Source organism: Sminthopsis crassicaudata, chromosome 3 (genome assembly GCF_048593235.1).
Source record: "Sminthopsis crassicaudata isolate SCR6 chromosome 3, ASM4859323v1, whole genome shotgun sequence".
Classification (NCBI taxonomy): domain Eukaryota; kingdom Metazoa; phylum Chordata; class Mammalia; order Dasyuromorphia; family Dasyuridae; genus Sminthopsis; species Sminthopsis crassicaudata.
In genome coordinates, this window is record NC_133619.1 from 110,699,620 (window position 1) to 110,771,708 (window position 72,089).

Here is a 72,089-nt window from a genome sequence, read left to right on the forward strand (position 1 = left end):
TTGGTACTTGGTCATTGGGCTGCTGAGGGAGCCTGAGTCTGTCAGGAAGGATGGACTTTCCTTGTGTTCTTGAAGGAACCTTTGTGACACAAAGAATTTGCAGCCATTGTACATTGTGCTAATGGTTAATAAGTGTGTGTGTGTGTGTGTGTGATCACAATATGTGATTACACATATGAGACAGTGAAGATATTTTATAACTCTAAATCTCTCAAATTCAATGAGAGACTTTATAAAAATTATCATGCTCTCTGGATACAAGAATGGCCTCTTTAACAATTATCCTGTTAGACAATCTCTTTAAATACATAGCACAAGTGTCCTTTTTTGGAAAGAAGACTTTCCTATTTCTCTCAGCTATTAATGCCCTCCGTCCCCATGGATATAGTACATTTGGGTTGTAATATTTTTATACATGCATGCATACATATACACATATGAACATATATATATATATATATATGTAATATGTACACTAAAGGATATTTATAGATTAATATATAATATTATAATAGCATTCAATAGAATAATATATAACAAATATTGCATATGATATTAGTAAACAAAATATATGGACTTATTGTAGACATATGTATACACACATACCTATGATATGTGTACCCATGATTTGTGTTTACTCATGTCATTTCCTACATAACAATGTAAATGAGGATTCCTTGAAAACTGGGAATACTTTAATCTAATCTTCATATCCTCAATATCTGGACATTCAAATGCTTAATGAATTCTTGTGTGTGTAGTTTCCCTTCTGGGGTAACTTCCTCTGCTTACACTTAAATTCCAGAGTTGGATCCCTAGAAAGTTTATAACTACCTTGTGTTCTAAGAGTACCCTATTTCTAAAACTACAATTCATAAGCTCACATTACTGTGTTTAATATTAATTCTATCAAAGAAAACTGATAATTGGATTAAAAATGAAATGCTAAACAGTGATTTTTAACAATGAAAACAGAATTTTGCTCCAAATCAATGTTATTTGTAGGTACTTCACTGTCAAAATTAAAGAAATACTTCCTTTTTATAAATAAGCAAAACTTCTTCATTCACTTGCTTTCTACAAAGATTTAAAGTATCTACTATATATTAAATGTTGAAGTAAATATTGGGTAACCAATATTGGGAATATATTTTGCAAAGTCACTTTAGTTTTTTGTTTTTTTGTTTGTTTGTCTTTTGTTTGTTTGTTTATTTTTTTGTTGTTGTTTTTTAATCTCAGAGGGGAGATTATTTTTTAGCAGATAAATATTGCATCAACCTTTCCTGAATCATTGTCTTATGATGGCAGAGAGATGTGTTTAGCTCAATAAAGTTATGCACTAGGGTGTAGATTATAGATTATAGTAAAAGAAAGGGAGTCACAAAAATAATTTACTTCTATTTCATAGTACACTAAATCTTTTGATTGTGTAGATATCAAAAAAAAAAAAAAAAATCAAGTCCTCAAAGAGATTTGAGTACCTTCTCATCTTACTTGTCTCCCCCTCTATATGGGTCAACAGAACCAAATATGCAACAGCAGCTGGGTAGGACTAGATTTACAGAATGTTAATTTAATTCCTTTAATAACAATAACAAAATTTACTGAATAAAGGACACTCAAGTTCAATAAAAGCTGATTGGGAAAGAAGAAAGGGGTGCAAAGAGGGGTAAATAATAGCTTTATTCACCTTCTATCCTAAAAAAATTCTAAACATTTAAATGATATAAATATAAAAAGTAGTGTCTCAAGAGTTGAGTGGAATGGAATATTATAGCATTTCCAAATATCAAGACAAGAAAATAATGACTAGACTCAAAGTTGAAGAGAAAATGCACAATAGAGTATCATTTTAATTGTACAAATTACATACATTAAGATTATTTTGTACAAAAAAATGAAAAAAAATCACAGAAAAATCATGTTAGAAGAAAAAACATATTGTGAAAACATCTTTGCATTTGGAAAATGGCTTTGCATTGAATATAACTGACAAAAAAAATATGTACAAAAATATATAAATAATTCACCCAAATGTATATGATAGAAAGATATTTATCAACATGAAGCTAGTCAAAATAATTGGACAGAAATAAAATCTTTAAATAATCAACTGAAAGCATTTAAAAATTACAAATAATCAGATTTTAAATAATAACAATCCTGATGTATCAACTCATAATCATCAAGGAAGTAAGCTTTTGTTAATATGGGGAAATTATCAGAGCAGTTAAGGCAAGTAGGTTTATTAATTCACTATTAGTAGAGCTAGGAATTGCTCAATTGTTCTGTAAAATAGTTTTATCATTTATGCCCCAAATTACTAAATTATCCATATCTTTTAATGTATAATGATTCCAATATTGGGACTATGGCTGAAGGAAAGAAGATTTTTTGTTTGTTTGTTTGTTTTAGGAAAAGGTTTTAACAGCAACAAAAGACTCATGTATACAAAAATGTTCATAGCAGAATACATGTCTAAAGACAAAGCTCAGTGATTGGAAAGTAGAAAAAATAACATTTGCAATTATGTTTGCCAAAATAAATAATAAATATAAATAATTCAAAAACTGGAAGCAAGAGTTAAAAGCAATTCACTAATGAAAACAAGAAAAAAGCAAAAACATAAACAGGATTATAAAAGAGGATAAAGAAAACAAAACCCAAAAATAAATAAAGAAAATAAAACCCAAGTCACATAGATTATTTTTGTGATAAGTCAAGAAACCCCTCTGCTGGCATGACATCCATCATGTGTATGTCGCATCTATTTTCTTCTTTGATTTTCACCTTTCATACAGGATTTTGCTGACATGATCCAGGAGAAACAACAATGGAGGATAGTAAAGAGTTATGACCGTTGCACTGCAACCTCTTTTGGATTTGATTTTCTTTTTGGTCATTCATCATTCTTTCCTGTAAAAGAATTCTTTGTAATGGCATAATTAACACTATTGTAGTCTAAGAGTCTTCATTCTTTGCTATGTCTCATAGTCTAATATGTGAATCTTCAGGGCTAATTCACAAGTTAAAAGAAAAAAAAAGCTCTCCTAGAAGTCACCTTAATGGAATATCAATATAAGTAAACCAATGATTTGTCAATGGAAATTTAATATTTAACTCACAGAACGTAATAGAATCATTACTCTCTTCCCTTGCCAGGTAAATCCTGGTGTGTGTGTGTGTGTGTGTGTGTGTGTGTGTGTGTGTGTGTGTGTGTGTGTATTTACCCATTTAAAGATTTTATATTTTAAAAGGAAAATTAAGGGGAAAAACAAACTTAAGTATTTCAAGAGATTCACCTAAGAGGGAAAACCAGGGTGGAAAACTTCTAGAAAATGTAACTGAGGAAACATAGTTGAAAAAAACTTGTGAAGATTCATCTAAAGTTGTGCAGTCTATACAGGAACAAATGGTCTGTCTTTTATTTGAAAGACTAAATATAGATAAAGGAAAATATGTGTCCATCTCTTCCTCAGAGTGCAGGACAGAGGATAATTTGATAGAAATTATTCAAAACCAGATCTTGGTTCAATATATTAACAATAGCAAAAATAATGACTGCTGATATTTACATACATATGCCATTTGATATCAAATATATCATTTGAACCTTACAGCATTATGTGATAAATACGACAAACATTATTCTCCTCATTTTGCAGATGAGCAAATGAAGGTTCATAAAAGTTTAATGTTTGCCAAAGATTACACAGAATCATAAATAAAATTTTCACCTCATTTTCACTAATTCTCAGTTCAGAACTCTATTCACAATAAATGTTGGCTCACTAATTCATTATAATTACCAATGTTATAAAATTGGCTGAATAGTTAAACTATGATTCTCTATCAATAACTATATTCCAGATAGATTAAATGGATGAGGAAATTACAGAAGGAGAGGAATCATTGTATAAAGAAGGCATCAGGGCCTTCTTGGACCTGAGGGCCAAATTCTGCCCATTGACTTTTTCTGTATCCCCAAGAATAAGAATGGTGTTTACATTTTAAAATAAATTTTATAATTTAAAAAATGTAATAGTCATTCTAAATTTAAAACTGTACAAAAAAAAAACCCTATATTTGCTTCTCAGGGTGTAATTTGTAGCTCCCTGGAATGGTTAGGGAGCTGCCTTCAGAATCAGAAGTTTACAAGTTCAAATCCTGCTACATACATCTTGTGTAACAACTAAGCATCAATTAATTCCTCATCTGTAAAAAGAGAGGGTTGGCTGTTGGATCTCTGTGGACCTTTCCAGCTCTTTGATATTATGATTTTATCAACTTTGCAAGATATTAAATTAGAAAATTTCCATTATGACATTTGACACTTATTATATTATTATCTATCTTATTTGCCCTCAAGTAGAAATAGGAGTACCAGATCATCTATTTATATCCTGGAGAGCTTATTTGTGGATCAAGAAGTTAACAGTGAGAACTGAGCATAGAAAAACTGGTTGATTTAAGATAGGAAAAGAAGTATAAGACTGTATATTGTCACTTTGTTAATTTAACTTATATGTAGAGTATCAAGCTGGATGAATTAAAATCCAGAATGAATGTTGCTGGGGGAAATATCAACAATCTGATATGGAAACAATACCATTAGGAGGACACAAAATGAAGGAGATTTAAGAATCCTCTTCAGGTTGTTAAAAAAAGTGTAGTATAAACACTGAGTTGAAGCTTAACTTCCAAAAAACTAAGACCATGGCCACTGTTTCCTTGACTTCCTAGAAAATAGAGGGAGGAGAAATGGAAGCAGTGTCAAATTTTATATTCTTGGGTTTAAAGATCATTGCAGCTGGCAACAACAGCCATGAAATGAAAAGATACTTGCTACTAAGACAGAAAGTTATGTCAAACCTCAAAATTAAAGTAGATGACAAAATAGACTCATACCTTTGCCAAAAAAAAACAAAAACAAAAACAAAAAACTGATTTTAACATAAAGTATCATGATTTCCCTGCAATGATATAGTCAGGTGAACCATAATATTATTTGCAGAACTTCTAAGATCGTGTTGAATTATGAAAAAAAAAAGTCATTGTGTTCTATTGTCTTATGTTGTCAGAAGTGGAAATATTTAATAAAACTCAAGTGGGGAGTTGTTAGTGTTATGTCTAAAAAATAGCAACAAAATCCAGTGTGTGTGTATGTGTGTGTGTGTGTGTGTGTGTGTGTGCAGTTTGGATAGAGTAGAGTACCGAAACTGCAGTCAGTAAAACTCACTTTTCTGAGTACAAAACTGACCTCAGATATTTCCTAGGTATGTCATCCTGGGAAAGTCACTTAACCCTGTTTGTCTTAGTTCCTCATTTTTCAAATGGGCGGGAGAAGGAAATGACAAGCCACTCCCATATCTTTGCCAAGAAACCCAAATGACATTAGGCAGAGTTGTGCATCACTAAAACAACTGAACCAACTACATTTGTTTTATAAGACATTAACTTATGGAATCTAAATTATAATTATTGATTTATTTTGCCTTTTTATGTATTGCTATAATAAATGGAACACTCCACATTTTCATATTTTGGTCTAAATTGATTTATATTTTGAATTATAAACACTATGCAACATCAAGGTAATACCTTTCTCTTTACATAAAAGGATATGTGTATATTTTGTATGTGAAGGGAATCTATGTATTTCTTTTCTCTACATTTTGTTTCTCTAGAAAGATAGATAAAAGTAATGCTTTCCCCAGAAAATTAAATTTTGTGTTATATGGTTGTTGTTTAGACATGTGTCATTTAAATAGATTTCACCCAATAAATTTATCTAAGAGAGTTTTTTGACTGGGTTATGGAATGTTATCTGAGTGATAAGTGAGAGACATCTATACATGGTTTTGCTGTGAAGTTTCAATTTGTTTTTTTAGCAATATCTATAGAAATTCCATCTTATTTTATAGGTCATATTAAAATTTAATGCATTAAAGCATTTGCATGTAATATTCTTTGTTACACAGAATAATTAAAATAAACAAGCCAACTCAGCTACAGAGTATTTTGTTTTTTGAAGTTTGATACTAGTCTTAGTTTGGTCTATATTATGAGAATGTTTCAACTCTCTCCCACCTTCAGATTTAAAATATAACCCTGGATCCATTCTATAAACTACAGATGTGAAATGAATATTTAGGAAAATAATTTAATGCAAATAAACTTTAAAGCATTCTAAAATAAAGTCATTCAACTTTTGATAATGTAGGGTTTAGAATTTTCTTGTCATCCATTTTCTCTTTCCCTTTCCTTCCACTTTCTATTCCTTTTCTTTTCTTTTCCTTCTCTTTCCTTTCCTTTCCTCTTCTTTTACTTTAACTTGCCTTCCCTTGCTTTAAAAAATACTTTCTACGAAAAAGTAGAGATCCAAATTTCCTTCATAGTAGCACAGTATCTCATTTCCTACCTTTCTGACCCTGGGCAAGACACTTAATATCATTTTGTCTCATTTTTCTTAACTATAAAATATATGGGTCTAAATCTACTATCCCATTGCTATATTTATCCTTGCAGCTTAGGTTAGAAAAACAACACAAGTGTGAGGATTTACAAGAAACTTGTAGTTGGGGAGGTAGAGGAAACATTAGTTTTATTATTATTTGGCATTGGCATAGCAAGAAGGTAAAAAAGACAAAAAATACATTCACATGAATACCATATAGTAATAAAATTAGAATAACTGCTCAGAGTTGAAGGAATTCACAAAGTTGAAAGAAGGATAGATAATATAGGGTAGCAATAATGTTGGTGGAAAAACTCACTCAGATTGGGATCTGAGGAGGAAGGTTTTAGATCTTTAAAATGAAATGAATTGAGAATAGCTAATCATTGCTAAATGTGGAAAAAAATAATCTTAATCAGACTGAGCTGTGTATGTAGGGGAATATAGATATTTGGATAAAGGCAGTTGACCTGGTTAAAATTATAAATTTTTGAAACTTAGTTTTCCAGCTGTTCTATTGGGCTATTTGATTATTGGAATTGCTAGGCTAGATTTATTTTCATCCTGAGTTTCTTTATTGATGTTAGAAATTGTGAGGGTTTGAATTGGTAATCAGAACTCCCAAGGATGTATATAATTCACAGGCTCCCCTTCATAGGTACCAGAAGCTACGATGGTTTAAATGTTTGACACAGTCAAAATAAAAGACAGGGCAGTAGAAAAGTATAAGTTGTCTTATCATTTGCAGACATAAGGACCACTTAGCAGAAGTGATTTCATATTAGAGTTCTACATATAGCTACAATATATTTCAAGAATAAAATTTATCACAATCCAACCAGGGTTCTTAATGACCATTTACTAATGATTTACTAAATGATTATATCTTTATTATAGTACCTGTTATTGTATGGATTTCAGTATGGAGGAGTTAACATAAAAGAAACAAACAAACAAACAAAAATCCCAGCAATCTTACTGGTAATTATAAATGAGAAAACAGTAATAATAACATCTAGAAACTTATAGATCCACTCCTCTGGCAAAATTCAAAGAAATAAGTGTTTAATCTGGGAAAGGATGTGGGGGAGATGTTTTGAATACTCTCTAATGGTCAGTTCCTGACTAGTAGAATATCATTTTGATTAATTACTAGACCTTGAAAGTTGTGTCTACCCACATACCCCAGGAAATATTAACATTCCAACTTCAACTGGTCAGCTGAAGTTTAAGGTTGAATAATTTTCCATAACCATAGCACCCAGCCTCTGCTGGCTGCCAGGCAATATTTTTAGTCTTTCATCCAGATCTGAAATTTGTTTTGGAGGAGCTGTACCATAGCCAACGTGGCTTCCTTGCAAAATTTCAGAATCCTTATGAGCCAGTTCTGTCCTCAATATGCCAATGGTGTCAACTAAGAAAATACAAAAGGAAGAAAGGCCCTCCTCATGCAGTGGGATGTTCCTAAAATAGATTGTTTAGAAAGAAAGAGAGGACAGACTTATAACAAGACACCTTGAGATTAATGGTAGTGAATATACAGATGAGATTAATAAAAACAGGAAGTAGATGTGACTGTCTAGTTTGTAGTGTTTTGTAGGGAAATCATGTAAAATTAGTTCCTACCAAATTCAGGCATCAGCAAGCTCAGAATTGGTAGTCAAGAAGTGACTTGAGTAAGGTGGATATGAAAATTGTATAGTTCTGGGCTGGTAGCTCCGAAGCAGCACATATCTAGTTGAATGAAACAGTGTGCTGTTAAGATGTCTAATAACAAAGTGAGTATGGTGCATTGTAAAGTTCTGATCCTCTCTGAGTTGTGATCCTTCTTTGAGAGGAGGTTTCTTTTCTGTATAATCTTTTCCTCTATGAGCAGGTTTCTTGGGAGGCTTCTGGAGCCTCCAGCCAGCCTCTTCTTCTTCCTGAATCCTGGCTCTGAATCTCCTCCAGCTCTTGTCTTTCCCCAATCCAGACTGCTTCTCCAGGCCCAATGTTGCCTCTTTTATCCTCCCAGAGAATGGGTGTGGGATAATGCAAGGGCTTCTGGGAAGAAGTACTCCAACCAATGAGCTTGCTCCTCTTAAGAATCTGAGCCAGAGAGCTATCAAGTCAACCTGAGTTCTCACCTTGTAATTGTCCAGACAACCTGAATTCTCACCTTGTCATTGTCCAGACAACCTGAGTTCTCACCTAGTAATCCTAACAGTGCACAGTAACAACAACAACAATTATAATATGGGAGCACTACATAGGAGAATTCTCAGATAAACAGTAAAAAAAATTTAGACATCCTAAGAGAAGGTACAAGTTCAGGCAGCAAGAGAGTTGTAAGTCAGAAGTAGTTAGCACAGGATCTGTACATGTCTGGTACTCTATCCCCTGCACCATCTAGATGCCCCCTTAGTGAAAAAAATATTTTAACTTATAATTTTAGCAGTAACATCAAACCGTTTTGATATTGGAATTTCTAGTTTGTCTTTGTTCTTGTTGTGAATTCCCCAACAGAGGCCAAAGTCTTCCCAGATGTACATTCAGATCAATGAAAAAGGAAATGTTCAGCTTCCATCTTCATCACTTGGGGGATGGTGAAAGAATGCCCAATATAATGAAATCCTTCTGCCATGTTCCTCAAAAAGAAGAAAAGGTTAAGAACTAGACAGCGTATAATGTGGGAAGAGGAAGTCATAAGACTTGACATTCTGGTAGCAGAGTACAATTGGCACCACTTCAGTGTATTTGGGGCTCCAAGAGTCACACAAATTTTTAAGCATAGTTCTTTGCAAAATCCATTAGTATTCATAATTGTTTTAACATTCTTTGCCATGGAACCATCTAGAAGAATATAATATAAGTATTAGCACTTTTGAAGGTACTCTGGTACTAGGAAGCCTTCCAAATCCCTGGCAACAAGAGGCAATGACTTGGCTTTTCAAATATCCCCAGGACAAGCCATAAATAGAAAGTAAACTGAAGTTGGTTCTCAGGGAAGACTGGGACAAAATAAAACATATTAACAAGATCAATTATACCAAACTATTCCCATCTAGAAATTTACATATTCTAAGTCTCTTTTTTTATAAGGAAAAGACCTTGTTAAGATTTCTTTCATTTTCTGTGAAGTTCATCTCTTCTGCTTTTTAGACCAGCTCAATAGGGGAGTGGAATGGGATAGAGGAACTAATAACAGTTTCACATAATAAATCCTTGATTACTGCATACAAACCCTTTGTCTTAGTTTGAGTGGGGGAGTGTTAATATCTCCTATGAAAAGGGAACTGAACTTGTTTCCAGTGAACATTACTGGCTTGGATTTTATCTAGGTTGATTTATCCCAAGATGCAAAATGATGATTCATAATATCTAATGGGAAAAAAGTAGACCATCACCAAATATTATTACAACCTTTGCCTGGGGAAATGGGGTGATACCTATTACTAAAATGACCAATGCAAAAGCCATAAAGCATGACCCCTAAGTTTTGGGGGGACATCATGATTAATCGGGACCATTCTCTGAAAGATTGAAAGCTCAGGACCTACTCCATTCCTTACCTCAATGCACTGTTCTTCTGAAATCTGTAGCTTTTAGGGAATTCTTAGGATACCAGTGCTCTAGAGGATCACAGCAGATGGCAGCAACTTTTCATAACTCAGCTGACAACAGTATAAGCAGTCTCCAGTATCTATATGGTGAGATATAATCTATCTGAGTTTAGTGCACTTTGCTTTATTGTAGTTAGCAATGTTTCATCTAGAAAATCTTTAGGACTAAAAAGAAAAGCCAAACAATCTGAGAGAAGCCAGAAGCTACCTTTTCCATTGGAAGCAACATTAAATCAAACCTCTAAATTGATTCTATAATATGAACTCCACAAAAAAGATGCAGTGAAATGATTTTCTAGCTTAAGATAACTTAGAAGGACTTTTGGGAAGTCTCTCACATTTAGGAAAATAGGAACAAAGCCAAATGTAGATTGTGTCTGGGCAAGTCATTAAGAGATTATTAGCCATAGCAGAGATTTGTAGGGTTAAATGTTGAAAATTATCTATTCATGTATTTTGGTAATCTTTTTAGCTTATCCTCATTATGATGATCTAGAGTTTTAAAATAAGGAATAGATGCAGTATTTTGTCAAACCTTTTTCTGCATATAAGAAAATCATATGAATTCTGTTAATTTTGTTATTGATATAGTAAATTATTCTGATAGTTTTTCTAATATTCAACAATTCTTGCTTCTTGGTATAAATTCTACATGATTGTGTATTATTCTCATTCTCCCTGCTCCCCCCTCAGCACCCTCCCTAAAAGGCAAAAAATCCAATATATATTAAACATGGATGCAGAATTTTAAATAAGATATTAGAAAAGAGATTACTGTAATTTATCATCAGAATAATACACAATCATGTAGCTAAAAAGATTACCAGTGAGATCATGGGTAAAGCATACATGCCTCTTATCACCATTAATATTCAGTATTGCATTATAAATGTTAGCTTTGGTGATAAATGTAGAAAAAATTGAATTAATTCAGATAGACAATGAGGAAAATAAACTATCATTGAAGATTATATAATGGTGTGCTTAAAGAATCCTGGGTAATTGGGGCACCTAGGTGGCACAGTAGATAGAACACCAGCCTTGAATTCAGGAGGACCGGAGTTCAAATCTTGTCTCAGACACTTAACACTTTCTAGCTGTGTGACCCTGGGCAAGTAACTTAACCCCAGCCTCAAAAAAAAAAAAAAAAAAAAAAAAAAAAGAATCCTGGGTAATCGAAAAAATAAAATAAAACACTTGGACTTCTAGGGATAGTGAAGTCCACCAAGTTGGTGGAGTGAAGCCAGGAAACTACTTGAGCTGTCCCAGTTTTTCTCAACAGACACATGAAACCAAATCAAACCTTTGAACATAATATGACACAATGAAATCACTCTCCAGTTCAAGATAGATTGTAAAACCTTCATGAAAGGTTCATGTTACTGGGTCATACAGAATCTGGAAAGCTAGTGACAGTATCTTAATCACTGATCAGCAGCAGAAATCCTTATTCTGGCTCAGTAGAGAAGCAGACCAGTGAGACAGCCTCTATTCTTATGTCAGAAGGAAAAATCTGGGAAATCAGGTTGCTTCTTGGAAAGAACATATAAAACTATACCCTGCAAAGAAAGCTAAGGCAAAAAACTGCACAGGAAGCTTGGGACACCACTCCTTTTTACCCTAGGAACAGAGCTTGACCATAAAATTAATAAAAAAAGAAGAAATAGCAAAAGAAAAGTAAAGAAAATGAGAAAAAAACAGAAAAAAAAAAAAACAAAAAAAAACAAAATACTTTGACCATAGAAACCTACTATGGTGACAAGGAAGACCAAAATACCAACTCACACAAAGATAAAATTTCTACAGAGAAAATCTCAAAGAGTATTATGAATTGTTTTTAAACCCAAAAGGATTTATTGGAAATCCCCATTAAAAAAAAATCCAAAAAAAAAACCAAACAAACAAACAAACAAAAAAAAAAAAAAAAAAAAAAAAAACAACTTTAAAAGGCAAATAAGAGAGGTAGGAGGAAAAAATGAGAAAATAAATGAGAGGTATACAAGAGAGAGTAAACAACTTGGAAATGGAAGGCAATTCCTTAAGAAATACAATTGACAATATGCAAAAAAAAAAAAAAAAAAAAAAAAAACACTGAAGAACACATTACCTTCAACATTAGAAGTAACCAAATAGAAAAAGAAATACAAAAGCTAAAAACTATAATGGAGCAAATGGAAGCTAACTCTATGAGGCATCAAGAATCATCAAATGCAAAGATCTTTCAGGGAAGGAGATGGATTTTCAAGGCAATAAGAGACTTTAAACCATTTATCTAGAAAAAATTAGAACTAAACAGAAAATTTAGTCTTCAAACACAATACTCAAAAGAAGCATAGAAAATTAGACAGGAGAAAATATACCTCTAGATGGGAAAATGATGTCTGTAACTCTTGAAACTATATCTGTTACTGAGGCAGATGAGGGGGGGTATCACATAGACAGAGGGTGTGCTTGCAAATGTACTCTGATGTGATGACATTAAAAAAAAAAAGATATTAAAATCCATCCTGAAAAAAAAAGAAGCAAGAGGAGGTATAATGGGACAATTAGATCCAAGAAGAGACCAAAAAGACCTATTATAATCTAGAAAAAGAAGGGAGAGGGGGTGAGTATTGTGTGAAGCTTGATCTCATGAGTTTGGGATCTAAGAGGAAATAAGTAAATTATTCCATTGGGGATAAAAATGTAACTAATCCTATAAAGAAAAAAGAGGAGAAAAAGGAAAGAAAAGGGAAAGAAAGGAAAGAGATGAGGGCAGAAACACTAGAGGAAAAGGTTAGAGAAGAAGGGAAGGGGTACTGGAAGATAAGGTAATGAGTATGGTAGAAAAAAAAAACTGGATGATTTAAAAAAGGGTAAAAAGAGGAGATGAAATAGGGGAGAAAATAGGATGGAGGGAAATTCAGAAGTGGTACTCATAACTGAATGTGAATGGGGTGAACTCTCCCATAAAACAAGAAAATAGAGTGGATTAAAAAAAAATGCAGAATCCTACAATATGTTGTTTACAAGAAACACATGTGACACAGACACAACCAGTGTAAAGGTAAAAAGCTGAAACAATTTATTCTGCTTCAACTGAAGTTAAAAAAAAAAAAACAAAAAACAAAAAAAAAAAAAAAAAAAAAAAACAGGTAGCAATTCTGATCTCAGATAAAGAAAAAATAAAAAATAAATAAATTAAAAGACATAAAGAAGAAAACTGTATCTTGCTAAAGGGCACCTTACACAACAAAGTTGTAAAGATAATAAAAGTATATGCCTCAAGTGATAATGCATGCAAATTCTTAGGTAAGATATTAAGCCTATTATAGAAAGAAATAGATAAGAAAACTACACTAGTGTGGGCCTCACCATTGCCCTCTCAGAATCAGACATTTTTTTTTCTTTTAAACATATTTTAATTTATTGATTTTTTTTCATTTTCATATTACTTACATTGCACATTCTCCCTTCTCACCCACCCCCATGTTATTGCCCATTCCATATAGCTAAGAATTTTTTAAAGTTTTTTTTTTTTTTAATTTTCAAAACATATGCATGGATAATTATTCAGCATTGACCCTTACATAGTCTTGTGTTTCAGATTTTCTCCTTCTTCCCCTCACCCCCTCCCCTAGTGGCAAGCAATCCAATATATCTTATACATGTTAAAATATATATTAAATCCATTAGTATAAACATATTTATACAATTCTCTTGCTGCACAAGAAAAATCAGATCAAAAAGTAAAGAAAATGAATAAGAAAACAAAATGCAAGTTAACAACATCAAATAAAATGAGACTGTTATGTTGTGTTTTCCATTCAGTTCCCATGGTTCTCTCTCTGGGTATAGATGCTCTCTTCATCACAAAATCATAGGAGCTGGCATCAATCATCTCATGGTTGGAAGGAGTCATATTCATCAGAATTGAATGCCATATAATATTGATGATCTTCCTGGTTCTTCTCATTTCACTTCACAGCTCATGGAAGTCTCTATGTATTTGTGTCCCAGTTTTCCAACATCCCCTCCAACATCCATCATTATCTTTTCCTGTCATCTTAGCTAATCTGAGAGTTAGGTAGTGGTATCCCAGAGTTCTCTTAATTTCTATTTCTATGATCAATAGTAATTTAGAGCACCTTTTCATATGGTTAGAAATGTTTTTAATTTTTCATCTTAAAATTGTCTGTTCATATGCTTTGACATTTTATTAATTGGTGAATGGCATGATTTTTTATAAATTTAATTCAATTCTCTATATATTTTAGAAATGAGGCCTTTATCAGAAAACTTAAATGTAAAAATGGTTTTCTCATTTATGGCTTCCTTTATGATATTGTCTGCATTAGTTTTGTTTATACAAAAACTTTTTTTAACTTAATATAATCAAAATTATTTGGTGTTCAATTATGAGTTCCAGTTCTGCTTTGGACACAAATTCCTTCCTTCTCCACACATAGAGGTAAATTATCCCATGTTCTTCTAATTTGCTTATAATATCACTCTTTATATTTAAATCATGAACCCAGATTGACCTTAATAGTTTGTTCTATTCCTTTTTCTAAAATTGGACTATTTCAACAATTTATTTCCTCTTCTGTTAGCCTGGGCAATCTATATTTTTTTTTGTAGAAATCCCTTCATTTCACTTAGATCATATTATTGGCATGTAGTTGGGCAAAATAACTACTAATGATTGCTCTCATTTCTCTTCATTGAAAAGGAAAAGTTCTCCCTTTTCATTTTTGAGATTAACAATTTTATTTTCATCTTTATTTTTTCTAAAAAAATTAACTAAAGTTTTATCTATTTTGTTGTTTTTTTTTTCATAAAACCAATTCTTAATTTTATTTATTAATTCAGTAATTTTCTTATTTTCAATCTTATTAATCTCCCCTTTTATTTTTAGAATTTTTAGAATACCAAACTTGGTATTTAATTGAGGGCTTTTAATTTTTTTACTAGCATTTTTAGCTCTTATCCCAGTTCATTGATCTTTCTCAGTTTTATGCAAGTAAGCATCTAGAGATATAAAATTTCCCCTCATTATTGTTTTTACTGCATCCGACAAATTTTGGTATGTTGTCTCACTATTGTCATTCTGTTGGATGAAGTTGTTGATTGTGTCTATGATTTGTTGTTTCACTCATTCATTCTTCAGGATTAGATTATTTAATTTCCAATTAATTTTTGGTCTATTTACTCCTAGCTTTTTATTGATTGTGATTTTCATTGCATCATGATCTAAAAGAAATTCATTTACTATTTCTGCCTTTTTGCATTTGATTTTGAGGTCTTTATGTCCTTAATACATGGTCAATTTTTGTATAGATTCCAATAAGCACTGAGAAAAAAGTAAACTCCATTCTGTTTCCATTCAACTTTTTGGAGAGATCTATCATACCTAACTTTTCTAAAATTCTGTTTACCTCCTTAACTTCTTTCTTATTTATTTTGTGGTTCAACTTATCTATTTCTGAAAAAGCAAGATTGAGATCCCCCACTAGTGTAATTTTTCTATTTCTTATTGCAGTTCTCAATTCATTCATGCATGCATGCATGTATTAATTCATCTATGATACCCTTTAGTAAGAGATAAGGGAGAAAACTATATATTACTAAAGATTTTACTTGATCTGAGATCAGGATTACTACTCCTGCTTTTTTTACTTCACCTGAAGCATAAAAGATTCTGCTGCAGCCCTTTACTTTCACTCTGTTATGTATTGCTCCCCTTTAAATGTTTTTCTTGTAAACAACATATTGTAGGATTTTGTCTTTTAATTCAGTCTGGTATCCACTTCCATTTTATGGGAGAGTTCATCCCATTCCCATTCACAGTTAAAATAATTCTGTATTTTCTGCCATCTTATTTACCCAAAGTTACCCTTTTCTCTTTCCTTTCCCCCTTTCCCCCAGTATTTTGCTTCTGATCACCACCTCCCTCAAACAGCCCTCCTACTTTAAAGCCCCTCTCTTTTCTCACATCTTTCCCCAACTATTTCTGTAAACTTTCCCCTTTCTTTTCTCCTTTCCTCTCTCACTTTCCTCTAAGGTGAGACGAGTTTCTCTGTGAAACCAAATATGTCTGATATTCTCTCTTTAAGCCAAATCTAATGAGAGTAGAATTTACATAAGGCTCATCCCCCTCCCTTCAGTCCCTCAATTATAATAGGTCTTCTTTGCTTCCTTGTGAGATGTAATTTCTCTTATTTTACCTCTTTTTCTTCTTTTTTTTTCCAATACAATCCCCTTTCTTCCTCTAGTTTCTTTTTCATATTATCATAATATAATCATATTATACTTGCACTCTCTAAGTATATCCATCACAGAAGAGCTATTTCCACAGAAGAGCTATCATCACAAGAGCTATTTCCTTTTTACCTTTTTATGCTTCTCTTGAGTTCTATATTTGGAGATTAAATTTTTTGTTCAGTTTAGGTCTCTTCATTAGAAATAGGTGCTACTCATCCATATATTGAATGTCCATCTTCTTCCCTAAAAGATAATGATCATTTTAGCTGGATAGCTTATTTTTGGCTGTAATACAAGTTCCTGTGTGTGCTGAACTTTCCAGGCACACTATTCTAGGCTTCCAGGATCTACATACCAGTCTGTGAGGCATATCTGGATAAACTTGGACATGAGCCAATAGGAAGTTGCAAACAGTCTGTTTTTATTCAATCATCCTCTCAGGGGGTAGCAGGAAGTAAGACAGCAAGTTCCATTCAGAGCTGTCTATTTATGCTTCCTCACTTCCAGGATTATCTTGTGCCCACCCACTCAGCACTGCCATAGGTAGAGCCACAGAAGGGAGACATGGTACCCAGGAGGAGATCCAACAAGAGGACACACCCCTCGCCACCTCAAGAAACCTATCAGCAGTCCCTTTAACTCCTGCAGGGTACAATCTCCTGCCTCAAGAGGCCAGGACCCTTTTTACCTCTTGGGCCCATTTTTCCAAGCTGACATGGCATGCAGGCTACATGGAGTGTTCAGCAAGAGAGGAATTTCCTTAATAACTTTGCCTTTCAGATTATAAGATTCAAGGCCTTTTCCTATTTTAAGGTGAAAGCTGCTAGGTCCTGGTTAATCCTAATTATGACTCCTCATCATTGCTTCTTTCAGGCTGCTTTCAATATCTTTTCCTTGGTTCAATGGTTCTGAAATTTAGCGACAATATTCCTTATAGTTTTAATTTTGGGGTCTCTTTTAGGAAGTGATTGGTGATTTTTTTTCAATGGCTAATTTACCTTCTGATTCTAAGATATTAGGGCAGTTTTATGATTTCCTGTAAGATAATGTCCAGGTTCTTTTTATCATCATAGCTTTCAGGAAGTCCAGAATCCTTAGACTGTCTATCCTAGATCAATTTTCAGGTCAGTTGTTTTTCTAGGAGATGTTTCGTATTTTCTTCTTCTTCTTCTTCTTCTTCTTCTTCTTCTTCTTCTTCTTCTTCTTCTTCTTCTTCTTCTTCTTCTTCTTCTTCTTCTTCTTCTTCTTCTTCTTCTTCTTCTTCTTCTTTCTTTTTCTTCTTCTTCTTCTTCTTCTTTCTTTTTCTTCTTCTTCTTCTTCTTCTTTTTCTTCTTCTTTTCTTCTTCTTCTTTCTTTTTTTTCTTCTTCTTTTTCTTCTTCTTCTTTTTTGTTTTGTTTTGTTTTGTTTGATTGATTCTTGAAGTATTATTGAATCATTCACTTCTATTTGTTTAATACTAATTTTTTGTGAATTATTTTCTTTAGTTGCCTTTTTTAGCTCCTTTTGTATTTGTCCAATTAATTTTTTTTTTCCATTTCATAAATTTTGCTTTTTCAAAGAATTGGTGTCTTTTTTATATTTTATTTTTTAAGGAGTTATATGCTCTTTTCACTTCATCATATCTATTTTGTAAGGAGTTTTTCCCATCCTTTCTTGCAAAGTTTTAATTTCCTTCCCTCATTTTTATTCACTTTTTTCCTTTATGAAATCTTCCAAGAAAGCCTTGTGAAATGAAGACTAGCTTGTATGTCCCTTTGGGCTTTCATTTGGCATTGATTTGCCTTTAGGAACCTCAGCATTTAGGGTCTGTTCTCTCTCTTCTCTCCATAAAAACAGTCTATAATGAGAGTTCTTTTTCTTTTTCTTTCTTTCTTTTTTTTTTTTTTTTTTTTTTTTTTTTTTTTTTGTTCATTTTTTTAAAGATTTGAGGCCTACTCTTATTGAAATGGAGGGACAGCTGCTTTTGCTTAGTTTGCCCTAGGACAGTTCTGCTGATTGACCTGGTTAATTGGAGCTAGGTCCTACATTCTTCTGGGATTGGTGGTTTATAATTTGCCTTTTATAGCAAATCTGCTAGATCACCCACTTGCAACCAGGACCTAGTAACTAACAGAGCAATTAAGAGACTCACAGCAAATCCCCAGTGTGTGAAAGCTGTAATGCTCTGATTTCCTACCCCACCTCCTTGCCCCAGGCTACCTGTACTATGGTCTGGGCCCAGCAGACTGTCCTCCTGCCTGTTTGAAACAGATCTGTTCTGGAGTATTTCAAAATATCATCTTCTGTAAATGTGTTGTGTTCCAAATATTTGTGGGTTGTCTGACTCCAAAACTAGTTTAGAGGCTGAGAGATTGTCAGAGGAGGTCATGGAAAGTTATGTTTGGTCTCTACCATCTTGGCTGCACCCGAAACAGACAAATCTAACCACAAAATAAACAAGAATGAAACTAGGCAGGTTAATGCAATCCTAGAAAACCTAAAGATGATAGACCTCTGGAGAAAACTGAATAGAGATAGAAAGAAACATATCTTTTTTCTTGGCAATACATGACACCTACACAAAAATTGACCATGTCAATAAAATAAAATAAAAACATCACAGTGAAATGCAGAAAGATAGAAATAGCAAATGCTTCCTTTATGGACCACAATACAATAAAAAAAATTATATTCAATAAAAAGTCAGGGAAAGATAGATTAAAAACCAATTGGAAATTAAATCATCTAATTCTACAGATTGAGTGGGACAAACAACAAATCATAGAAACAACTTATGATTTCATGAATAAAACAACATGTCAAAACCTATGGGATACAGCCAAAATATTTCTTAGGGGAAATTTTATATCTGTAAATAGCTACATGAATAAAATTGAGAAATAGGAACAATGAATTTGGCCTACAACTGAAAAAGCTAGGGGAAAAAAAAAATTAAAAATCTCCAACTAAATACCAAATTAGAAATTCTGAAACTGAAAGGAGAGATTAATAAAATTGAAACTAAAAACAAACAAACAAACAAAAAACTATGGAACTAATTAATAAAACTAAGAACTGGTTTTATGAATAAAATACATAAATCTTTGGTTAATTTGATTAGAAAAAGGGAAGAATAAACCAAATCACCAGCATCAAAAATGAAAAAGGGTAAACTAACCACCAATGATAAAAAAATAAAAAAAAAAAAACAATAATTAGGACCTATTTTTGCCCAACTGTAGGACAGCAATCTATAGCAAATTGAGGAATATTTACAAAAATATAAATTGCCCAGATTAACAGAAGAGGAAATAATTTTATATGAATAAGCCATTATTGAACTCCTTAAGAAAAAATCTCCAGAATTGGATAGATGTAGAATTCATTTGTAAATAGGTGAATAGGTGTATTTGAATCTGAGAATGCAGAGCACTTAAAGCTAATTACTTATTCCATGTGAGATAATGACTCTATTAACATAATTTTTTTGATAAATGGCTCTTCTCACCATTGGGGCTTGCTGAATGTTTGGTATTAAGATCAGCAAGGATTGGAAAGTGGAGAGAGAGAGATTGGAGTCACTTGGAGGCAGGATAAGGAGAAGAGAGGTTTGTGACTCTGGAATCCAGGGTCCAGGATTCTGCTTGCCTGATTCCTTCACTTCTCCCCCTAAAGACCAAGAAACTATATTATCCTGACTTTGACTGACCCCTAGGCTCTCCAGGGAGCTAGCCCATTTATTACATATGACCAAGTAAGAGTGATACCAGGAATGCAGAGCCGATTCAACATCAATGACTACATTCAACATAATTGAATATATCAATGACAAAACCAGCAGAAATCATATGAAAATCTCTCTCTCTCTCTCTCTCTCTCTCTCTCTCTCTCTCTCTCTCTCTCTCTCTCTTTTTTGCACTAATTTTAAAATTTTTATTTTCAATTCATGGAACAAAACAATCATTTTCATAAAAAGTTCAATGAATAAGATAATTGTACATGAAACTGCAAATCTACCATCTACAACTTGCTATTCTCTCTAAATGTACAACAAACTTATTATATAAATTTTTTATTCCTTCCAATGTTTTCACTGATTCTTGATGTCTCATTGAGTCATTTACTTCCATTTGTTCAATTCTAATTTTTATGAATTATTTTCTTTCTTTTTTATTGATTTTATAATTATAATTTTTGACAGTATATATGCATGAGTAATATTTTTATAGCATTATCCCTTGTATTCATTTTTCCAAAATTTCCCCTCCCTCCCCTAGATGACAGGCAATCCCATATATTTTATATATATTACAGTATAACCTAGATACAATATGTGTGCAAATCCGATTTTCTTGTTGCACGTTAAGTATTGAATTCCGAAGGTATAAGTAACTCGGGTAGATAGACAGTAGTTCTAATATTTTACATTCAATTCCCAGTGTTCCTACTCTGGGTATAGTTGTTTCTGTCCATCATTTATCAGCTGGAAGTAAGTTGGATCTTCTTTATGTTAAAGATATCCACTTCCATCAGAATACGTCCTCATACAGTATTGTTGTTGAAGTGTATTGTAATCTCCTGGTTCTGCTCATTTCACTCAGCATCAGTTGATTTAAGTCTCTCCAAGCCTCTCTGTATTCCTCCTGCTGGTCATTTCTTACAGAGCAATAATATTCCATAACCTTCATATACCATAATTTACTCAACCATTCTTCAATTGATGGACATCTATTCATTTTCCAGTTTCTAGCTACTACGAAAAGAGCTGCTACAAACATTTTGGCACACACAGGTCCCTTTCCCCTCTTTAGTATTTCTGTGGGATATAAGCCCAGTAGTAGCACTGCTGGATCAAAGGGTATGCACAGTTTGATAACATTTTGGGCATAGGTCCAAATTGAACTCCAGAATGGCCGGATTCTTTCACAACTCCACCAACAATGTATTAGTGTCCCAGTTTTCCCATATCCCCTCCAACATTCATCATTATTTGTTCCTGTCATCTTAGCCAATCTGACAGGTGTGTAGTGATATCTCAGAGTTGTCTTAATTTGCATTTCTCTGATCAGTAGTGATTTGGAACATTCTTTCATATGAGTGGATATAGTTTCAATTTTCATATGATAATCTCAATCAATGCACTACTATTAAAAGCACTATATAGCATATGGATAAAGTGAGCTTTCCTTAAAATAATAAGCTATACCTATCTAAAATCAAAAGCAAACATTACTTGTAATTAAGAGAAGCTGGACCCATTCCCAATAAAGTCAGGAGCAAAACAAGGATTGCCCATTATTACAATTATTATTCAACATTGTACTAGAAAAGTTAGGTCTAGCAAGAAGAAAATAAAAAAGAAATTAAAAGAATTTGTATAAACAATGAGATAAAACTATCACTCTTTATATAGATAATAGGATAATATACTTGGGAAATCCTAAAAAATCACCCAAAAATCTACTCAAAACAATTAACATTGAACAATTTTGCAGTATATAAATAAGCCCACACAAATTATCAGTATTTCTATATATTATCAACAAACCTCCTCAGCAAAGATAGAGAAATTCCATTTAAGATAATTGTAAACAAAATAAAATATTTGATATCTATCTGCCAAGATAAACCCAGTTAAAAAACACTTCTGACACAAATAAATTCAGACCTGAACAATTGGAAAGATATCAATTGCTAATTGGTAGGCTGAACTAAAAACAACAATTCTGCTTAAATTGATTTATTTATTTATTACCATACCAAAAAAAAATTTATTTTAAAGAACTAGGAAAAATAATAACAAAATTTATCTGGAAGAAAAAAAAAAAGTCAAGAATATCTAGGGAATCAATGGGGGGGGGGGGAATGCAAGGGAAGCTGGCCTTGTCATACCAGATATAAAACTGTAGTGTAAATCATATATCAGATATGCAAAACCATTTGGCAGTGTTTAAGCATTGCAGTACTTGATCAATGGAAGAGGTTAGGTCCTCAAGGTATGATAGTCATTGTTGTCTATAGTCTCTTAAAAAAATACAAAGATTCCTGCTTCTGGGATGAGAACTCATTATTTGACAAACACTACTGGGAAAATTAGAAAGTAATATGGCATAGATCAATAATTCGCACTCTTTACCAAGATATGACTAAAATGGGCATATGATTTAGACTTAAGGAGTGATATCAGAAGCAAATTAGGAGAATGAGAATGATTAGTTGTCAGATGAATGGAAAGAGAAAGAATTTATCAGAGAACAAGAAATGGAGAATATTATTAAATGAAAAAAATAAATAATTTTTATTACATTAAGTTAGAACATTTGACATAAATAAAACCAAGGGAATGCAAATTAGAAAGAAAACTAGGAAATTGCTTTTAGGCTATATTTCTAATAAAGGCCTCATTATTCCTTAGAACTGAGTCAAAATTATAAGAAGAAAACAAGTTATTATAAACTGAGAAATAATGAAAGGTAAAGAATATGCAGATTTAAAAAAAAAGAAATTAAAGCCATTTTTAGTCATTTGAAAAAATGGTCTAAATCACTATTGATTAGAGAAATATAAATTAAATATCACTTTGTACCTCTCAGATTGATTAATATGATAGAAAAGAAAAATGATAAATGTTGGGAAGAATGTGGGAAAATTGGGATTCTAATGCACTATTAGTAAAGTTGTGAACTTATTCAACTTCTCTGGATAAGTTGGAAGTATGGCCAAACAATAATCAAACTATGCTTACCTTTTTATATTTATTTTTAAATTAAATTTATAATTATAACATTTTTTGATAGTACATATGCATGGGTAATTTTTTACAATATTTTCCCTTGCACTCATTTCTGTTCCAAATTTTCCCCTTCTTCCCTCCACCCTCTCCCCTAGAGGACAGACAGTCCCATATATGTTAAATATGTTATAGTATATCCTAGACACAAATATTTGTGCAGAACTGAATTTTTTTGTTGCACAGGAAGAATTGGATTCAGAAGGGAAAAATAACCTGGGAAGAAAAACAAAAATGCAAAGTTTACACTCATTTTCCAATGTTCCTTCTCTGGGTGTAGCTAATTCTGATCATTGATCAATTGGAACTGAATTAGATCTTTTCTTTTTTGAAGATATCCAATTCCATCAGAATGAATTCTCATACAGTATTGTTGAAGTGTATAATGATCTCCTGCTTCTGCTCATTTCACTCAGCATCAGTTGATGTAAGTCTCTCCAAGCCTCTCTATATTCATTTTGCTGATAATTTCTTATACAACAATAATATTTCATGACATACATATACCATAATTTACCAAACCATTCTCCAATTGATGGACATGCATTCATTTTCCAGTTTCTAGCCACTACAAAAAGGGCTGTCACAAACATTTTGGAACATACAGGTCCCTTTCCCTTCTTTAGTATTTCTTTAGGATATATGCCCAGTAGTAGCACTGCTGGATCAAAGGGTATGCACATGTTGATAACTTTTTGGGCATAATTCCAGATTGCTCTCCAGAATGGTTGGATTCTTTCACTGCTCCACCAAAAATGCATCAGTATCCAGTTTTCCCATATCCCCTCCAACATTCATCATTATTTGTTCCTGTCCTCTTCACCAATCTGATATGTGTAATGGTATCTCAGAGTTGTCTTAATTTGCATTTTTCTGATCAATAGTAATTTGGAACACTCTTTCATATGAGTGGAAATGGTTTCAATTTCATTATCTGAAAATTGTCTGTTCATATCCTTTGACCATTTATCAATTGGAGAATGGCTTGATTTCTTATAAATTATAGTCAGTTCTCTATATATTTTGGAAATAAGAGCTTTATCAGAACCTTTAACTATAAAAATGTTTTCCCAGTTTGTTACTTCCCTTCTTCTTCTTTTTTTTTTTTTTTTAATTTTTTTTATTATATATATATATATATATATTTTATAATATTATCCTTGTATTCATTTTTCCAAATTACCCCCCTTCCCTTATTCCCTCCCCCCGACGACAGGCAATACCATACATTTTACATGTGTTACAATATAGTCTAAGTACAATACATGTGTGTGAATATCATTTTCTTGTTGCACAATAAACATTAGAATCCAAAGGTACATGCAACCTGGGCAGACAGATATTAGTGCTAACAATTTACATTCCCCTCCCAGTGTTTCTTCTCTGGGTGTAGCTACCTCTGTCCATCATTGATCAACTGGAAGTGAGTTGGATCTTCTTTATGTGAAGATTTCCACTTCCATCAGAATACATCCTCATACAGTATCGTTGTTGAAGTATACAGTGATCTTCTGGTTCTGCTCATTTCACTCAGCATCAGTTGATTTAAGTCTCTCCAACCCTCTCTGTATTCCTCCTGCTGGTCATTTCTTACTGAGCAATAATATTCCATAACTTTCATATACCACAATTTACCCAACCATTCTCCAACTGATGGACATCCATTCATCTTCCAGTTTCTAGCTACAACAAAAAGAGCTGCCACAAACATTTTGGCACATATATGTCTCTTTCCGCTCTTTAGTATTTCTTTGGGATATAATCCCAGTAGTAGCGCTGCTGGGTCAAAGGGTATGCACAGTTTGATAACTTTTTGGGCATAATTCCAGATTGCTCTCCAGAATGGCTGGATTCTTTCACAACTCCACCAGCAATGTATTAGTGTCCCAATTTCCCCACATCCCCTCCAACATTTGTCATTATTTGTTCCTGTCATCTTAGCCAATCTGACAGGTGTGTAGTGGTATCTCAGAGTGGTCTTAATTTGCATTTCTCTGATCAGTAGTGATTTGGAACACTCTTTCATGTGAGTGGATATAGTTTCAATTTCTTCCTCTGAGAATTGTCTGTTCATATCCTTTGACCATTTATCAATTGGAGAATGGTTTGGTTTCTTATAAATTATGGTCAGTTCTCTATATATTTTGGAAATGAGACCTTTGTCAGAACCTTTGTTTTTAAAAATATTTTCCCAATTTGTTACTTCCCTTCTAATCTTGTTTGCATTAGTATTATTTGTACAGAAACTTTTTAGTTTGATGTAATCAAAATCTTCTATTTTGTGATCAATAATGATCTCTAGTTCTCCTCTGGTCATAAATTCCTTCCTCCTCCACAAGTCTGAGAGGTAGATTATCCTCTGTTCCTCTAATCTATTTATTATCTCCCTCTTTATGCCTAAATCATGGACCCATTTTGATCTTATCTTGGTATATGGTGTTAAGTGTGGATCCATATCTAATTTCTGCCATACTAATTTCCAGTTTTCCCAACAGTTTTTTCCGAATAATGAATTTTTATCCCTAATGTTGGAATCTTTGGGTTTGTCAAAGATTAGATTGCTATAGATGTACCCTTTTTTGTCCTTTGTATCTAATCTGTTCCACTGATCTACCGGTCTATTTCGTAGCCAATACCAAATGGTTTTGGTGACTGCTGCTATATAATATAGCTTTAGATCAGGTACACTTAGACCACCTTCCTCTGAGTTTTTTTTCATTAGTTCCCTTGCAATTCTTGACCTTTTATTCTTCCATATGAATTTTGTTGTTATTTTTTCTAGGTCATTAAAATAGTTTCTTGGGAGTCTGATTGGTATAGCACTAAATAAATAGATTAGTTTGGGGAGTATTGTCATCTTTATTATATTCGCTCGGCCTATCCAAGAGCACTGAATGTCTTTCCAATTATTTAAATCTGATTTTATTTTTGTGGCAAGTGTTTTGTAATTTTTCTCATATAATTCCTGACTTTTCTTTGGTAGATGGATTCCCAAATATTTTATACTATCAACATTTGTTTGGAATGGAATTTCTCTTTGTATCTCTTGCTGTTGCATTTTGTTAGTGATATATAAAAATGCCGAGGATTTATGTGGATTTATTTTGTATCCTGCCACTTTGCTGAAATTTTGAATTATTTCTAGTAGCTTTTTAGCAGAGTCTTTGGGGTTCTCTAAGTATACCATCATGTCATCTGCAAAAAGTTTAATTTCCTCATTTCCTACTCTAATTCCTTGAATCTCTTTCTCGGCTCTTATTGCCGAGGCTAGCGTTTCTAGTACTATATTAAATAGTAATGGTGATAGTGGGCAACCTTGTTTCACTCCTGATCTTACTGGGAAAGGTTGCAGTTTATTTCTATTGCATATTATGCTTACTGACGGTCTTAAATATATACTCCTGATTATTCTAAGGAATAATCCATTTATTCCTATACTCTCAAGAGTTTTTAGTAGGAATGGATGTTGGATTTTGTCAAATGCTTTTTCTGCATCTATTGAGATGATCATATGGTTCTTATTAATTTGATTATTAATATGGTCAATTATATTAATAGTTTTCCTAATATTAAACCAGCCCTGCATTCCTGGAATAAATCCTACTTGATCATAGTGTATTATCTTGGAGATGATTTTCTGAAGTCTTTTTGCTAATATCTTATTTAAGATTTTAGCATCAATATTCATTAAGGAGATTGGTCTATAATTTTCTTTCTCAGTTTTCGATCTACCAGGTTTAGGTATCAGTACCATGTCTGTGTCATAAAAGGAGTTTGGTAGGACTCCTTCATCCCCTATTTTTTCAAATAATTTATATAACATTGGGGCTAATTGTTCTTTAAATGTTTGGTAGAATTCACATGTGAATCCATCTGGCCCTGGGGATTTTTTCCTGGGGAGTTGATTAATAGCTTGTTCTATTTCTTTTTCTGAAATGGGACTATTTAAGCAATTTATCTCCTCCTCTGTTAATCTAGGGAGCCTATATTTTTGGAGGAAGTCATCCATTTCACTTAAGTTATCAAATTTATTGGCATAAAGTTGGGCAAAGTAACTCCTTATTATTTCTCTAATTTCCTCTTCATTGGTGGAAAGATCCCCCTTTTCATTTGTAAGACTATCAATTTGATTTTCCTCTTTCTTTTTTTTGATCAAATTTACCAAAGGTTTGTCTATTTTATTGGCTTTTTCATAAAACCAACTCTTGGTTTTATTTATTAATTCAATAGTTTTTTTACTTTCAATTTTATTGATTTCTCCTTTTAATTTTTGTATTTCGAGTTTAATTTTTGGTTGGGGGTTTATAATTTGGTCTTTTTCTAGCCTTTTAAGTTGTAAGCCCAATTCGTTAATCTTCTCTTTCTCAATTTTCTTCAAATAAGCCTCTAAAGATATAAAATTTCCCCTTATTACCGCTTTAGCTGCATCCCAAAGATTTTGATATGATGTCTCATCATTATCATTATCTTGGGTGAAATTGTTAATTGTTTCTATAATTTGCTCTTTCACCCAGTCATTCTTTAAGATGAGATTATTCAGTTTCCAATTACTTTTTGGTCTATTTACCCCTAACTTTTTACTGAATGTAGCTTTTATTGCATTGTGATCTGAGAAGAAGGCATTTATTATTTCTGCCTTCCTACATTTAATTTTGAGATCTTTATGTCCTAGTATATGGTCAATTTTTGTATAGGATCCATGAACTGCTGAGAAGAAAGTATATTCCTTCCTATTGCCATTCAGTTTTCTCCAAAGGTCTATCATACCTAGTTTTTCTAATGTTCTATTTACTTTTTTAATTTCTTTCTTGTTTGTTTTGTGGTTTGATTTGTCTAAATCTGAGAGTGCAAGGTTGAGATCTCCCACTATTATAGTTTTACTGTCTATTTCTTCTTGCAGTTCTCTTAACTTTTCCTTTAGAAAGTTAGATGCTATACCACTTGGTGCATATATGTTTAGTATTGATATGGCTTCATTATTTATGCTACCTTTCAGCAGGATATAGTTTCCTTCCTTATCTTTTTTAACGAGATCTACTTCTGCTTTTGCTTGATCTGAGATAAGGATAGCTACCCCTGCTTTTTTGGCTTTACCTGAAGCATAATAGGCTCTGTTCCAACCTTTTACCTTTACTCTGTATGTATCTCCCTGCTTTAAGTGTGTTTCCTGTAGGCAACATATTGTAGGGTTCTGCTTTTTGATCCAATCTACTATCCGTCTCCGTTTGATGGGATCGTTCATCCCATTTACATTTACAGTTAAAATTACTAATTCTGTATTTCCTGCCATCGTATTATCCCCAGATTATGATTTTTTCCCTTGACCCCCCTGATCCCCCTCCCCGATATTTAATTTACAGACCCCCCTTGTGACGCGCAACCCTCCCTCTTTTTTTTTTTTTTTTTTTTTTTAGGATCCCTCCCCCCTCCCTCCAAGTCCCTTCACTTATTCCCCTTTTCCTTTTCCCTTTTCCTCTCTCCCCTTTTAATGAGGTGAGAGAAAATTCTCTGAAAAACAAATATGTTAATTATTTACTCTTTGAGCCTCTTCTGATGAGAGTAAGATTCACACAATGATTCTCCCCCTCACTAAGTTCCCTCAGATATGGTGTATTTTCTATGTCTCTTCCTGGGATGTAGTTTCCCTCTTTTTATCACTCCTTCCCCTTTTTCTGAACCGACCTCCTTCCCTTTACTACACCCCCCTTTTTTTCTTTTATATCAGTAAAATCAAATTATCCTTGAGTATTTTTTATATACCCACAACAGAGTTACAGTTCTCAAGGGTTCTGTGTACCTTTTTCTGTTTCTCTTCAGTCTTGTGGATGTAGATCAAATTTTTTGTTTAAGTCTGGTTTTTTTCTTAGAAACATATAGAATTCCTCTGTTTCATTGAATGACCATCTTCTTCCGTGGAAAAAGATGCTAAACTTAGCTGGGTAGTTCATTCTTGGTTGCAGTCCTTGATCTTTTGCCTTACGGAATATCAGGTTCCAGGCCCTTCTATCTTTTAATGTGGAGGCAGCCAGATCTTGGGTGACCCTTATTGTGGCACCTTGGTATTTAAATTGTTTTTTTCTAGCTGCTTGCAGGATTTTCTCCTTTGTGTGGTAATTCTGCAGCTTAGCCACAATATTCCGTGGTGTTCTTTTTTTAGGGTCTATTTCAGAAGGAGTTCGATGAATTCTTTCCACATCTACTTTCCCTTCTGTTTCTATTATCTCTGGACAGTTCTCTTTGATAATTTCCTGTAAAATAGAATCTAGGCTCTTTTTTTGGTCATAGTTTTCTGGAAGTCCAATAATCCGCAGATTATCTCTCCTAGATCTATTTTCCAGGTCTATAGATTTTCCCAGTAAGTATTTGACGTTGTTCTCCAGCTTCTCATTTTTTTTGTTTTGTTTGACTGATTCTTGGGTTCTCTGTGAATCATTCATTTCTATTTGTTCCATCCTGACTTTTAAGGAGTTATTTTCTTCTTTCACAGTTTTTAGTTCTTTTTGTAAATGCCCAATTTCGTTTTTAAATGAATTATTTTGCTCTATTGAATTTTTTTCCATTTCCCTAATTTTTTTTTTTTGAGAATTATTTTCTTTTTCCAATTCAGAAATTCTATTTTCTTGAGACTTTTTTATCTTTTCCAATTCAGAAATCCTACTTTCCTGTGTTTTTTTAACCTTTTCTAATTCACTAATTTTGTTTCCCTGCATCTCCTGTGAATTCTTTATTTTTTCCAACTCCAATTTCAGGACGTTGTTATTCTCTATCATAACTTCCCTTTCCTTGCCCCATTTTTCTTCGATCTCCCTCAATTTTTTAAGAGCTTCTTCTAGGAGAGAGTTATGTGATGGGGGGCAGGAATCATTCCCCTTTAGGTTGTTATCTTCTGAATCTTTGCTGTTAACTTCCTCGGGGTTGGGTACCCGCTCTTTCTCTGTATAGAAGAATCTATAGTTTTTCTAGCTTTTTTGCTCATACTTAAAAAATGTTTTGGGGTCTGTCCCTGGGGTAGGAAATTATTTACTTCTTTACCAGCTTCCTCCCAGACCGGATGGATGCAGAGGCCCCTGCGCCTGCGCTAAGAGAGAGCTCTGGGAGAGAGTTCCCCACCCCCTCCCTGGAAGCGCCTCAGAGGTGATTAGCACTACTGTGCTTCGAGGGCGTAGAATAGTGAAGACAGCAGGAAGCCCAGTCTATGTGTCCGGGTGGGGCGTGGATGTCTGCAGCAGGTGACGTGAGAAGCCCCTGCGCTCAAACTGGAAGTGTCTGCCAGAAACCGTGGTCCCTAGTTCAAAGGTTCCGCTTCTCTGGGACTTCCTGGAGCTGAGTTCCACTCCCTCCAGCTAAGCTAGGCAGTGTGTGTTGCCTTGGGCCGTATCCACCCACATGTCAGTCTCTTAACTATTCTCAGGAGGTAGCTGAGGCCACACCCCCTGGTGCCTAGTCTGCCGAGTCACCCCCAGGGTGGGGGGGGGGGAAATCTAATCTGAGTTTTAAAATATTTTGGCTTTCTCTTCTGAACTGCTAAATAATTAGCAGAGAAGAGCTAACAGCCTGTGCCAGATTCCTTTACCTCAGTGGCTTCTCTGATCCCAGAGCCCTTCCCAGCGCAATGGGCGCAGTGTGCCCCTACCCCACCGTCTGTGCTGGTCTTTCTTATTCCTCCCCTGAGAACTGACCTTTCCTGTTGAAACTCCAGATTCTCTTCAGCTGGTAAGTCGTGCTTCCAGTCCTTGTGGTATCTATCAGTCCTGAGCTAATTTTGAGACTTAATTTATCTAATTGGTTGTGAGGGAGTGAGGACGTTCACTGAGTCGTGTGTTTCTTCTCCGCCATCTTGGCTCCGCCTGTTACTTCCCTTCTAATCTTGTTTGCATTAGTTTTGTTTGTACAAAAGCTTTTTAATTTGATATAATCAAAATTTTCTATTTTGTGATCAATAATGATCTCTAGTTCTCTGTTGGTCACAAATTCCTTCCTCCTCCACAAGTCTGAGAGGAAAATTATCCTATGTTCCTCTAACTTATTTATGATCTTTATGCCTAAATCATGGACCCATTTTGAACTTATCTTGGTATGTGGTGTTAAGTGTGGGTCCATTGTGCTTACTTTTTGATCCTGTATTACCCCTATTAGGTCTATACACCATAGAGATCATAAGAAGAGCAAAAGCACCCACATGTAAAATAAATAGTTTTTGTAGTTCTTTTTTTGGTGGCAAAGAATGGGTAATTATGGTGATGCTCATCAGTTAGTGAATAGCTGAATAAGTTGTGGTATATGAATTTAATGATATATTATTTTGTTATAAGGAATAATAAGCAAATTGTTTTTCACAAAAACCTGGGAAGGATCTAGCTTCTTTTTGATGTTCAGAAGGATATTAACCTCTTCGATTTTCACCAGGACAGCTTGAGGTGAACTCTGGATGCAGACCATGTTATCCTCAAATAACTTCTACTCTATATCACTGAGGTCAGGGTCAGGATTATATGTATCTCTAGAAGTACTGTTTTTACCTAGCCTTCTGATGACTTGGGTGAGTGAAAGGTATAATACTTTTCTTCTTTTCTTCTTTTTTCTGAGATAAGGCAACTTCAGCAAGTATCTTAAGGGAGGTTGGTAAAAGGAATTCCTTGCCTAATTTTTTCAAGAGAGACAATGCAGGCTCATATCAAGGGTTTGGGACATTGAGGATTGGGAATTTTCTGGATTTGTTTCCCTCATAAAATAAAGCAACTCCAAAAGCTTTGAATGCAAATTAAACTGATACTCTTTCTCTCTATGCTCTATGAAATAAGCACAGTGTAAACTTCTAAATCTTCTGCTCATTAATCTGAGTTTTTTTTTCAATATCACACATACATTTAGCTTTTATTACCCTTTTCACACTGAAATAATTGACTTAAATAACTAGTCTTTTTGCTTGGATTCTATAGTTACTAAATTTCATTTCTTTTTTGTCTTTAAGGATATCCAATTTGGATTTTTACAGAGTTCTGCACATTTTATTTCAGATGGATTAGCTGTTGTTTTCATTTGTATGGTGTCATTAGAGCCACCTGTCTTGTCAGGATGTTCTTTAAAATTAAACTCTTTTTCACAATCTCTGCCCTTGGTTAAATAAATAAACCATAACTGAAACTGTAACCTAATTAACCAAGCTAGAGTCTGAAGGTCTATGTGGGATTTATTTGGACTAGCATGCCATTACCATTCATTCTCCATTTTATTGCATTCACTTTGCTGCATAACAACAGGTGTGCTAATATTTTCATCCACTCATCCATTCATGTAACACTGCATAAAGTCCTACTATGCAAAGCCCAATGCTAGGAACTCTGGAGGATACAAATATAAGTGAAGAAGATTCTTGTTCTTCATAAACTTGGGTAATTGCCAGATAGATGATAGATAAACAGATAGACATATTATTATAAATTTAATTTTTTGTCAAGATCTATGATTTTATCATTTTAGAAAACTCTAGTAAGGGAATTCTTTCTACAAATGCTGACAAGCAGCATTTCTGATACTTGGATTCTCTGCAAATTTTGAGTCCATCAGGCTAGATGTTTTCATCTCTTGGTTTCATGACATTATTTTCTTCTTGTTCTCCTACTTGATTCATCCTCAGTTTTTATTTTCTTTGGTAGATCTTCATCTAAGTCATATTTGTTAACCTTGGATATTGCTATGGGAATATTATGAACTTCTTTTTTTCCCCTCTATTTTGTTTAATGATTTCAACATCTCCCATTTCTTTAAACATTCTATATCTTCTGAGTCATAATATATATATATATATATATATATATATATATATGTAAACATTAATTTTTTTTCTGTTCCTCAAGTTCACATCATTAGCCACCATTTGGACATCTCTGGGTTTTCTGCAGATATCTCAGACTCAAAATGACCAAAACAGTGTTCATTATCTTTCCCTACAAACTCTTATGTTCTTCAGAATTTACTACTTTTCCTGACATTGGGATCATCCCAGGCTCAAATCTGTGACTCTCTACACATACCTATTTTCATATCTTCCAATAGAATTGAGTTCTAAAGAACAGGAGCCATATTTGGATTTTGTTTGTTTGTTTTTGTTTTTTAATTTGTTTTCTTTGTATCCCCAGGGCTTAGCATATGGATCTGACACATACTAAGAGCTTAATAAATGTTCATTGAGGAACTGTCTATGCTTTATGTTCCACATATTTGCAATTCTTTCAGCATTGTATCATGTCTTCTTTCCAATCATTATCTTCCTGCTCTGGATGCTTGTAGGAAAGTCAGTGTTCTCTTTAAAAAGTGGCACCTAAAATGAAATCTACTACTCAAAACCTAATTGCCATTTCATGGCACTGTTCTTATGAGTCCACTAAAATTTCAAATCTCTTAATATGAGATGTTGTTTAACCATGCCTACATTGTCCTACATTTGTGGAGCTTATTTTTGGACCCAATTGAAGGACTATGGACTTATATGTATTAAATTGTATGGTTAAATTTCATCTTCTTGGCTTCCATAACTAAGCAACTGAAACAGGAAACATACTCAAGTTTGGTTTTGGTTATTTTTTGATTCAAAAGTCCATTTCTCCATTGACTATATACCACATAGATGATTCACAATATCTACCATGAATACAGCCACAAATACTTGTATAACAACAAAAATGGATGAAATTAAACCCTGAATAATTACAATGGTCAAGTTTAAATTGATAAAAGTTTAGAGAAAATTACTTTTTTTTTTCCCTATTATTGTAAAATTGATGGACTTCTGATCTAGATTATATGCTGTCAGATAAAAATGTGTTAATTTTTCTGGACTGATTTTAATATTTTCAAAATCTTTCATTTTAGGAAGGGCTTTTCAATTAGTGAAGGTTTAAAAGATATATTATAAATGAATGTGATATAAACATAAAATGTATCAGTAAGAATACAATAAAAGTTTAAAATGAATAAAATTAGAAAATGTAAAGAATACATTAACATTTATGAAAATTCTGAAATACTTCTGGGTATTTATCCTCTTTAAAATTTTATTCATATATTATAACATCAATGTTAAATTTTTAAAAATAACAAAAGAGAATTCTCATACAAACAAAACAATTATAGAAGGTCAAATAACCTGATATAGTGAGTGCCTTTGAAAATGTTTTCAGCAATTTGTACCTTTTTGGCTTAATGAAGTACCCACTAAATCTGTTACAAAAGGAGTAGGTTATAGTCCTCTGTTCTCCATATCTCAGATGATTATTATTATTGTACAGAGACTGACATTTATATAATGCTCTTTTTGTTTAAATTGGAATAGTCCTTGAATATCTATCTATCTATCTACTCACATTGTTCTCTTGGTTCTACTTCATTCTGAATCTATTCAATTTTGTCTTTTAATCTTTATTTTAATTATTCATATTCATTATTTCTTTTAAAGGCATAAAATGTTTCTCTTTTTCATTTATATATCATGGTTCTTTAAGCCATTGCCATTGATGGCCATATACTTTCCCCCTAAACTTTAGCTGCTACAAAATATGATGATGCTAACATGCTGTATATACATGCTAGCAAATTTTCTTTCCTAATTACAAATTAATTTCCTGAAGAGTTAGACCAATCCATAATTTGACCAAAAGCATATTGGATGCTCTTTTACTATGACTCTTACAACATTATTCCTGTCTTTTATCCACCTTTGACAATATATGAAGGGAAACTTCAAACTTGTTTTAATTTGCATTTCCCTTGTCATCAATGATTTGGAGCAGTCATTCCTAGGATTGCTGATATTTCAAAATAATTCTGAAAACTTTGTCTTTTGATGACATCTAATTTGTCTGGATAGTTCAATCATTATTCAATTAATATTTATTATATTATAATTAGTCAAACAATTAGCCAGTTAATATTCATTAATAAACAATATATTGATAAATCATATGTCAATGTTTTATTTATAATTTAATTAACAACTGTAAGCCAACCACTGTGATAAGATCCTGAAATTTAGCTTTGATTGAATACTTATTTATGTTATGTCAAAGAATTTTAAATTGCACATTTTTCTTTTGTACTAATTTTATTTACTTTGAGGGACATGAATATAGGTATATGAGACTTACCTATCTCTTAACTAGCTAAATATTATTTCCAATAACTATCACTTTACTTTATCCATGGTGACTAATTTTTAATATACTAAATTCATTAAATGACTATTCAACTGCATTTTAATTTCTTAATGTGTTCCAATTTTACATAACCTTGTTAATTAGTTATTTCATCATTTATTACACACCTACCATTTACTAGGCCCTCTGCTAAGCTCTGGCTAACATTCTATCATTTCACATTTTGTAAAAAAGAAAAGACAAGGCCTCATTGGTATTTGTACTTAGAACTTCTTATTGACTCTTTGGCTAAGTTAAGTCATGAAGTCCTATATATCAGTAATTGTCAAGGGACAAGTAGCATTCAGAATCTGCACTGCATTACTGTTTAATCTCAACTTATTTAAATTGGGCATTGTTGAAACACCAATCACAGTTATAAAGGGTATACAATTATTAGAAAGTGATATTTAAATAATTTAACTCTATTAATTATTCTTAACTTAAAGCCTTATCCCAGGCATCTGGATACTAATATGGGGTAGAGAGAATGGTTCAGAAGGGATGTGCTGTCTAGTTTCCGAGGCACTTCAAATTAAAATCTTCTGACTCATTAGGTTCAATATAGAAATATAATTTTTAATTATGAAATTTATACTAAAGAAGATACTTGCTATATTCTTTGCTGCTACAATTTAAGTACCACCAGGTCTTTTCCTATTACAGCTGAAAGCTCATGTAAATGTTTTCTCCAACAAAATGTGATCCATTGAGAACAAGCCAGTCTTAGTTTCTCTGTTTGTATCCTTATACTTAGCATGCTCGTTTCCACTTGGAAAGTATTAAATAAATGGATTTTTATTATTATTTATTGATTCATCCCATAGATGCAAGGCACTAGAATATGAAGTAATCAATTTTTAAAAGGCAGCACAAATGCTAGCTTAGTCTAATGTTTTAGAATCTATAGATTAGTTTAGATCAGATTTATTCTTTATATAACTCAAGATCATTTGTGTAGTGCAAGTTACTTAGTTTTCAACATAGATAATGAAAATCAAGCCCTTTTCTTTGTAGAAATTGAACAAAAACTAGTCATTGAATGTCAGACTTGTTGCTCTTATCTCTTTCTCACTCTATCAACTGATTAAAATGTTTAGATTTCTTAAGCATACATCTATATCTATATAATCTAAATCTATATCTATATATCAGAGCAGAGGTGACAAATAATTTGTTTACACTACAGTTGATTGTCCAAGAACTTAAAAATGAAAAGAAAGATAACTAACAAATATCAGGAGTAGGACTTTTCCTAGGCAATATTGAAGAATTAACCTACACTTTTTTTCCAAATTTTAAAGACTTCTTTGATTAAATCAGAAGGGAACAAAATGAAGGTTAGCCACATCCTATAGGCACTGAGAAGTTAACTAGTCTATCCAGTATCATTCTTATACATACCAGAAATAAGATTTGAATTCAGGACTTTGTAACCCTGAAGCCTATTAGATTAAGTTATGCAATCCTGTCTATCAGAGCTTGAATAACAAATGGAAATTAAGTTTCAAGTTAACAATACAATATAAAAGACAATGTATATTCAACAATAGCAACAGTAATAATAATAAAATCTATTATCTATCCATTGGATATATTCCTAACTGAATTATTTTGATTAAAATAAAGATATTGAATAGTCACAAGGGTGTGTAAAATTTGCTCAGACAGCTGTGAAGCATAGAAATCCAACTATGAGTGAATTATGCTAAAAAATTCTCACAGTTCTACACTTTTGTGTGCATATTGTTCTGGGCAATATAACATACTTGAAAATACTAGTAAAACTTGACTTTCTCATTTATTGTCTAAATAAGTCCAGACTGATAGCTGGATTTGACTGTGGATTATTATTTTGTATAACATTTAAAAGTCTTTACAAAGTTCCAATAATGGGATTTAGATATATTTATTATGATAATATAATTTGTTGACTGATGAATTATTTTCAGGGCAATTTATGCACTTAAACTTTGATGAATTCAGAATTACAATTTTATAAGTCCTTTATTGTTTTTTTATTATTATATTTAATCATCATCACTGATTATCCATGGTAAAATCAAATTTTATCAATCATCATAAATTATCTTTTTTCAATTGTTTTTACAATGCATTTTACATAATTGTGATGATAAAATTCTACTTGTCTTCTAAGAAAGTCACATTCTTTGTTTGATAGAATATATATAGGTACAAGAGAGTTGAATATGCTAACCTTGCATATACATTTGTTTTCATAATTATACATATCTAGGTTACATGATAATTTATAGCACTGATACATTTAATAGTTGAAACTTAAGTATATTAGATACTATAGCACACATTATTGTAACATGATTTATAAACTGTATAATGGTAATATTCAATGATAAACTGGAACCAGTGGTTAAATTTTCAGAGTGACTTCAAAAATCGTACAAATTAGGACAAAATAAGGCTTTCTATATTGTTTTGCTGTTTACCTGGCATTAAGAAAATGATGGAGAAAATAATAATGCAGATTAAATTTATATGATTATTTGTGTATATTTCTCTTGTGGTGAATTAGAGGACAGCTGTTTTTTAAACATTTACCAGAATACTCTTCAATGTTTTAAATGAATTATCACATAGAAATATTAGCACACTTTTAAAAAAAATGGTACAGTGAGATTTCAGCAGAAGCTTAAGGTCAGCATTTATTAAATGATAGAGACATTGAAAGGAAAAAGGAAAAGCCTGGTGATGAAAACTGCATTCTCTGCTAAAAAAAAAAAAAAAAAAAAAAGTTAGGAGTGGTACTTAACTAAAGATGCTGCAAAACAATGAATGTTCCCAAATGGAGGTTAAAAGTAGAAAAAATACTGATAAATGAACATTGAAGATGAGCTTGACATCAGCAAGTCAACCTGATTAGCAGAGACATCAAACCTAAGAAGAGTGTGGTGGCTTAGTGACCTCAGCTCAGATAAGCAGGTAATTAAACAATTGTACCCAAGAAGAGGTGGTTTCATGTGTTGATATCGACCTATAGATAGAACTCTAGAGGCATTGCCCCAAAGTTATGTCCTTGGTCCTGCTTCATTCTCTACTGCAATAAATTAATTAAATTATAGACATAGCAGATATGCTTGTCAAGTTTAGCAATCATACATATCTGGAAAGGATAACTAATACTTTGAACTTGATAAGAACTTTGACCTATGAATATCTATTTGATCATGGTCTCATCTCTACTTCTTGGTTGTTGTAGCTAGTCTCAAGTAATGTTTTATCTTCTGAAAAAAAGCCATTATCTTGTTTTCAATTTGATACTCTGCTCATTTTATTCTGACTATATTTTCTCTCAATATTGTTGTTTGTATGTCTCCCCCACCAGACTGTGAACTTCTTGAGAATTCCCAGTATCTCTTGCCTCTGTTATCAAGCTACTGTAGTCTGTTTACTGATTGTCAAAGATGGAACTCCATCATCCAGCTCTGGACCTTTTCACAGACTGTTAGTCACAATGGAAATGCTCTGTTGCCTCACCTCAGTCTCTTACATTCCCTGATTTCTTTTAAGACTCTAAGTTCTCTAGGAAACTTTTTTTCTGATTCTCTCAATGATATTGACTTGCTTCCCGATATTGTCTTCCTTCCATTCTTTGTCTATCTTACATATATCAAGTTATTTCCATATTTTGGTACATAACAACACAGATAATGAAACTACAATTGCTGAGGAGTCACTACGGTCATATAACAGTGAGTTCCATCCATACCCAAGAGACTAATACAGATGTTTATACATGTAATATAGCCTTTAAGTTTTAGACTTTCCCAGAAGAAAAAATAACTTGGAACTGATTGGTGAGGCAACCTCATCATATTAGAGTTGTACTATACTAGTATTAACAAATTGGAATGTCCTGTTTGTTTTTATCATGGCTCAGTAATTTATGATTCCTTCATTTCTGTCTAAAAACACTATGCTTTTATTTTTAAAGATGTATTACTCAGAGAGTGTTCTTTCCCTTAGTTACTCTTCCAAATCTCTAGGAACTTGATATTTTCAAGAAAATTCTCTTTTTTTTTTTTTTTTTTTTTTTTTTTTTTTTTTTTTATCCAAGGAAATGGGTCATAGAATTCTCCAGGAACTTGATATTTTCTAATACCTCCTCCTCTATGGGAAGCTTTTGTATGCCCTTCTTCCCAATAGTATTTTCAAAGAGAAGACTGTCAAGAATCATAACTTTTTTCCTCCTTGGAGACTAAGTTACACTTTTAGATAAGTTTGGTTCTCTGCTCTGTATTCTATTTTATATATACCCAAAATAAGGTAAAAATATGCCCTAAAGGCAATATTTATTATAAAATGGTATATCATGTTCAAAATTCAGAACAATCAATCATTTCCAATTTCAGAGATTTAAGCAATGACTTAGATTCGATTCATCAAGGTATTAAAAGATCTACAAATATGTATTCCTATGTTCTGCATAGGGAAATAGAACATCCCAAAGTTTCAATTCCTTGTCAGTTCACCAAGTTATATAAGGAAATTTCCTAAGCAACTGTCAACAATAGAAAAAATAATTATTCCGTGTAAACTTTCTTTGAAGACAGTATCAACACCAAAGCTTTTACTGTGAAATTGTAGAACATTCCTTCTACGAGTAAACACAGAATACAATGAGATGGCTACATCAACAATTTATTAAGGTAATATAAAGGAATTTCCTAGCCAATATTAATTGGATCCCAATATCCTTGCTGAAAAACAAGGTGTTCTGTCAGGTTATCAGTAAAAAGTTGAGGAACAAGCCAATTGAGAAAAGTTACTGCTATAAAATTGCTTTGGGCAAATCTCCAAGTTGTATCTGAAATAGAGAATCAGAAAATCTTGGAATTACATCCTAACACAGTAGAAAAAAAAAATTAGAGTTATAAGAAACATCTTCAAATTCCATAACTTTTACTTATTAACTATGTGGTTGAATGTAAATTATTTCATTTCTAGGAAACTGTTTCCTTTTCTGCAACAAGGGCAATAATGTGGAATTTTACTATGAATTTCCCTGATCCAGATCTTCTAAATGTAAATTCGGTAGTCTTCTCCAAATACCACTCTGCTTTCTTCATGTACTACGAGAGGGCATGATAATTCAAGTAAGAATTATTATTGCATCTTTGTGTTAGGCATTGTGTACTAAGATGATTTGACACATAGTAAAGATATTAGAATTATTCTGTATAATCCCAGAGAATGATAGATGTTTCCAAGTGGAAAATCTAAACTTTACGTTAGGAAGGAAAAGAAAATTAAAAAAAAAAAAAAAAAAAAAAACAACTTCTTAAGAATAAGGACTTCATGAAAACAATGGGCTATCTCTCTCAAAATATCACTGGGTATTTTGAAACCAAAATGGAATAATGAATAGTAGGGTATCTGGTAGAAAGGGTTCAGAACTTGGATTGCATAAGATGCTTTCAAAGCTCTTTTTCAAACCTCAGAAAATATAATTTTGAGAATCCAAAAGTTAAAAAAAAGTTTTGTTAATTTTTTTTTTAATTTTGTAAGCTCTTTCATTTTCAAAATACATGGATAGATAATTTTCAACATTCACTATTGCAAAATCTTGTGTTTCATTTTTTCCCTCCTTTCTCCCACCACCTTCCCTAGATGTCAAGTAATCCAATATATTTTAAACAATTCTTCTATACATATTTCCACAATTATCATGCTGTACAAGAAAAATCAGCTCAAAAAGGGAAAAAAAATGAGAAAGAAAACAAAATGCAAGCAAACGACAACAAAAAAAAAAATGAAAATACTATGTTGTGAGCCACACTCAGTACCTACAGTCATCTCTCTGAGTGCAGATGGCTGTTTTCATCACAAGATAATTGGAATTAACTTGAATCATCTCATTGTTGAAAAAAGCCACATCCATTAGAAATGATTATCATATAATCTTGTTGTTGCCATGGACAATGATCTGGTTTTACTCACTTCATTTAGTATCAGGCCATGTAACTCTCTCTAGGCTTGTCTAAAATCAATATGCTGATTGCCTTTTTATGGAAAAACAATGTTCCATAATATTCATAAACCATAACTTATTTAACCATTCTCCAACTGATGGGCATCACTCAATTTCCACTTTCTTGTCATTATAAAAAGTCTGCCACAAACAGTTTTTACATGTGAGTCCTTTTCCTTCTTTTAAGATCACTTTGGGATAAAGGCCTTATAGAGACACTGCTGGATCAAAGGTTATAGACAGTTTGATGGCCATTTGGGCAAGATGCAAATTGTTCTCCAGAATGGTTGGATCAATCCACAACTCCATCAACAATCCCTTGCAACATTCATCATTATTTTTTTCTGAAAGATGTGTAGTAGTATCTGAGAGTTCTCTTAATTTGCATTTCTCTGATCAATGCTGCCTTTTCATTTGACTAGAAATGGTTTTAATATCTTCATCTGAAAATTTTCTGTTCATATCCTTTGACCATTTATTACTTTGAGAATTATCTTTTGATTCAATTCTCTAAATATTTTAGAAATGAGATCTTTATCAAAATCCTTGAATGTAATTTCCCCCCAGTTTATTGCTTCTCTTATAATCTTTTCTGCATTGGTTTTGTTTGTACAAAAGCTTCAAAATTTTTTGAGAAAAAATTATTCCTAGACTGGATAATTCAATAAAAATGTTTAAGCACGTGCTATATTCCAAGCACTGAGGATAAAAAGACAAAATGATACATTCCTTATTCTGCCAAAAATTATGTTGTACTTACTGGGAGAGGAGTGATATGCTTAGCATCTATACAAAAAATTAAGTATTTTTATTTTAAAGAAGTGAGAAATGTTTTCAATTAAAATTATTTATAGATGTTAAATTTTATTTTCTTCACATAGTAGTTTAAAACTAATTGCTCATGTTTAAGTTTAAGAATATAATAAATTTTATTTCTACATTGGGACAGATGGAAGCAAAGAAAAAAAAGAATAATTAATCTATGTACACAAACACATGCATCCTTATTTTCTTACACATTAAAAGTTTCATCATGGATTACATAGACTAAATTATAATAATTTATCATTAAAAAGAATTGTCAGTGGCAAAGATTGAGCAATTCTTTGGAATATGTTGAAGTAGAAAGGGTTCTGAGGGTGATTTCAAAATAAGGATTAAATCCAGGAAGCTGCTTGAGATCTCCCAGTTTCCCTCAAAAACCATATGAAAACAATTCTCTAAACATTCTGACAGAATGAAACTGCTCTTCAACTCAAGATAAATTAGAAGGAATTAAAAAAAAAAAAAAAAAAGTTGCCCTCACTGGGATGAAAGAGATGTTCAGTCCAGCTCAATATCTGGGAAAATCAGTGAAAGGGTCTTAAATGCAGAAGATCAGCAACTGAGACACTCAGTTCTGGCTCAGTAGGGAACAGAGCAGTGGGGCAATCTCCAGTTTCAACTCAGAAGGAAAAATCAAGGAAACCAGGCTGGTTCCTGGAAAGAACAGGTATAGCTACTCCTACTGTGAGCCAAAACAAAAAAAAAAAAAAAACAAAACATGACAAAAAAACAAACAAAAACATGAGAGGGCCCTGTGCTGAAAGCCAACGCTCAGAGATACATGGGAAGTTTAGAAAAATGTTCCCTTTACCCCAGAAGCAGAACTTCAACATGAAAGGCATATACAAGAAATACAAAAAGAGAAAAGAAAGAAAATGAGCAAGAAACAAAAAGAACCTTGACCATAGAAATCTTCTATGGTGACAGGGAAGACCTAAACACCAACTCAGGGGAAGACAAAATGTTCACAGATGAAATCACAAAGTATCTTATGAATAAGTCTCAAGCCCAAAGAGGTTTCTTGGAAGTGCTCGTAAAGGATTTTAAAAGACAAGAGAGTTAAAAGAAAAACATGAGAAAAGCTACAAGAGGTATGCAAGAAAAAGTCAACAGTTTAATAAGGAAAGAAAAATTGACTGAAGAAAACAATTGCAATTTTTGTCTTCTTTTTTTTAAATTAACCCATTTTATTTTCAAAACTTATGCATAGATAATTTTCAACATTCACAGTTATATTCTAAATATTTCCCCTCCTCTCTACCCCCATCCCTAGAATGCTAGTAATAGAAAATATGTTAAACATGTGTATTCTATAAATATTTCCACAATTATCATGTTGCACAGGAGTAGTTAAATAAAAAAAGGAAAAAAATGAGAAAGAAAACAAAATGCAAGCAAACAACAACAAAACAAGTGAAAATATTATGTTGTGATCCACACGCAGTTCCTACAATCCTCTCTCTGGGTTCAGATGGCTCTCTTTATCATAAGATCATTGGAACTGGCTTGAGTCACTTCACTGAGAAAACATTTCCTTGAAAAACACAATTTTCAGGAGCAGAGCCAAAATGATAGAAAAGACACATGCATACATTATTCTAAATGTCCTTTCTACCCTCACTACTAATTACTAAATTCAGTCTCAGAAATAGTGCTTGACTGATAAAATCCATGAATATTAGGAGTACAACAGATTACCAGCCAAAAGTAGTCTGGTAGATCTCCAGAAATGGTATATCGTGATAGACTGGAACAGGCCAGCACAGGCAGGGAGATAGGACCAAAGGCTAGCACAGGGAATGGACCTGGCTGTGACGGTCTCCATGGGTGGAAAATTTGAAGGTAGGACTCTAGGATAGCTCTTCTGCTTTAGTTGCACAGCAGTAGATCAACAGAGAAGTTAAAGCAAAAAGTAGAGTGTACTCCCCAAAATGCCATCATCTAAAAGGATCTGGGTACACCCACCCAACACCAGAAGTGACTCAGCACAGACCACAGCACAGACCACAGCTGTGCAGCCACATTCTGCAGCACTGAGCTTTTGCCAGGGCAGTCACTCTTCTGATCACCAGGGGGGCTCTGCCCAGAACAGTCACAAATCTGTACAGAGGGGGTCTCTGCCCAGGGAAACTGTGCCCTTGCACAGCAGGAGGGCTCTGCCTGGGGCAATAGAACTTCTGCAGTATGGCTGCGCTTTTCAGGGCAGAGAAAATTCCAGTGGCGGGCTCTTCCCAGGGCAGGCACTGATCCACACAGCAGGGTTATGCAAGGGTAAGTGACACTTTCACTGCTCAAACCCTTATCCCAGGGCAACTGCTGATGTACATAGTGGGGATCTGTCCAGAGATACCACAAATCTTCACAGTGAGGGGATCTGCCCGGGGCAATAGAACTTCCCCAACTGAACTGTGCTTCCCAGGGCAGAGATTCTTCCAGTGCAGGGCTTTTCCCAGGGCACTTCAGCAGCTTGGCCACTCTTAGCAGCCCATTTGCAGGACAGCTTTTGTACATATATTTATCCCTGCTCTGCAGAGTAAGCTGGTAATCTCCTTGCCCTGAAGGCAGACCCTTAGGGCTTTTTAAAAAATGAGTAGAAAAGCCAAGTGTATGCTAATTATTGATAGCTTCTATATAGAAAGAGAGCAGGTTTTCTACCCTGAGGTAGACAAAATCCCAAAGGAGAATATAACCTGGTCCCCATCACACAAGGCTCTTCTAAAAGGAATTATAAAAAAGTTTTAAAAGAAAGCTAGAAGAAATATGGGAAAAGGAAAGAGGAGCTCTGAAAGAGAGTATGGAAAGGAAAGAGTATGGAAATTCACTGAAAGAAAAATTTAATAAAGTGGAAAAAAAGAAAACAACTTTCAGAAAAGTGAATTAGAAAAAGTAAAGAACTTCCAGGGAGTGCAGGGAAACAGAATTTTTGAATTGGAAAAGATAAAGAACTCCCAGGAAAGTAGGATTTGTAAATTGAAAAAGAAAATAACTCAGTTAAAAAAAAAATTAGTGAAATGGAAAAAAAAAAAATCCATAGAGCAAAGCAACTCATTTAAGATCTCAATTGGACATTAAAAAAAAAAAAAAAAAAAAAAAAAAAAAAAAAGCTAATGAAGAAAATAACTCATTAAAAATCAGAACTGAGGAAATAGAAATGGAAGATTCACTGAGGCATCAAGAATCAATCAAGCAAAACCAAAAACAAGAAAAAATAGAAAAAAATGTTAAATATCTATTTCGAAAAACAACAGACCTAGAAACTAGATCTAGGAGAAATAATCTGAGGATTATTAAACTTTCTAGACATTATTTTACAGGAAATCATCAAAGAAAACTGTCCAGATGTAATAGACTCAGAAGGTAAAATATCCATTGAAAGAATTCACCAAACAGCTCCTGAAAGAGACCCCAAAATTAAAACTCCATGGAATATCATGGCAAAATTTCAGAACTATTAGACTAAGGAAAAAATATTACAAGCTGCCAGAAACAAACAATTCAAATACCAAGGAGCCACAATAAGTATCACTTAAGATTTAGCTGCTTCCACATTAAAAGATCTTAGGGCCTGGAATCTGATATTCTGAAAGGCAAAAAACTTGTAATAAAGCAACCTACCCAGCTATGCTGAGCATTTTCTTTTAGGTAAGATTTGCTTCCCTTCTAATCTTTTCTGCATTTGTTTTGTTTATACAAAGGTAATATAATCAGGATTATCTATTTGATGTTGAATAAGGAATTTCAGTTCTTCTTTGGTTACAAATTCCTTACTCCTTCACAGATGTGAGAGGTAAACTATCCTATGTGCTTCTAATTTGCTTATGATATGACTCTTTATGTCTAAATCATGAACCCAATTCAACCATATCTTGGTATATGGTGTTAGGGGTGGGTAAATGCCTAATTTTTGCCATACTAGTTTCCAATTTCCCAATACTTTTTGTCAATTTTTTGTCTTAATTTGCATTTCTCTGAGCAATAGTGATTTGGAACACTCTTTCATATGAGTAGAAATACTTTCAATTTCATCATCTGAAAATTGTCTGTTCATATCCTTTGACAATTTATCAATTGAAGAATGGCTTGATTTCTTATAAATTAGAGTTAATTCTCAGTATATTTTGGAGATAAGGCCTTTATCAGAACCTTTAACTGTAAAAATGTTTTCCCAATTTGTTACTTCCCTTCTAATATTGTTTGCATTAGTTTTGTTTGTACAAAAGCTTTTTAATTTGTACTCTTTTCTATCTCCATTTAGCTTTTGCCAAAGATCTATCAAACTTTTCTAGTATTCTATTTACCTCTTTGACTTCTTTCTTACTTATTTTGTGGTTTGATTTATCTAACTCTGAGAGTGCAAGGTTGAGATCTCCCACTATTATAGTTTTGCTGACTATTTCTTCTTGCAGCTCTCTTAATTTCTCTTTTAAGAATTTAGATGCTGCACCACTTTGTGTGTAAATGTTTAATATTGATTCTGCTTCATTATCTATGCTACCCGTCAACAGGATATAATGTCCTTCCTTATCTCTTTTAATTAGATCAATTTTTGTTTTTGCTAGATCTGAGATGAGGATGGCTACCCCTGCTTTTTTGGCTTCACCTGAAGTATAGTAGATTCTGCTCCACCCTTTTACTTTTATTGTGAATGTATCACCCTGTTTCAGGTGTGTTTCCTGTAAACAACATGTAGTATGATTCTGGCTTTTAATCCAGTCTGCTCACTGCTTCCTCTTTATGAGGGAGTTTACCCCATTCACATTTATGGCTAGAATGACTAATTCTATTTTGCTTGCCATCCTGTTAACCCCTGCTTATGCTTTTCTCCTTTCCTTCTCTCATACACCCCCCTCCCCAGTATTAAACTTGTGAGCACCACTTGCTTTTCAAAGCCCTCCCTTTTTAGTATCCCTCCCCCACTTTAAAGTTCCTCCTCCTATTTTACCCATTTTCCTCACAATTTCTGTATTCCCTTCCCCTTAGCTTACTCCTTCCCTCCCACTTTAGAATGAAGTGGAAGAAGTTTCACCATAAATCGAATATGTCTATTGATACACACTGTGTTCATCCCCCTCCTTTCTTTCTCTCAGATATAATAGGTTACCTTTGCCTCTTCATGAGATGTAGTACCACCACTTTAACGTTTTTTATGATATAATTTCCTTTCCACCTCTATTTACTAGGACAAATTATACATGTGTTCTTTACATATCTTTATGGCAGAAATATAGTTCTCAAGATTTCTTTTTACCTTTTTAGAAATTTCTTGAGTTCTGTATTTGAAGATCAAACATTTTGTGTAGATCTGTTTTTTTCATCAAGAACAGATGGAATTCATTTATTTCATTAAATGTCCATCTTCTTCCCTGGAAAACGATGCTCATTTTTGCTGGGTTAGTTATTCTTGGCTGCATACCAAGTTGCTTAGCCTTTCGGAATATCATATTCCAGGCCCTTTGTTATTTTAATGTGGATGCTGCTAGATCCTGGGTTGTCCTTTTTGTGGCTCCTCCATATCTGAATTGCTTTTTTCTAGCAGCTTCCAATATTTTTTCCTTGTCTGATGGTTCTTGAACTTGGCCAGTATATTTCTTGGTGTTTTGATTTTAGGTTCCCTTTCAGTAGGCAATCGATGAATTTTTTCAACATCCATTTTACCCTCTGTTTCCAAAATGTCTGGGCAGTTCTCTTTGATAATTTCCTGCAAAATAGTATCCAGGCTCTTTTTTTTCCTCACATTTTTCAGGAAGTCCAATTATTCTCAAATTGTCTCTCCTGAATCTGTTTTCCAGGTCTGTTGTCTTTCCAATAAAGTACTTTATGTTCTTTTCAATTCTTTCGTTTTTCTGGTTTTGTTTGACTACTTCTTGATTTCTCCTTAAGTCATTCATTTCTACTTGTTCGATTCTAATTTTCAATGATGTATTTTCTTCACTCACTTTTTTATATATTTTTGTAATTGTCCAATTGAGTTTTTATCTTCTATGGAATTTTTTTCCATTTCATCCATTTTATTTTTTAGAGAGCTGTTTTCTTTTTCCAGCTCACTAATCCTGTTTTCCTTGGAGTTGTTTACCTTTTCTAATTCACTAATTTTGTTTTTCAATGATTTGATTTCTTTATCCACTCTGTCTTTAAATGTGTGGGAGGACTTCTCCAGACTCTCTTGCCAAGCTTACCTTTCTGTTTCCCATTTCTCTTCTGTCTCTCTTGTGAGAGCCTTTTTGATTTCCTCTATGAGGTTCTTTTGTATTGAGGAGCAGATCATATCCCCCTTAGGGGATTCCTCTGGAGACAGTCTGCTTTTAGTCTCCTCAGGGTTTGAAGTCTGCTCTCTATCCATACAGAAGCTGTCAATGGTTAGAGCACTTTTAAATTTTTTGTTCATTTTGTCAGAGTGAGATTTGAAGAAATCAAATTGACAAGAGAAACAATTGGTCTTTTTCAGGGGGGGGATGTGGCTGGATGGTGTTATGGGGCTTCCTCTACAGACTGCCGGAGACAGCAGCGAGGAACTAGCAGGACAGCAATGGCTGCTTGCTGGGTCTGTGCTCTGAAGCTCTAAGAACACACTGAGTCAGTCTGGGTGGGGGTAGGGGTGGCCGGGTCCCAAGAATTGCTAGCTTTCTGGGGTTTTATTCTTTACCTCCTGTGTTTACACCTTCTCTGCTGATCCTGGCTTGCTGCCAAAAGGGAATTCCACATTGGGTTAAAGGTCGTTTTGCAGAAATGGAAGAGATTGTACCCCTCCCCCTTCAGGTCTGCACAGTGTGAGCTGCCTGCCTCTCTCTGGCTGCTTGCCCTCTGTCTGTGCCCAGTCTGTTCGTCCCCTCCCCTGAGCAAACACAGACCTTTTATGACGAATTTCAAGGATGTCTTCTGTTGGTGATTATTTGTGGCTTTCTTTTCCGGTCAATCATTAATTCCAAGGCTTGTCATGAAGTAATTTCTGAGAGAAAACATAGAGTTCAAGCAACTGTCTGCCTCCACACTGCCATCTTGGCCAAAAGTTGAATTGACCCAAATTAAAAGAATTCAAGCCATTCTCCAATTGATAAATGTTCAAAGGATATGAACAGACAATTTTCAGATGAAGAAATAGAAAGTACTTCTAGTCATATGAAAAGGTGCTCTAAATCACTATTGATTAGAGAAATGCAAATTAAGACAACTCTGAGATATAAATGCACACTTCTCAGATTGGCTAAGATGATGGGAAAAGATAGGGATGAATGTTGGAGGAGATGTGGGAAAACTGGGACACTAATAGATAACTGTGTGAGTGGAACTGTGAAATGCTCCATCGATTCTGGAGAGCAGTTTGGAACTATGCTCAAAAAGTAATCAAATTATGCATACACACATTTGAACAGCAGTGTTTTTATGGGTTTATATTCCAAAGACATAATAAAGAAGGGAAAGGAACCCACATGTACAAAAATGTTTGTTGCAGCCCTTTTGGTTATGGCAAGAAACTGCAAACTGAATAGATGCCCATGAATTGGAGAATATCTGAATAAGTTACAGTACAAGAATAATATGCAATAATAGTGTTTTATAAGAAACGACCAGCAGGATGATTTCAGAGAAGCCTAGAGATTTATATGAACTGATGCTAAGTGAAATGAGCAGAACCAAGAGATCATTTTATATGGTAACAAGAAGATTATACAATGATCAATTCTGATGGATGTAACTCTCTTCAATAATGAGATGATTCAAATCAATTCCAATTGTTTAATGATGAAGAGAGCATCTATTCCAGAGAGAGGACTGTGGGATCTGAGTGTGGTTCACAATATAGAGTTTCCACTCTTTTTGTTGTTGTTTGCTTCTCTCTTTTTTTTTTCCTGGTTTGATTTGATTTTTCTTGTACAGCAAGATAATTCTATAAATATATATGCATACATTGATTGGATTTAGCATTTCTACCATTCTAACATATATTGTACTATTTGCCATCTAGGGGAGGGGATGTGGAAAAGGGGGAAATTTGAAACACAAAGTTTTTCAGGGGCTAGTGATAAATAATTTTTCATGGATATGTTTTGAAAAATAAAAAGCTTTAATAAAGAAAAAAAAGCTGGAAAAAAAATTAGCCAAAGGATAAAACCCACCAAAGAAATAAATTCCTTAAAAAACAATATAGGCCAAATGCAAAAGTAAAAAATAAAAAAAAAAATCACTGAAGAAAACACCACTTTGAATAGTAGAATTAATCAAATAAAAAAAAGATTTTGAAAAGCTAACTAAAGAAAATCAAACATTAAAAGTCAGAACTGGGCAAATTGAAGCTATTGACTCAATGAGACACTAATAATAACCCAAGCAAACAATTAAAAATGAAAAAGTAGGAGAAAATGTAAAATACCTCATTGGAAAAACAAATTATCTAAAAAATTAGCTCTAGGAAATTATTGGTCTATCTGAAGGCCATGACCAAAAAATAGCATGAATAGCATTCTTTAAGAGATCATCAAGGAAAAAAATGCCTTGATATACTAGGATCAGAGAGGGAAATAGTAATTAGAAGAAACAATCAATCATCTCTGGAAAGAAATTCCACAAGGAAAACCCCAAAGTACATTGTTGCCAAATTCCTGAACAACAATCTCAAGGAAAACATACTGCAAGCTGCCTGGCAAAAATAATTGAAGTATTGAGGAGAAACAGTTACCCTGTATCATGATAAAGACTGGAGGCCCTGGAATATCATATTCTGGAGGACAAAAGACCTGAGATTACAACTAATTCCACTACCCAGTGAGACTATGCAGCATCATTCAGGGAGGTGGTGAATCTTCGATGAAGTAAGAGACTTAGTCATTTCTATTGAAAAAACAACTACACAGAAAATTTGATCTTCAAGCATATGACTCAAGAAAAGGATATAAAGGTAAGCAGGGGAAAATATACATTATTTAAAAGTAAAACTATTTACTATTATATGTGTATATATATATATATATATATATATATATATATATATATATATATATATATATTATGTATGTATACATATAAAACAAAGATTAAACTATTTACTCATTAGATGGGAAAATGTTACCTGGAACTCTTGAGAACTGTATGTTATTAAGGCAGTTTGAGGGGGCACACATGGACAGAGGATGTGATAATATCAAAGAAAAAGACATTAACCAATAGGAAAAGAATTATAATGGGAGAGGAGCAAAGGGTGGGAATAATGTGACCAATTAAATCACATGAAGAGGCACAAAAGATCTATTACAATAGAGGGAAAAAAGAGAGGGAAATGAGCATTGTCTGAAGCTTTATCTCATCAGTTAGTTTGCTCAAAGCAAGAATTTGAACAAATTCAATCAGTTAGATATAGAAATGTATTTTACCTTCCAAAAAAGTAGAAGAAATGGGAAAGAAAAGGTAGAGGCTGGATGTAAGAGAGGGCAGAAATACGAGGGAAAAGGATAAGAGAAAGGAGGAGGAGTAATAGAATTTAGGGTAGGAAGAAGGCAGGGTGGGTTAAAATAAATACACACCTGAGGATCATTACTTGTAGAAGAAATTTTTATTTAAGCATGAATGGGATCAGATGGATTTTGATTTACCTTTTAATTCCAAGAACTTCTAAAATATAGTAAAGTGGTATAAACAAATAAAAATTGGTGATGTCCTGATTTTGTATACCACTTCTCTACAAGGAACAAGATAATCTTTTCTGCATCACCAAATTGTAGAACTTTTAACCACTGTTTACCAAGAACTATACTTGCAGATAACAATTCTATATCATATCTATCATTTCTTTGAGGGAAGATGGGAAAAAGAAGGATTTCTTCTTCCTCTCTGACCCTGTGTAAATAGGTAGAAGAATCTTAAAGGTGTTATGTTATATATTTCCAGGAACCTCAGGCAACTACCATTATGCCCAAAGGGGAAAATATCAGGATTTATTTTTTTATAAAACTTTGTTGGAAGAGCATGTCACATGGGAAAAATTCTCTCTATATTTTTTCTTTTATCTGGTTTATATTTTATGGATGCATGATTTTCCACCATGCTTTGCATTTTGGCTATTCTTTTTTAGTTAAATAACAAAAGAAGTGGCCAGTGGCAGGAACACATTGTGAAACATCAACTCTGCATGTCTATTAGTTACAAAACATAGTTTTTTAGAATAATTTATAACTATTGAAAACTAGAGAACTTATCCTTTTATCCTGGAGTAGACATGACAGTATGCTCCTTCTTGGTTTCTCAGGTTTACTGGAAGGCAGCCAGTTGATTCAATTTTATGTTAGCTCACCCTGTGAAAGAATTTGATGTATTTTTATTTATTCTATCTGGAATATTCCAAACATTGCATTTACATAATACCATGGTATGTCAGTCAGAGACAGAAGGAAAAGAAAGTGGTAGAGACAGAGGAGAAACAAATACACAAAAATAGCATTTGTTTGTTTATGATGTCAATATTATAGGTCCTATAATGATTTGATTAATTTTATTTACTGACTTGTAGAGAGAGGGCAGGGAATTCTGAAAAGGTGTACTTGAATCTAGGTCAGCATTTTGCTTATAGTTAAGTACCTATCAATGTGAGATAATGGTTCTCTATGGTGATGTAATAGTTGCATGTGCTCAGTTTGATGTGGTATATTGAAGTATTTAAGGGCTGGGCCAAGTGGGAAAGCTCTCTTACCCACAGCTCTCAGCCACAGCTCTCTCTCAGCCACAGACACAAGAGAAGATGCCACATTCCAGACTCCAACTTTGAACTGGCAAGTGGTAGTTCTCCTGCCTCCTTCACTCCTCCACTAAGACCAAAGATTCAGGCTGATCCTGAGGCTAACCTGGACCCTACCTCTATTGTTGGAGATATAGGTAATAGGAGTTTGAAATTATTGGTCAGGGTTCATTCTTTCATGTCATGAGAATCTTAAAGAGAGTGTTTGCTTTCCTATTTTGTTTTGTTTTAATAAAATATTTTTCCTATTTTATTTATGTTCCTGATCTTTTGGTAGAGGTTGCACTGAATAAGGATTTGGGCATGTTTGTATATATATTGTTATTCAAAACATCTCAAAATAAATCTGAGGTAATAAGTGGCTCTTTGAAAGTTGTATAAAACGCACAGTCCATTTGTGGAATTTATTGCAGAGTATTTTTTGATATAATCTTATATGAATCACAGTATATCATTGAATATTTTTAGTCTTCTATATCACATGTCTGTCATTGTTGAATCATTCTACATGCTTCTGTCTCTTGATAACATTTGGGGTTTTCTTGCTAAACATAAAGGAGTGGATTACCATTTCCTTCTCTAGATTATTTGATAGATAAGGAATTAAGGCAAATAAAGTTAAGTAACTTGCTCAGTATCACATAATTAATATAAGTCTGAAGCCACATATGTACTCAAGTCTTCAGGGACTAACTATATTCTATGGACTGTTCCACTAGCTTTCCCCTAATGTCAGAAGTATATGCAAAAAAAAAAAAAATATATATATATATATATATATATATATATGTGTGTGTGTGTGTGTGTGTGTGTGTGTGTGTGTGTGTGTGTGTGTGTATCTTTTTATTTAAATTTAATAGTCAACTGACCATTCTCAGGTTCCTGTATACTTATGGGTATTCCTTACTAACACTGTCTTCAGATTTTTTATGTTTTCCCTCTTAAATAAAGCCATTTTCTAAAACTTCTCTTGAAAAGGTTGAGAATTGCTGAGTTTAGTTTTATAGAGTTTGGTAGGATATGGTATATCTTACTCATGTAGTGAAAACTCAATGATCTCATACTGAGTTGCTTATTCAAATGATGCTCTTTTCCCTGCTATTGAGGCCACTACTTACTATAGAATGTAAACATATAGAAAAGGTTGAACTTGCCTCCAGCTGGTGCTAAAATTAGGTTATTAGGTTAGTGTTTACTTGTTCTGAATATATACCAGACCCAATAACATTATAACTTCACAAGGAGAATCTCTAATCAACTTGATATCCATTAAAAAAATATATATATGGATATTAATTCTCCCTTGTATCACCGAGGTTTAGTCTCAAGCTAAACTAGAGAAACAAATGCACTTCATGCTAACTATTGTATATAGAAAAGAAAAAAAGGAAGAAAGATTAGTAGATCAGAAATTAAGAACTTTGAAGTTTGGGGAATAATCCTTTGCCTATCATTCATTTATTTTCTAATGTTTGTTCACTGGCTTGAAGTTTCTATCTGCCTCACATTGAGTCTTACAACATGAAACCATCATTCACTTTTTTTTTCATTTTTTAAAATTCAATTTACATTGTTTTATTTTCTTTTTTCCCTAGTAAATTTATTCATTTTAATGCATATTACCTTATGAATCATTTTGGGACAGAAAATTTAGGACAAAAATGAAAAACCATGGAGAGATTTAAAAAAAGAAGGGAATATATCATGTATTTATGTGTCATTCTCCTTAGTTCTTTTTCTGGATATATATGGCATTTTCTATCCAAATTTTATTGGAATTGTTTTGGATCACTGCAACAATGAGAAGAACCAGGTCTTTCATAGTTGATCATTGCAGATTATGTTGTGTACACAATGTATACCTAGTTCTGCTTGTTTCACTCAGGATCAATTTGTGTAACTCCCCCACCCAGGCCTTTTTAAAATAAGCTTCTTAATTATTTTTATAGAACAATAATATTCCATTATTTTCATATACTTCAACATCTTTGGCTGTAATGTTCTCTTCTTTAATCTGTAATTGTTCTCTAGGAGCAGGTTTCTTGGGGAGCTTCTGGAGGCAGCCTTAGTTTCAGTTCAGTTCAATAATCTCAAATGCAGCCAGGAGTCCAAATCCTTTACTGTCTCTTTCCAAATCTTATCTCCTTCACTTCGGGCTCAGCTAATTTTCTGGAGGCCTTCAGATCTTGGTTTCAGTGTTCTCCACAGGGCAGCTTGTCACCACTTTTCTGTCTTCCTTTGTTCTGCCTGATCTGTGAATCTCCTTGACTGAATCCTGACTCTGAATCTCACGAAGTCCTCTTTGGCCCTGAGAACTTCTTGCTTATATGCTGCACACTGAGCACACACCAATCATTACATCACTAGGAAACCATTATTTATTGTGGGATTAAATCAATGCTAGATTTAACCATTGTCTCCCCAGTTCCATTCAGTATCTTGTTTCAAATTCTGGCCCATAATATCTCCTTGTAGGATCAGATCAATCATACTGAACCATGCTAAATTATATAATTATTGTCTCTATCCATTCCAGTGACTTAGCACTTTGTAAGAATCCTAATATCTCCCCCTTTCTTTTTATTTAGAACATAGGGTGGTCATGACCTCTCTGAGTTCTCAAGGAGGTGAGAACCCAAAAAAGAAGGTGATCATTCCTTTTCTGACTGATCAAAAAAAAAAAAAAAAAGTGAAAACATCATAAAAAGAAGGTGGTCACACCCTCCCTGACTTCTCAGGGAGATGAAAACACCAAAGGAAATTGAAAATCAAATCAGATTAGTGGATTTCTGAAGGGGCTCACTTGGAACAGGTATACATAAATGCATCAATATGGGAGGTATTACACATAATTACATAAATTACACAAGCACATAGTAACATAACACATGAGGAATTATACATGTCCATAAGTCCTAGAAATAGTCCAAAAGGAATCCATTGTCCATTAGTTCATGTGCCAGGAATCCAATAATTCCTGCCAGTTTTGAAGTCCTGCAATAGACTTATCTTGTGTTAGGGAATCCAATGATTCCTGCTGGTTTTCAAGTGGTGCAACAATTTTTATCTTGTGTTAGGGAATCCAATGATTCCTGCTGGTTTTCAAGTCCTCCAACAGTCTTTATGATCAGCCATGTTCTTTCAGTGTCATATATTTCTAGATCTTCTCCTTTGTTTTGAAGTTTTTCTCCTTTTCTATCTCTCTCCAGGTGCTCATTGCCACCTATCTGTTTCCTTCTCTGTCTGTAAAAATACAAGCAAACCCTCTCTGCCAGGCAGTTAACCCATCTAATTCCCTTCTATTTACCACTTTCTAAATCTCTTCTCATCATCTGGCAATTACATTGGAGCTGTTTACACTGGACATGTCCTGTCGCTTAAAAAAAAACAAAAAACAAAAAACAAAAACCTGCATTCTCCCCAATTGTAATCCATTTCTGCTATCTGATTGCTTTTTGGCTGACTGATCAGGTACTCCCTTTCTGCCATGTGATTGCTTTTTCAGCTGATTGATCACATCAGAGTCCTGACCTTCTAAAGATTCTCTGGGTGTAAACTCAGCTGCCATCATGCCCCACCTATCTTTTGATTGAGGTCTTGGAGCTGGACCCCACCTCTCATTTCCCTGAGTCAATCTACATTCTGAGGCCCATGGAAGCCCTTGTGGCATTTTGGACTTAGGGTTTTAGGTCTTCTCTCACCCTGTCTTCTCTCACCCTGTCTTCTCACTCTATCTCCAGATCTACATTGGGCTCTTAGATGTCCAACTTTTCCACATTAAAAACATCGATGATTTTCTCTAGACCTCCCTTGACAAGAAGGACCCTGTCTTCCCATGTTCATCATGGTCTGGATATAAGAAGCATTTGTGCCCACTGTAGCACAGTGTCTTATGATCTCCCCTAAAAGAGTATCTTTGTGTAGTCCCCGTGTAATTGTTCTGCAAACCTCATTGGCATTTTCCTTAGCCAAATGTCTGATCATTATTTCTGTAGCTGCATTTTCTCCATTTTCTCTTTCTTGTTATAGCTGTTTGCAAACATCCCACAAAATCCGCAAAAGGTTCATTGGGACCTTGCTATATGAAGCCTTTACTTTCATCTTTTTCTCTGGAGAGGTAACCCCAAGCTTTTATAGTAGCCTTAGAAATTTGCTCATACACTTTTATGGGATAATTAATCTGTTCTGAATTCTCTCCATACTGACCTTCACCTACTAGTTGGTCAAAAATGAATTATACATTAACTCCTCTTTGCTTATTGAGTCTGGCTTGAACCCTACATAATTCAGGATACTCTGAAAGCCACAACAAGTTTTGTCTAGGTTCTAAACATGTCATTGCTATGGATTTCCAGTCACTCAGGGTTAGGATTCCATAAGCCAAGTTTACTGTAGTCCCATAAAGATGCAACCTTTTTTCAAATCTTTAATTTTATCCAAATCAAAAGGAGTGTATCTTCTCCTTTTTTAACCTGAAGAGTCAAGCTCTTCAAACACAGGGTATGCATTTATATTTAAATCACATTTATCCTCTCCTTCATTTTTTGCCTTAACCAATGCTTTTTTCTAATCTTGTCATAGGTTGCTTCATAGGTGGTTCTTTTTGTGTTATTGCCTCTCCCCCTCCTCCTTCTCCCTCCACTCATGAAGGGTTAATTGAGGGAAGTAGATCAGAATATTGGAAATTATTTAATTTCTCCTGTTTCGAAGTATCACACTCAAAATCGTACTTAATTCCATTCTTATCTGATTCTGCATCCTTTTCACCTAGTTTAGTTGGCACCTCCCCCTCCTGCTCTTTCTTCTTTCTCCTTATTGTATAACTTGTATAATTTCCTAAAGCCAGTTGTAATAAAATGTATGTATTAAGTGTATCTTTGGAAATTGAGTCAGGTCCATTTTTGTTGTAGTATTAACAAAGTTGCTCTCCTACTAATTTCCATTCCCCTAGATTCAATTCTTTTTCCATAGAGAACCAAGGAGATATGTACTGTACAGTTTCTAAAAGTTCAATGATCTGCTCCAAAATTATAATCAAACTTTGGCTTTTCATACCTTGACAATGCTTTCTATACATTTTCCATGAAGAGAAACAAACGGCTGTTTTCTAAACATCTGCCCCATTTCAGCTGAAATATTACTTTAGTTCTTTAACAAAGTTTCCTTGTTGTATTCACCCTAATTTCTGGGCCAGAGAGACTTTTCCACTGGATCAGGATCAGAGGCTTTTCTGCTGAGATCAAGATCTTGTTTGTCCCATATTTGGACATCCAAATGTAATGTTCTCTTATCTAAATTGCAATCGTTCCCTGGCAGCAGGTTTCTTGGGGAGCTTCTGGAGGCAGCCTTAGTTTCAGTTCAGTTCAATAATCCCAAATGCAGCCAGGAGTCCAAATTCTTTACTGTCTCTTTCCAAATCTTATCTCCTTCACTTCGGGCTCAGCTAATTTTCTGGAGGCCTTCGGATCTTGGTTTCAGTGTTCTCCACAGGGCAGCTTGTCACCACTTTTCTGTCTTCCTTTGTTCTGCCTGATCTGTGAATCTCCTTGACTGAATCCTGACTCTGAATCTCACGAAGTCCTCTTTGGCCCTGAGAACTTCTTGCTTATATGCTGCACACTGAGCACAAACCAATCATTACATCACTAGGAAACCATTATTTATTGTGGGATTAAATCAATGATAGATTTAACCATTGTCTCCTCAGTTGCACTCAGTACCTTGTTTCAAGTTCTGGCCCATAACATCTCCTTGCAGGATCAGATCAATCATATTGAGCCATGCTGAATTAGATAATTATTGTCTCTATCCATTCCAGTGACTTAGCACCTTGTAAGAATCCTAACACTTGGCCATTTATTAATTGATGAATATTTACTCATTTTCCAATTCTTTGTTACCACAAAAAAAAAAAAAAAAAAAAAAAAAAAAAAAAAAACTGCAACAAAAATTTTTGCACATGTGGGTCTCTTTCTTTCCTTTCAGATTTTCCTAGCATATAAACCTAATAATAGCTTTGCTGGGTTAAAGAGTATGCACAGATTGAAGGCCCTTTGGATATAGTTTCATATGGGTCTCCAGAATGGTTGGATAATTTCACAACTTTAACCAAGAAAACATATGTGTCCAAATTTCCAACATCCCCAGCAACTTTTATCATTATCTTTTCCTGTCATGTTAGCCAATTAGAGAGATGATAGCTGGTACCTCAAATATGTTCTAATTTGCATTTTTCTAATCAATAGTCATTTAGAACATTTTAACATAATTATAGCTGACTTTAATTTCATCGTCTGAAATTTTTCTGTTCTTATCCTTTGATCATTTATCAAATGACTTGTATTCTCATAAATTGACACAATTCTTTATATATTTTAGAAACAAGATCTTTATCCAGAAACACTGGATGTAAAGATTTTCCCCCAGTTTTGTACTTCCCTTTTATTTTAATGTTGTTTTTGTTTGTGCAAAAATTTTAATTTGATGTAATCAAAGTTGTCCATTTTGTCTTTCATAATGTCCTCTAGTTCTTCTTTAGTCATAAATTCTTCCCTTCCACAACAGTTTGATAGGCAAATTATCCCTGGCTATACTAATTTATTTTTGGTATAATCCTTAATGCCCAAATATCATATCAATTTGGACATTATTTTGGTATGGGGTATGAGATGTAGGTCTATGTTGATTTTCTTACATATATGTTTCCAATTTCCCCAGAAATTTTTGTCATATGAGTTTTTATTCCAGAAGCTCAAATTTTGGGGTTTATGAAATACTAGGTTATTATATGTGTTGATTATTATATCATTGTGAATCTAATCTATTCCACTGATCAAGATTCTATTTCTTAGCCAGTACCAAATGGTTTCGATGATTGTTGAATTATAATATAGTTTTATGTTTGGTACTGCTAAGCCAGCATTCTTTGTGTGTGGTTTTTTTTTTTTATTCCTTCCTTTATTATGTTTTACCATTTGTTCTCCCAGATGAATTTTTATTATATTTTCTAGCTCTATAAAATAATTTTTAGTAGTTTGATTGCTATTGCACTGAACAAGTAGATCAAGGTAGGGAGAATTGTCACTTTTATTATCATAGCTCAGCCTATCTATGATCAAGTGATATTTTTCCAGTTGTTTATATCTAACTTTCTTTGTGTGAGAAGTGTTTTGTATTTATGTTCTTATAGCTCTTGGATTTCTCTTGACAGGTTGACCTCCAATTATTTTATTTTTTCTACAGTAATTTTAAATGTCTTTCAATCTCTTGCTGGTGGGTTTTGTCAGTAGCATAGAAATGCTAATGATTAGTGTGGGTTTATTTTATAACCTGCAACTTTTCTAAGGCTGTGAATTATTTCCAGTATGTTTTTGGATGATTTTCTAGAATTATTTTAAGTACATCATCTGTAAAAAAAAGGATTATTTTATTTCCTCTTTGTCTATTCTAATTCCTTTATTTTTTTTTTCTTGTCTTATTGCTAAAGCCATTATTTCTAGTATAATGATGAATAATAGTCGTGATAATAGGCATTCTTGTTTCACCTTTGATCTTTCAGGGAATGTGTCTAGCTTCTCTCCATTATATAGATTGTTTATTATAAGTTTTAGATAGATACTGCTTATTATTTTAAGGAAAGTTTCCTTTATTCTTATGCTCTGTAAAGTATTTAATAGTAATGGGTGCTGTATTTTGTCAAAAAAAAAACTTTTTATGTGTCTATTGAGATGATCTTACTATTTCTGGTTTTTTTTTTTATTTTTTATTTTTTTATTGATACAGTCAATTTCTGATTCCTGGAATAAAGTCCACTTGGCCCTAGTGTATTATCCTGCTGAAAATTTGCAGTAATATCTTTGCTAATATTTTATTTAAATTTTTTGTATCAATATTCATTAGAGAGATTGGTCTGTAATTTTTTCTCTCTTTTGCCTGTAACTGGTTTAGGGTCTCAATCCCATATTTGTGTTATAGAAGGAATTTGGCAGAACTACTTATTTACCTATTTTTTTTCCAAATAGTTTATGTAGTATTGGAATTAGTTGAACTTTAAATGTTCAATAAAATTCATTTGTGAGTTCATCTGACCCTGGAAATGTTTTTCATAGAGAATACATTAATGATTTCCTCTATTTTCCCCCCTAAAATGGAACTATTCAAGTAATTTATTTTCTATTCTGTTAATCTGGGCAATTTATGTTATTTTGTAAATATTCATCCATTTTGATTAGATTGTCAGATTTGCTGTTGTGCACTTAGCACTCTTAATTATTGCTCTAATTTATTTGTCATTGCTGGCATATTCAACCTCATTTTTGTTGCTTATGATTTTCTTTCCTTTTCTTTTTATAATCAAATTAACTAGAAGTTTAACTATTTTTCCCATAAAACCTGTTTTTAGTTTTATTTATTAGTTCAATTAGTTTCTTAATATCAATTTTAATAATCTCTCCTTTGAGTTTCAGAATTTCTAATTTGGTATTTTATTGGGGAGAGCTTAATTTGTACTTTTTCTACTTTTTAATTTTTAAGACTAATAATTTGATGATTTTTCTCTTTCCCTTTTCTAATCAAATTTATCTATTTTGTTTATTATCTATTTATCTGTTATCAAAATTTATCTATTTTGTTAGTTTTTTTCATAAAACTAACTCGGTTTTATTAGTTCAATAGTTTTTTTTCAATTTCAATTTTATTAATCTCTCCTCTTATTTTTAGAATTTTAAGTTTGTTATTTGATGGGGGGGTTTAATTTTTTTTTTCTTCTAGATTTTTTTAGTTGCAAGCCCAATTCATTTATCTTCTGTTTCTCTCTTTTATGCAAATAAGCATCTAGAGATGTAAAATATCCCCTTGTTACCACTTTGGCTGCATTCCACAAATGTTGGCATGTTGTCTTATCATTGTCATTCTCTTGTATGAAATGATTAATTGTGTGTATGATTTGATGTTTCACCCATTCATTCTTTAGGATGAGATTGTTTAGTTTCCAATAACTTTTTGGCCTATTTTCCCTGGCTTTTTATTGAATGTAATTTTTATTGCATTGTAATCTGAAAAAAAATGCATTTACTATTTCTGCCATTCTGCATTTGATTTTGAGGTCTTCATGTCCTAATATGTGGTCAGTTTTTGTATAGGTTCCATGAACTGCCAAGAAGAATGCTTATGCCTTTCTGTCTCCATTCAATTTTCTGCAAAGATCTAGCATATCTAACTTTTCTATTATTCTATTTGCGTTTTTAACTTCTTTTTTATTTATTTTGTGGTTTGATTTGTCTAGTTCTGAGAGAGCAAGATTGACATCTCCCACTATTTTAGATTTGCTGTCTATTTCTTCTTGCAGCTCTTTTAACTTCTCCTTTTAGAATTTCCATACTATACCACTTGGTGCATATATATTTAGGATTGATATTGCTTCATTATCTATGGTACCCTTTAGCAAGTTATAGTTTCCTTCCATATCTCTTTTAATTAGATCAATTTTTGCTTTTCTTTGATCTGAGATCAGGATGGCTAGCCCTTCTTTCTTTTGATTACTTCACCTGAAGTATAATAGATTCTGCTCCAGCCTTTTACTTTTACTCTGTATGTATCACCCTGCTTTAAATGTGTTTCTTGTAAACAACATATTGTAGGAGTCTGGCTTTTAATCCAGTCTGCAACCCACCTTTGCTTTATGGGAGAGTTCATTGCATTCACAGTTACAACATTTAAAATCATAAATTCTGTATTTCCTGCCATCATATCCCCAGATTATACTTTTCTCTTTCCTTTTTCCCTTTCCCTCCTTCCCAGTATTTAACTTATAGACACCACTTGTCTCAAACAGCCCTCCTCCTTTAGAATCCTTCTCACATTAGAGTTCCTTCCCCTTTCTTATATCTTTCCCCTCCTATTTCTGTTTTCTTTTCTATTTGGCATACCCTTCCCTTTTTGCCTTTCCCCTCCCTCTTTTCAATAAGGTGAGAGAAATTTCTCTATAAACTAAATATGTCTAACAATATCTCTTTGAGTCAAATTTAATGAGAATAATTTTCATCACCCTCCCTTCTTTGCCTCCATTATATTAAATTTTCTTTGCCTCTTCCTGAGATGTAATTTCCCACATTTTACTTCTACTTTTCCCTTTTTCTGGTACAATCATTTTCCACCTCTAGTTTCTTTTTAATATTGTAACAGTAAAATCAAGTTACAGGCAGTCTCTATGTATACTCATATCAGAAATACAGTTCTCAAGAGTTATTTTTAACTTTTTATGCTTCTCTTGAATCCTATATTTGAAGCTCAATTGTTTCATTTAGCTCTGCTGTTTTCATCAGAAATAAATGGGAATTCACCTGTTTCATTGAATGTCCACCTTCTTCTCTAGAAGAAAATCCTCAGTTTAATGGGGTAGTTTATTTTTTGTGGCATTTCAAGTTTCTTTGCCTTTTGGTATATCAGATTCCAGGCCCTTTGATCCTTTAAGGTGGAAGGTGCTAGATCCTCGGTGATCCTTATTGTGGCTCCTCAGTATTTGATTTTTTTTTTTTTTCTGGCTACTTGTAATATTTTTTCCTTGGTGTGATAGTTCTGAAATTTGCCCATGATATTCCTTGGAGTTTTAATTTGGAGGTCTCTTTCAGGAGCTGTTTGGTGAATTCTTTCAATGGCTATTTTACCTTCTAATTCTGTGACATCAGGGTAGTTCTCTTTGATGATTTCCTGAAAAATAATGTCTAGAATTTTATTTTTCATCTTAGCTTTCAGGGAGTCCAATAATCTTTTTATTATCTCTTGTAGATCTATTTTTCAGGTCAGTTGTTTTCCCAAGTAAATATTTTACACTTTTTTCTACTTTTTAATTTTTTTTTTTTTGTTTTGCTTGACTGATTCTTGATGTTTCAGAGAGTCATTTATTTCCATTTGTTCAATTCTGATTTTTAGTGAATTATTTTCTCCATTTACTTTTTTATTTTTTGTATTTGTCCAACTTAATTTTTAAATGAGTTGTTTTGTTCTATGGATTTTTTTTCCCATTTCACAAATTCTGTTTTTTAAAGTTTTTTGTTTGTTTGTTTGTTTGTTTGTTTGTTTTTGTGTTTTTGTTTTTGTTTTTGAAAATTCTATTTTCCTGGGAGTTATTTACTTTTTTCAATTCACAAATTCTGTTTTCCTAGGAGGTTTTTTTTTTTTTTCCAAGTCAAAAATTCTGTTTTCAGGGAGTTGTTTTCTTTTTCCACTTTATCAAATCTATCTTTTAAAGAGTTATATGCCTGTTCCAAACAACACTCGTGTAGAGTTTCCCTTTCCTTTCCCCATTTTTCTTTTAGCTTTCTTTTGAGATATTTTTTTTTTAATTTCTTCTAGGAGAGCCTTGTATGATGGGGATCAGATTACATCACTCTTTGGGGCTTCATCTGAGGACAGTCTGCTTTTAGTCTTCTCAGGGTTTGAAATCTGTTCTTGTCTTTCACCATAGCTATATATAGTTAAGAGTTTGCTTTGCCTTTTTGCTCATTTTTTTTAAAAGTTGGGATCCGCTTTTAGGACAAGGGCAGTTTTAAAATCCTCCTCTACAGGCAGCAGGAAACACCAGTGGCTATGGTGGGTCAATGCTGACTCCTCCCAGGTGATAGGTGAGTGTGGCCAGGTCCTGTGAACTGCAGTGCTTTGGGGTACAATCTTTACCTTTTGTGTTTGTGTTGGATGTTTTATAACTTCTCTGATGATCTACTGGCTTGCAAGCAGCATAGAATAGCCAACATTGTGGTAGAGTCCTCTCTATAGATTCTCCACCTCAGGGAGTCTGCACCACTCCCACAGAGACTGCACCTGCATTCACTGGCTTCTTGTGCCTAGCCTTCCTCTGTGCCCAACCAAAACAGACCTTTTCTGGTGATCTTCAAAATTATCTTCTGCTGTTAATTTACTGCACTCCAAATATTTGTGAATTTTGTTGGTTTAGAACTAATTCAGAAGCTGAATTTGGTAATTAGTTGAGGGTCCAGGAGAAGATCAGAAAGAAGCATGTGTCCACTCTGCCATCTTGGCTCTGTCCCCTCCCCCCTCATCCAGTGACTTCTTATTCCTTTTAGGAACAAATATAAAACTTTTTAGATTTTAAAACTTTATAACCTGGCCCATTCCTACAGTCAATGATCAAATAATACTAGACTTCTTGTTCTTGCTGTTCCTAACTTAAGAAACCCTAACTCTTGACTTAATGCATTTTTCCTGGTTATGACCATGAATGAAATGCTTTCTTTGCTATTCTTTCCCCCCACCCCCATATCCTTTGTTCTCTAGCTTCCTTCAAATCTTTTTACTTTTTGGCAAGAATCTATCCCATTTTTTTTTTCAATGGAAATGTTTTCCTTTAAATTGTTTCCAATTCATCCTAGCATATATCTGGTTTTGTTGTCTGAATTAAAAAAAAAAAAAATACACTCAAGGGACTATAAATTTCTAGAAAGCAAAGACTGTTTTTGCCTTTCTTTTTATTTCCAGTACGTAGCACTGAAGCTGGCAAGTAGTAAATACTTAAGAAAAGCTTGTTGACACAATCTGGGATTCTTTTGATATGCTGTTTTGTTTTGTTGGATTGCTTGTATTCTCAATGTTAAGAGCTGGCTCACTCAGAGGGAAAAGAATGCCTGGAAAGGAAGGGGACACTAAATAAGGCATGCAGGAGAATAAGCAATTATATAATGACTATGTTCCAGGACCTGTGCTAAGAACTATTTTATTTTTTGATTCACAAAATACCTTTACTACTATATTCATTTTACAATTCAGGATACTGACTTGCCCTGGGGGGAAAAATGATTGAGGTCATATTTGAACTCAGATCTTTTTTTACCCCAGACCCAACACTTTCTCCACTGGTGCCTCCCAGTTATGCTTTTATATCTTCATTTGTTGACTGGTTTATTTTCTTTAATGTAATTAGTAGGGGAAGGTGGAGAAAAGGGAAGAGGTAGAAGAAGAGAAGAAAAAGAAAGCCTACTTTAAAAAAAATTGTTAAAGCTTTTTATTTTCAAAATGTATGCATAGAAAAATTTCAACATTCAGCCTTGAAAAACCTTGCTCCAAATATTTTTCCCTCCCTTTATGGTATGTAATTCAATATATATGTTAGACATGTGCAGCCTTTCTATGTATACTTCCATATTTCTCATGTTGCACAAGAAAAATCAGAACAAAAGGGAACAAAACTCATGAAGAAAATATAATGCAAGAAAACAACATCAAAAATATTGAAAATGCCATGTTCTAATCCTTATTCAGTTTCCACAGTCCTCTCTCTGGGTGTAGATATGACTCTCTTCATCACAAGATCATTAGAACTGGCTTGTATCATATCATTGTTGAAAAGAACCACATCCATCAGAATTAATCATTGTATATTCTTCTCGTTTCTGTGTATAATGTTCTCTTGGTTCTACTCACTTTACTTAGCATCAGTTCATGTAAGTCTCTCTAGTCCTCTGTCAAATCATTCAGCTGATTGTTTATTATAGAACAATTATATTCCATAATATCCATATATCATACCTTATTCAGCCATTCATCAACAGATAAGCATCCACTCTGTTTTCAATATTTTGCTACTCCAAAAAGTTCTAATGATCTTGTGATGAAGAGAGTCATATCTATACCCAGAGATGAACAAACATTTCGCATTTCTTTATGTCTGTTTGGGATAAAGGCTTAGTAAGATCCTGCTAGATCAAAACATCTTTGCAGTTTGATAGCCCTTTTGGCATAGTTCCAAATTGCTCACCAGAATGGTTGGATCAGCTCACAGCTGCACCAACAATGTATTAGTGTCCCAGTTTTCCCATATACCCTCCAACATTTATCTTTATCTTTTCCTGTCATCATAGCCAATTTAGTGGTACCTTAGAGTTGTTTTAATTTGCATTTCTCCAATTAATAGTGATTTAGAGCACCTTTTCAGGTGACTAGAACTGGTTTCAGTTTCTTCATCTGAATATAGTCTAAATAACCTCTGAATATTTATCAGTTGGAAAGTGGCTTAAATTCTTATATATTTGAGTCAGTTTTATATATATTTTAGAAAAGAGAACTTCATCAGGACCCTTCAATATGGAAATTTCCCCAGGTTATTGCTTTACTTTTAATCTTGTCTGCATTGGATTTCTTTTTACAAGTTTTTGTTTTGTTTTGTTTTGTTTTTGTTTGTTTGTTTGTTTTGTTTTGTTTTGTTTTGTTTTAACTTAAAATAATGAAAATTATCCATTTTTCAGTTTATAATGTATTCTAGTTCTTTGCTGGCCACAAATTCCTTCCTTCACAGATCTGAAAGATAGAGTATCCTTTCTTCTTCTAATTTGCCTATAACATCACTCTTTTTGTCTAAATCATGAACCATTTTGATATTACCTTGGAATAGGGTATTAGTCCTGGGTCAATGCCTAGTTTCTACTATACTACTTTCCAATTTTCCCTGCCACTTTTGTACAGCAGTGAGTTCTTATCCCAAAACATGGGGTTTTAGGGTTTATCAAACACTAGGTTACTATAGTCATTGACTATTTTGTTGTGTGGACCTAACCTATTCCATAGATTGATTACTTTATTTCTTAAACAGTACCATGTGATTTTGATGACTGCTACTTTATAATATAGTTTTATGTCTGGTACAGCTAGGTCACATACATTTGCATTTTTTAATTAATTTCCCTGAAATTCTTGATCTTTTGTTCTTTCAAATGAACTTTGTTATTATTTTTTTTCCTAGCTCTGTATAATAACCTCTTGAAAGGTTGAGTGGTATGGCACTAAGTAGTTAGATGAATTTAAATAGAGTAATTATTTTAAATATATCAGCTCTGATTACCTATGAGCACTCTTTTCCCAAGAAATTATGTCTGATCTGACTTTATTGGTGTGAAAGTGTTTTGTAACGGTATCCATATAGTTTTTGACATTTCTTTGGCAGGTAGAGTCCCAAATATTTTATGTTATCTACATTTATTTTAAATGGAATTTCTCCTTTTGTTTCTCCTGCTGCTGTATTTTGCTGCTAACATATAAAAATGCTGGTGGCTTATTTAAATTTACTTTATATACTGCAAATTTGCTATAGTTGTATATCGTTTCTAATAGTTCTTTAGTTGATTATATAAGATTCTCTAAGTATACCATAATATCATATGCAAAGAGTGACGATTTGATTTTCTCATTTCCTAATCTAATTCCTTTATTTTTTTTCTTATTATAGCATCATGGTGATTTGTCTGGGACTCTGATCAATTTTGAAAATTTCTTCTAATTATTGTTTTTACTAGTTGCTATCAAATGTATTTCATATGATAGCACTTATCAACTTCAGTCTACCTCTACTATACTTCAACATGAATTCTGATGTCTGTCTAGTCTTCCATTTCTATAACTAATCTATGTGCCTCCCCCTATTTTACCCCTTTTCCTCACAATTTGTGAATCCCCTTCTGCTTAGCTTACTCCTTCCCTTTTCACTTTTTCCCTCCCACTTTTCACTGAAGTGGAAGGAGTTTCACCATAAATCGAATATGTGTATAATTTTCTCTTTAAGCCAATTCTGATGAGAATATGATACACAATATGTTAGCTTTAGCAATAAGAGAAGAAAATCTACGTGTCACACTGAAATTAGTTTTGTTAGTTTTGAGATACCAAACATGCAGTTCCATCTCTTCTCACTTCTTTACTTGAGTCTCAGATTCAAAGTGTTATCATTTCTCCTTGCTTCCTTCCTTCCTCCTTCTTTCCCTCCCTCCCTTCCTTCCTTCCTTTTTTCCTTTCTTCTTCTTTGCTTCTTTCTTTTCTTTCTTTCCTTCTTTCTTTCTTTGAGGCAGTCAGGATTAAGTGACTTGCTGAGGATTCCACAGCCATTAGGTTCTCTATATCACAGTGAGACATCAAGGTAGTATTTCTTAGAGCTTTTTTACAACTGGGGTGTAAAGAATACATACAATATGATTGTTCTATTTTATTTTCAATTCTAATTATTTATTGGTTAAATGGTTCTATGGAATATATCATGCACTAGCTCAGGTAGGTCACATTTTCTTTCCTGACTTCTCATAGAATTTAAGCAAAAATGTTAGCTTATTCTTGATCTTTAAATATCTATGTACTTTATAGAATACAATTTAGCTATCTCTAATTAGATTCTCTTTACTTATGTGACTATTTTATACTTAATATGCGAGTCTAGAAAACCTTTTACTTAATTGTTTTTGATATATGAATCTTCCAGGGTTTCATCTAGCTTCTTTTTTTGTTTGTTTGTTTGTTTGTTTCAAACATCCTACAAACCATCTTTGCACAAAATATTCCCCCATTAAATTTTCACAGATGGTACCTCCAATTATTCACTTATGCTTCAACAGATTGAATATCTGGATTACATGCCTTCATTCCTTTCTAATTAATCTCTCCCTGCTGCATAGGCCACGCACACTTCTACTTTTGGCTGATGCCACAAATTTTCTTATGATGTTTTAGAAGCTCAGAGAAGAGCTAACCAATTAGTAAAAAAAAGAAATAAGAGTTTCTTTTGAATGTTTTTCTGTAATAAAAAACCTAAAGGCAAAGTATATTGAAGGGGAAAAAAAAAGATATAGAAAAAAAACCAAGAAAAATTAAGTAGGCAATTCTAATATTAATATGGTAAATAAATAACTCAAAAATAAGTTCAACCACATTTGTCAATGCTTTGAGAAAAATATAAAATTTATGTCAGATACCCTACCTTTATGATGTTTATGGTCTAATAGTTACATAATATGAAAATGGAATGGTTAATGATTTATTAATCAAATTGATTTGCTCAAAACCCCTTACTATTCAAAAGAGGCAGGGCTAACCTGGGAATGAGTTAAAACTGAGCATTCCTTAAGCTGGGTGTATTGAACATTTTTTGTACTATTTGTGTATTGGAAATCTTCACCTCTATTAATTTTTTTCCATCCCATTTAGTATTCTCATAGGTCAGCATTCTAAAATGGTATTTATAAGTATAAATCATTTGTATTTATAAGTAGAAACCATTTGTTTTGTGAAATTCAAATATTTTCTGTCTTTATTTCATTTTTTGGCTCATAATTCTTTGTAATACAGTGTGGCTCTATATAGCATGATCTATCTCTATTCACTGGTAACAATTTTTTTTTTCTTTTAACCTAACCTTTTAAACCTAAGTGAACATATGTCTGGTTTGGTAGTTTCAATCTAGTCATGATTTGTCTACCTCTAAATTACCATCTGGCTCCAAAAATTTGGACAATTTGCTTTTAGTAGTCCTTTAAAATGATATTCAGGCTTTTTGTTGTTTTTATCCCATTCTTTTACATTCTGCTGATTCTTAGAAGTTTTCTCTGTGCTCTCTTTTTCAGGATAATTGTTTTAGATAGTACATAACTCACTCAAATTTTGCTATTCTCTAATATTTTTTTGATATCATTACTATGTTGAACTTCTAAGTTTGTTTACTATCTTTTTTTTTTTTTCAAGGTGGTCATTGCTTTGCTTCCAACTTTTAATCTGAATTTCCTCTTTTCCTGTCGAATTTTCATTGAGAACTCTAATTTCACAGTGGAGATATTCTTTTACTGATTTTATTAGATTATCCATTTGTTCTTACAATCTTTTACTCATTAATTTCAATGTTGGGAAATTCCAATTATAAGAATAGAAGCTTCTGAAGTTGAATTTTTGAATAGTATTTTTTCAGAGGTTTTCTTTGGTAAGTCATTTTTTTTTTTTTTAACTTCTCTTATAAGTACTACACTCCTACCTCCTTACAGGAAGGATACTTTGTTCCTGTTGATTGGTAAAAGGATCTAATTTCTGAAGTCTGGCTACTTTAAGTGTAAATATTCCCTGAAATTATCCCAAGAAATTTTGTCTTTGTAGCTTCTGTTGTGCTCAGCACAGAACCATTTCCTGGAAATCATAATGGTCATAAAAGTAGAGCACAGATGAAGAACTATTCAAATAGTTCTCTTCTTTTCTCTCATTCTATTCCCTTTCCCCCTCCCAACTATTGGAATTATATTCTTGGATTAGTTTCTGTTTGGGAGGGTACAGGGGATTATTTTTGTTTTGGTTCATTTGATCACTTTTCTCATTATCTCAAGATAGAAAGGATTAGCTGGTTCAGAGATCACTTTCTCTCAGCCATCTTGACATTTTTGTTATTTTTCTCATGCAAAACTTGTCATGTGACTATATGACAAATTATTTTTGATGAATGCATTCAGGTTCTTAGAAGGTCCTGTTTCCCTTACCTATGCATTTTCATTGTTGATCATAAATATAATTGACGGATGATGGAAATTTTTTCTTTAAAACTCTTTGAATAGAATCTAGGAAGATACTTTAAGGAAGTAGATTATACAAATATGTTTAATGTTTTTGATTGTGGAAATGATGACATTGTAAATAATATAATTATAATGCATATAATTATAATGCATATAATAAAAGAAAACATTGTTATAATTGAACACAATAATCTAAATATCAATATACTAAACAAAAGTTACAAGATATAACAGCATGTTTTTTCTTTCTTTTTTTTTTTCAAAGAAATTGGGATGAAATGACTTGCCTGGGGTCACACAGCCAGGAAGTGTTAAATATCTGAGATTACATTTGAATTCAGTTCTTCCTGATTCCAGGATCAGTGCTTTGGCTGATATGCCCATCAAACTGCCCCAACAATATACCTCTTAATGCTATGGCTAAAAAGTAATTCATATAGTACTTGAGATATTAAGTATACTAACATCAATATACTTATAAAATGAAACATGTCAGTGAAGCATTTTAAGTCAAAAGTAGTTGTGGTAGAGAAGTATAAAAATTAATTAGCTTTAGAAAACAGTTTCTAGAGTAATAGAATAATAGAGCATTCTTTATATGTTTTAATTAGTTTACAACACAATTACAAGTGAATGGTGGCTTGTTAATGAACCCAATTCCATCCAAAATTCTCTATAACAACAAGATGATATAATTATGGTTTGAATCCTATATTGACCTCAATAGTAAAAGATGGGGTTAAAATTATGACAATTTTTGGTCTCATGATCATTGTCACATAGACAAATAGTGTGCCATTTTCTATTCAAGTTATAATCTTTGTCACAGGACAGAAATATCAGAATTTTATTGCTTTGTATATTCTCAGAATTGTAATAGTAAGCTACTACATTGACCTTTACAATATTCTGTTACTTGATTGGCCAGAATTACTGCTCTTATTTCCA